The sequence below is a fragment of the Gymnoscopelus microlampas genome (assembly GCF_963454915.1).
Source record: "Gymnoscopelus microlampas genome assembly, chromosome: 22".
NCBI classification, from domain to species: domain Eukaryota; kingdom Metazoa; phylum Chordata; class Actinopteri; order Myctophiformes; family Myctophidae; genus Gymnoscopelus; species Gymnoscopelus microlampas.
Window position 1 is genome coordinate 30,738,075 of NC_139959.1, and position 72,089 is coordinate 30,810,163.

The 72,089-nt window shown below is 41.9% G+C and overlaps 1 protein-coding gene across 5 annotated transcripts; it reads left to right on the forward strand.

Annotated features, from left to right (window-relative positions):
- Positions 1 to 25,459: 25,459 nt before the first annotated feature.
- Positions 25,460 to 52,453, forward strand: LOC311039415 (polypyrimidine tract-binding protein 2-like). 5 transcript variants are annotated; one of them, XM_084049290.1, is made up of 15 exons: positions 25,460 to 25,598; positions 27,842 to 27,869; positions 30,396 to 30,456; positions 31,589 to 31,761; positions 35,105 to 35,245; positions 36,169 to 36,324; positions 37,193 to 37,303; positions 37,956 to 38,166; positions 39,781 to 39,902; positions 43,167 to 43,200; positions 44,117 to 44,209; positions 45,053 to 45,269; positions 45,835 to 45,912; positions 46,915 to 46,962; positions 49,979 to 52,453. In XM_084049290.1, exons 1-15 carry the CDS (start codon positions 25,591 to 25,593, stop codon positions 50,106 to 50,108), a joined length of 1,611 nt encoding a protein of 536 aa, XP_083905416.1. In that variant the 5' UTR covers positions 25,460 to 25,590; the 3' UTR covers positions 50,109 to 52,453. The 5 variants fall into 5 exon arrangements, with proteins under 5 accessions (XP_083905416.1, XP_083905417.1, XP_083905418.1 ...); XM_084049291.1 differs by having other exon boundaries at positions 37,956 to 38,154; XM_084049292.1 differs by having other exon boundaries at positions 30,396 to 30,414.
- The last annotated feature ends 19,636 nt before the right edge of the window (positions 52,454 to 72,089 follow it).

A 72,089-nucleotide genomic window follows, 5' to 3' on the forward strand; every position in this document is an offset into this window, starting at 1 on the left:
CATTAGTTGACCAGGGCAACAAGAATAAATCATAACTAGACACCTTTAGGGTCCTAAAAAAACAGGTTACAGAGATGTGTTTTTGGGGTGCTCACGGAGCCTCTAAACTGCCCTACTATAATAGGTGATCGAGAACGGCGGCATTTCTGAACCTGAAAAACGAACAGCTGTGCTTCAAAGCGTTATATGCACTTGGGTCCCCCCCCCCCCCCCCCCTGAATAGACCACTCTCTCTCCCAACAGGGCCTTGTCAAAGATTGACTCTGAATCACTGGAGAGGGACGACACAAACGCCATTTAACTTCCCCAGACAAGTGTGTTCGTTCGGTGCGGCTGGTGCTTTCAGCTGTCCCCTGTTCGCTCCTTTTGACTGTATAACCGCCTTCTCATCGAGACACTCCTGGTGCAGAGGGAGCCAGCAGCATGCGGCGGCCCCCCCTATACTCAATGTATTCAGTCTGGCTCCCCCCCTCTCCTTCGTTTCAGCCTGTCTGTGTGTGGAGGGTAATAAATCATCTCTCGTCTCCGTCTACCTCTTTGGAGGCCCCCCCCCTGGACACGTTAACCCTTTCAATCCGGGCGGGAACGCATGCGGCTACTGTGTCATTTTTTTGAATGTATTTTGGCTGTTCAAAAATAGCAGATATACAAGCACATAGATCTGCTATTTTTGAGGGTGAAAAATCTTTGAATATATATTTACGCTTTTAACTCAAACCTTTGCTTCTGGGGGTCCCTGGAACTAAATATTTTGCGATGGGGGCTAAATAGATATCATTTTGGGGGTCCATGACATGAAAATGTTTGACAACCACTCTGCCCTGCCAAGCCAAAGTGCAGTAACCACGAAAAAGAAATCACTGAAAAATGGGTTTAAAAGTGATTCAACTGGTCAGCCAAATGAGATATTGGCATATAAGTGATATTACACTAATTGTACATCTGTTCTTGAGGTAATTGTTTATCCCCCAAAATCACAAAGGCTAATTTGACCTTTGGGATACACAAATAAGTCGGTGTGTCCGAAAACGTAGTTACTGCACTTTTTTTTAAATGTTAGGACTTAGAAGACATTTGTAGAATCCCCCAGAAGCAAAGATTTGAGTTAAAAACGTTCGCTTTAAAAACTGTATTCAAAGATTTTCACGAATGTTCACGATTTTTCAAAAATAGCAGATCTACAAGGTCGTAGTGCCGCGCTATGAGCTCTTGAAATGACACACGGATGGGTTCCCCGGCCTTAACGGATTAATCATCCCGTATTCTTGTGTGTTTAGCTGTAATAATTTGCCTCTATCATACAGGGACAGTTCTGCTCCTTGATTTATGTGCACAGGTCTGAGAGAAGTGGGAACAGGAGGGGGGGGGGGATCCCGTACCTGGAATACAGTTGGGGACTGGGCGGCGGAGGGGCGGCGGTCCCTCCGCCGTCGCAGCTTGTGTCAGTTAATGTTCTTCACTTCCTCTAATCTTTTACCCAGATGTCTGCTCTGTGGCGACCATGGCCGTTCGTTCACTCCCCCCACCCCCCCCCCCCCCGTTCCCTCCGTGCCGGCAGTTGTGGAAGAAGGTTTTTTTTTAACACAAATGTAGAAATATTCTGTTACAAAGCAGTGTTGTAAAGTAACTAAGTACATGTACTCAAGTACTGTACTTAAGTACAGTTTTGAGGTAGGCTACTTTTCAATTATTTCCAATTTTCAGTGCTTTTGCTTCTACTCCACTACATCTCAAATATGATACTTTTACTCCACAACAATTATTTGAAAACTTTAGTTACTAGTTACTTTGCAGATATAAATTATAAAACATATAATAACTACTTTAGTCCTATTGTATACATAGGCTATTTGAAAATAGCAGATCTAAAAGCTCACAACGCGTCGACGCGTTGTGAGCTTTTAGATCTGCTATTTTCAAACATTTCAGTACTTTTACTTTTAGTACTTCAAGTACATTTTGATACCAATACTTTTGTACTTTTACTCAAGTACATTTTGAACAACAGACTTTTACTTGTAAGGGTGCGCTCCCGCCGCACTTTTATTTTACCTCTGGGGCAGAATCTGCCAATGCTTTGTCAATACAAATGCGTGGATTCTTGGAAAAAATCCGCAAGACCAGGAATCCACGCATTTACATTGACAAAGCATTGGCAGATTCTGCCCCAGAGGTAAAATAAAAGTGCGGTGGGAGCGCACCCTAACAGAGTACTTCTACATTGCAGTATTAATACTTTTACTTAAGTAAAACATTTGAGTACCTTTTCCACCACTGGTTACGAGTAAAAGGTCTACATTCATACATTGTCCTTGATGAAAAAGTAAAGTATTTAGTCTCAAAATGTACTTCAAATACCGAAAGTCTTAAGTTGAATGATTTCGAAAATAGCAGATCTACACTAGCTCACTGGCCCATTGTGAGCTTGTAGATCTGCTGTTTTTGAATAGCCAAAGTATAACATAGGTTTGTCTGTGGGTTTATTGAACCAAATAAAAGTATTAAAGGGATAGTTCACCCTATTGATTAGTCACCCCATGGAGACTATTTATTTTTGTCGCATTCCTAAGCCAATAATTTGATGACCAGCGGATCGGTATGCAGCGGTTACGGTAGGAGACACAAAGGAGGCTCTTTTTGTCTCCTATACCGGAACCACTGCCGGTCATCAAATGATGTCCATAAATGTCCATGAGGTGACTAATCGATGGGGAAAAAAAGGTCCTTTTGGGGGTGAACTATCCCTTTAACGAGAGCTTGTGACTATAATAACCACGTTGGATCCATTGGAACACAGGTTTTCCATTTCCTGAAACAATAACCGTTTCGAACGTTCAACAAGGCAGTGAACAGACAGCCTCGTGATTTGTGTGCCTTTCTTGTGAATGGCGTAGCTCTGCCCTTTTGAAGCTCCGAATTAGTGATTACACCGCGCTGCTGTTAATCTCTCCTAATTTGCTCTCTCCATAAGTGATCAATAAGCTGAAATGCCACGGGACGGCGAGACCCGGAGAGAGACTCGGCGCCGACGCGTCTCCGTTGGCCTATCGGATGAACGCTCCCGGAGTTGTAAATAACCCCTTCAGACCCGGGAACGCATCTGTGTGTCATTTTTAGATTTCTTTGGGGCTATTCAAAAATAGCAGATCTACAAGCTCATATAGCGCGGCACCGAGTGCCGCGCTATATGAGCTTGTAGATCTGCTATTTTTTTAGGAAAACAATTGTGATCAATCGTTGAAAATATTTTTTTGACTCAAATCTTTGCTTCTGGGGGGTCAAAATATTTTGAGATGGGGGGTCTGGAGATGGGGGGGTCCGGATAAATGCATATCATTTTGGGTGGTCCTTGACGTGAAAAAGTTTGAGAACCACTGATATTATAGCAACGTGTGTTTAAAAAAAAAAAAAACTGCAGAATTCCCCCGAAGCAAATATTTGAGTTAAAAAATGTTCGCTTTAAAAATATATATAAGATTTGCACGAATATATAAGAATATATAAGAAGAAAATATATAAGATTTGAATGAATTTTCTTGTTTTTTTTCAAAAAATAGCAGATCTACAAGCTAGTCGCGCGGAACCGAGTGCCGCGCGACGAGCTTGTATATCTGCTATTTTTGAATAGCCAAAAGAAATTAAAAGAATGACTCACAGATGCGTTTCCCGGTCTTAGCGGGATAATCGACACGTCGGCTTGTGCCCTCTTCTCCACCTCGAGTGAAGATTTATGGAAATTCCAATTGTAACAAGCAGATGATTGCATCAACATCGCCCCGCGCGGCATCCATCCGCTGGGCGCTGGTAATAATGACTAAGAATGAATGACGCAGCGCGCTGTGGCCCCGGGGGCGGACGCGAACGGGGATAAGAGCGTTACCCGGTGACAAGAGGACAAGAGGGTTTTCCGCTAATAGGGCCCAACGCAGATGGTGAGTGGCAATATAAACGCCGTTAGCGATAGCCGCGCGGTGCGCGCTATGTATATACGAGGGTGCTTCAGATCGATGTTTCTGGAAATTATCACACTCGCACTGATTTGTCCTCATAGGTGATTTTTTTTATTTTTTTACCAGTGTTGGAAAAAGTACTCAAAGGTTTTACTTAAGTAAAAGTATCAATACTGCAATGTAGAAGTACTCAGTTACAAGTAAAAGTCTGGTGTTAAAAATGTACTTGAGTGAAAGTACAAAAGTATTGGTATGAAAATGTACTTAAAGTACCAAAAGTAAAAGCACTAAAATGTTTGAGAATAGCAGATCTACAAGCTCACAATGTGTCGTGATGCGACGCGTTGTGAGCTTGTAGATCGGCTATTTTCAAATAGCCTTGGTATATAATTTATATCTGCAAAGTTACATTAAAAAAAAGAAATCGCCCCCGGGCCGTTGACAAAACGGCCCGGGGGGTGGTGGGCCGGTCCGGACCAAAATGCCAGGGCTGAATTTTGGTCCCAGTCCGACCATGCCTGGTCTTCATGGCACGACTAAATAGAAGAAGAAAAAACCTAGCCGTGCGGTGCCCACAGAGAAGAAAGAACACAATACTACTTTAGCGATAGCAGCGCGGGAAGCCTGTGTCCTCACACGGTGTTCTCCGTTAGAACACATTCCATCCAGAGAGGAGAGCACGTTGTACCCTCCAGTGATTCCAGGCACTTAAACCCATAAAGACCAAAATGTTCATGCATGAGCTCTTGGTTCACCCTCTTCTCTCCTCCACCCCCCTTCCCTTTGCGCTATCAGTGTCGTTCTCTCTAGCCCGATACCGGGGGACTTTTGTTGGGGCATCATCATTCAATTATCCCCATCGCCTGTCGCTAGGGGAGGCGACTGGTTTGTCCATACAACAAGGAATACAGACGTTCTATCAGCAGTTGGGCCGTCGCACCTGCATTGTAAATTGTGGCTGCCGTGGCAGGAACCTCGTATTGATACTTTTACTCAGGTAAAAAAAGTCCCACCACTGCTACTTTTGAATTTGAATCCTGAAAAGCAACGGTTTTGCACATACACTATGAGGTTTCCATCCGGCAACAACGAAATATTACCAAAATATAGCCCTGATGATGATTAACTACTTAAGCCCTAGTATATAATTAGTGCTTATACCAAGCTTGTAAGCTTGTAGATCTGCTATTTTCAGGGCGTGGCACGTACCAGTGCCCAACCAGGTATACATTAAAGAGTTGAAAAGTTGAATAGAGAGATTAAATTAGTGGAATTTAGAGGTGTAGGTATTTCTTTCTTTCTTTCTTCTTTCTTTCTCGTACAAGCCATCAAATCAAAGGAAATGTTTGGAGCCAGAAGCATGCGGTACAGACTGCTCCAGATAAAAATATATATAAAATTGATAATCACAGAGACCAATTCCACCTGGATTATGCTCTTCATACAGTAATTGTCACCCACAGATAGTAGAAGTTCCATATCCACACAGGCTACACCACAAAGAAGAGAGAGGAGACGGTTTGTCAGACTTTTTTTTGCATTCTAATCCTCTGCATCCTGCATCCTATACATTGTCGCTGTCGGAAGGAAACCTTGTTTGAATCTGTTACTTTTTAGGAAATTAAAAACAATATAATAATAATAATAACAATAACTGTGTTCCAATGGATCCAATGTAAGTTATACTTTAGTCACAAGTTCTAGTACTTTTTATTAGTTAAATATTTATAAAACAGGTAAACACACACACACACACGCACACGCACACAAACACACACACACACACACGCACGCACACACGTACACACACAAACTTTCGTTTGACACTGTAGTATTTGACGAAGCAGGGAAGTTGAAATATGGAGATACGAGGTATCTCTCGGACAGCAACAATATATACAGTATGTATATTATGTATGAACGATGTCATACTGAGGTTGATTCAGATTGATTATGCTCTTGCCAGAGGGACATCAGAGTCGTGCCATACATGAATAGAGGCGTTCGTTCTAGTTAGACACATTTGCATAAAATGAAGTCAGTGCGCACTTAGTGTGTGTGTGGGTCAGATAATACCTTATCTAGCCTTAATTACAACCAAATGGCTCATTTTAAAGTTCCCTTTTCTTTCTCTCGCTCTCTCGTTCTGTCTCACAGGAGGTGCCGTTCCTTTTTGAATGTATAACTGGATCCCGAGGCGAAGGTCTACACCGCTTGACCTGCAGCTGACATCACATAAGAGCCTGCAGCCAGCCACACAGTTGTAATAAGCTGGTTTTACTAATTCAGTGCAGGTTTCCGACCTTTTCTTGATCAGGGCCCACTTGAAAATCTCAAAAGCGTTTGCGGGGCCCACCCTTCCGGCGTTGGGGTGGGCCTTGTGCACTTTCAGAGCAAGTTTATTTGAACGATCAATCTATTGATTGTGCTCCCCGGCTTGGATCAGAGGAATTGTATAGCATACTTATTAGGCATGCACCGATTCACTCAACTCCCGGTACGGTACGATTCAAATCACGATACTAGGTTCACGATACGATTTTTTACGATTTTTTAAACACAAAATTATTTTCCAGACACATTTTTTTTTTCCTCTTAAACAAATCCAGTATTTTTACAATACTGTTTTCTCTTATCCTCTTTTCAATACAGTAGCAAATGACTAAAAACTATTTTTTTTAATCAATTATTTTACAAAGATCCTGTATTTTCTTTTCTTTTTTTTACTCGCCCTCTGCTTTTTGCATCGCGATACATTTTTTATGAAATCGATTTAAATTGTCACCAGTTTGAATCGACTTGAATCGATTCACGATAAATTGTTACATGCCTAATACTTATAAATTAATCAGTAGGCTATCACAATGAAAAAAAGAAAAATTCAAAGTTTTAAAGAATACATAACTTGACATGTATTGTACATAATATTTTTTAAATATGAATGTTTTACTATCATTAAAATCATAGTGTTTTGTAAATTTTTTGGGGGCACACTTGTTACATCGTCACGGCAACCGACCCACAAGTTCACAACGTGTTGCGCATACGGCGAGTCGTGAGCTTGTGGTTGTCTATTTGGGCCGCGCGACACGAATCACGCGATCGTACGACAAAGTACAGTATAAATCGTGCTTTAATACAGCTTGGTCTTTTCACAAATCTTTGGTCCGAACTCTAGGCTTTAAAAAGAACTCTTGGATGTCAATTTATTCATGCTGTATAATCTCACAATTAATTAGTATCGAGCGCCAGAACAGAATCGACGTATTCCAGACCAGCAGTCCACTGTGGGGCCATGTCCTGGTTCGACTTTCCTTATTTCTATTCAACTCATTTTATTTGCCTTCCTGAAACTCATGTGGAAATTTAATACAGCTTTGTGTACTGTAATTTGTACTTTTGAATACTTACATATTTTTTAAATCAACTACTCCAGTACCAGTGGTGGAAAGTAACTAAGTAGATTTACTTAACATTTTTGAGGTATTTGTACTTTACTTGAGCATTTCCAACTTCCAATACTTTTACTTCTACTCCACTACATCTCAGAGGCAAATATTGTACTTTTACTCCACCACAATTATTTGAACACTTTAGTTACTAGTTACTTCGTAGATTGATTATTATTAAAAAACATACATTAACCAGTTCAGCCCTACAGTATATACGTTTCGGCCATTTGAAAGATCTACAAGCTCGAGCTTGCAGATATGCTATTTTCAAAAGATTGTTATACATTTGAAAATTGAAATGGCACATTCTGCATAATGAGTACCTTTACTTTTGGTACTTTAAGTACATGCTGATGCCTCCACTTTTGTACTTTTACTCAAGTACATTTTGAATTCCCGACTTTTACTTGTAACAGAGTATTTCTATATTGCAGTATTAATACTTTTACTTAAGTTAAACATGTGAGTACTTTTACCACCACTGTCCAGCGCTTTAACTCAAGTAAAAAATTGACCAAGCAACTTTCACTTGTAGTCGAGTAATATTTGACCAGGAGTATGTATACTTCGACTCAAGTACCTGGGGATGAGTATTTTTGTCCAACCACTGCCCGGGGCTAGTTGAATCTGCAAACTGTGTACGCTACGCCGACTCACACTGCCTGGCGGTCCTGCATGCCAAACAAGGCAAGGATCAGGGCTCTCACCCCAGGAGGTATAGGTAAACATCGTGGAGCTGACTGCCCTAGCTCAAATCAATTCAAAGGGGCCTTATTGGCATGAGAAAACATACGTTTGCATTGCCAATAAAGCAGTGGTCGAAAGTAACTAAGTACATCTACTCAAGTACTGTACTTAAGTACAATTTTGAGGAACTTTACTCGGGTATTTCCATTTCCAATACTTTTACTTCTACTCCACTACATCTCAGAGGCAAATGTTGTTCTTTTACTCCACTACAATTATTTTAACAATTTAGTTACAGTAACGTTGCAGATATAAATGATTACATTATAAAACACAAATTAACCACTTTAGCCTTATTTTCTACCTAGGCTATTTGAAAATAGCCAATCTGCAAGCTCACAACGCGTCGCATCGCGACGCGTTGTGAGCTTGTAGATCTGCTGTTTCAGTGCTTCCTGGCGCTGGATGTGGTCTGTACGCCGAGCTGTGATGTGAACAGCGACAATAAGCTAAGCGGGAGGGGGGGGGAGGGTGAAGTGCACATAAACAGCAACAACAAATAAAAAAGTAAGAGTGATACACAACGGGAATGGAAAACAAGCGAGCAATCAGGGGCGTCAGGGACCCGTGTTAAGTGGGTCTCACTTCTGCTATAGAGGGCTGCATGTGCCGGGAGACGGGGAGAGAGAGATTTATTATGAAGAGGGTGGAGACAGAGAGACAGAGAGGATCAAGGAACAATTAAGGGAAGAACGGGGTGCAGACAAAGAAACAGAAAGAAAAAAACAAGGAGAGGGAGACATAAAAAGTGAACAAAGAGAGAGAGAGAGAGAGAGAGATAGGAGAGGGGGGTGTGATAGGCCATTGGAGACGGGAGACAGCTTGTAGTTCTGTGTTTCTCCTCATCTTCATAATCATAAGGCACCCCCGGTGCTGCAGCTGTGCCAATAGTGCGGGTGGGGTGGTTTTGGGGTGGGCGGGAGGTGGAGGGGGGGGGGGGGGGCCTGGGCCCCATGTCGGCCGTTGTGTGGCGGTGGCGGGTGATTATATTACTCAGTAAAGCGTCTGTGCCGCGGCGTTCCAGGAGCCTGTCACATATAGAGGAGACGGGAGAGTGGAGGGAGTTTTGAAAATGGGAAGCAAGAGAATTACGGAAATTGGATCAAATTTAGAAAAATGGGCCCCGACTCAATTTTCGCTCCCCAGTCCCCATGCTCTCGCTACGGGCCCCCGCCCCCGACTGCTCAGCATTCAGCCCTGCTGGTAAACAACTTGATAGAGAGTGAGAGAGTGTGTGGGGAGGGGGGTATGAATTGCTGTGAACCCCCCTTCCCACAGTATCTTCACACGTGCGCACGCACACACGCACACACACACGCGCACGCACACACACGCACACGCACACGCACACGCACACACAGGCACGAGTGCGCACGTGCATGCAAGTGCATGCACACACACGCACACACGTACGCACACACACAACGCAAGTACGCACGCACGCCCGCACGGACGCACGCACAGAGTTACGACCCCTGCCTAGGGAAACCGAGGCGCAACATGAAAACATGCGACCTCTCTCTCTAAAACTCCCAAAGAACCACCAGCAAGCAGCGAAGTGGGAGAAAAGGGGAACCAAATAAAACCCACCCCAACCGATACGAGGCTGTTTATTCATTCAGATAACTCCAGTAGTGGAAACACACAAAACAAAGCATGGTATGTCTGCTAGCGGTACAGCTGGTGATAATTGTGTTCCTAGGATGAGTGGGGCCAGATGCGGCTTCTGATTGGCTGAAACGGTGGTTGGGAGCGATTGGCTGTATTAGCCTGGACCGCACACGAGGCGGTGTTGATGTCTCAACGTTGATTTACGATTCTGTCCCAATAGGCTCTATGCACAGCAGCCATTTTGGAGAAAAATTGTGCCTCTTCTTACTTCCTTCAAAGGTGTTACCAATGATACTAATGAAGGCTCTGTCCCATTCTGGAGGGTCCATTTGGTTCCATTTGTACACTCTCAGAGTTATGGGGGTCCTTGAAATTAAAAAGTTTGAGAACCACTGTGCTACACTAAATGGAACAGAGCCTTCATTAGTGTCATTGGTAACACCTGTGAAGGAAGCAAGGAAGGGGCCCAATTTCTGTCCAATATGGCTGCTGTGCATAGAGCCTATTGAGAAGTTCGGCATGGCGACTCGTTTGCTCCGCGGTGCCTCTCGTGGTTCAAGTCGCCGCCCGCGCCCGCTCATCCTAGGAAAACAATATAAGCGTCCAGTTGGAAGCAGAGAGAGAATCCAGCCTTTTATCCTCTTCCACCAATCACCTCCTGGTCACCAATCACCCACTCATCGCTTACACCTGCCACCACAGCACACTCAACAGGAGCACCTCGCACAAGGACACAGAAGGTTACACACAAGCCTATTCACAGCCTTATGACATTTCCCCTACGACCTCAGGGTCATATTCCACGCGCACGCACACGCACACACACACACACACACACACACACACACACACACACACACACACACACACACACACACACACACACACACACACACACACACACACACACATCAACATTTTACATGACAGCAATCTTATGAATGGCATTCGTACCTTTTTTACATTTACTATATTAACACATTTTGCTGGGGACCCCCTCAAGGACCCCTGGAGGTTCCCAGACCCCACTTTGAGAGCTGTATCGAGTGCCAGGACAGAACTTTAGGATTGTCAGTATTGCTAAATGATGTGCAAATGATTTGACGCTCACTAATTGCCTGTCACAAGCACTTTTTACTGTCAAATAATAACAATGTTCACAGGGCTTGTCTTGTTGACAGACATCGGAGGATGAAGCATTAAATTGGTTTTCCTTTGAGGACAAAGGCTTTCCTCTGGGATTGTGTTTCAAAAAATATGTGACCAATACATTTTTGAGAAAATGAATCTAAAACATAATATTGTGTGTGTGTGTGTGTGTGTGTGTGTGTGTGTGTGTGTGTGTGTGTGTGTGTGTGTGTGTGTGTGTGTGTGTGTGTGTGTGTGTGTGTGTGTGTGTGTGTGTGTGTGAATATATATATATATATATATATATATATATATATATATATATATATATATATATATATATATATATATATATATACATATATATATATACACATAGATACACATACACACAGTGCAGTGGTGGAAAAAAGCACTCAAATGTTTTACTTACTGTATCAAACTTATCAATACTGCCATGTAGAAGAACTCTGTTACAAGTAAAAATCCGTAATTAAAAATTGACTTGAGTAAAAGTACAAAAGTATTGGTATCCAAATGTACTTTAAGTACCAAAAGTACAAGTACTAAAATGTTTGAAAATAGCAGATCTACAAGCTGACAACATGTCGTGATGCGACGCGTTGTGAGCTTGTAGATCTGCTATTTTCAAATAGTCTAGGTATAAAATAGGGCTAAATTGGTTAATGTAATGTTTAATAACGTAATAATTTATATCTGCAAAGTAACTAGTAACTAAAGTTTTCAAATAATTGTAGTGGAGTAAAAGTACAATATTTGTCTCTGAGATGTAGTGGAGTAGAAGTAAGAGTATAAACAATTATTTCTTCACTCTTGCTTTTAGTTGATTTTTAAATCTGTGTTGTTATTCGTGCCCTCTCTTTTTGCCTGATTCACTGCCTTTTTTTTGCTTTTATTTTAATGTTGTTTTATGCTTTTGCTTTTCTTTTTTGCTTTATTGTCAAATTAGTTGTACTTTTTCTGTAATTGCATTCTTGCTCTGTAAAGCACTTTGAGCTGCATTTCATGTCATGAAAGGTGCTATACAAATAAAGTTTACTAGTCATGCGAAGTCCGGCCTCTCTGGCCTCTCCTCTCCTCTCCTCCCTCCCCGCTTTGCTTTGCGGCCCTAACCTCTTGTCACATCCTCCCAACCTCGGTCATGTGATAAAGAGGTCAGACTTCCTGTATCTGGTTGCTATGGCAACCTGCCAGATCAGGCTGAGGGTCTGATAGGTGAATAAGAGCATCAATCAAACCGAGAGGCCGATCACTGATCGAGGTGGGGTAAGATGCCTAAAACATAGCCATAGCTCTGATCAACAGTCTGTGACGGGTCTTGGAGGCATGTGGAGTGATCCTGTGCTTGCGAATCGCTGCCGAACTTCTGAGCTTTTGTCAATTATATAGTAGTAAGATAGTACGATTATGAGTTTGGGCCTCTTTGTGGCCCTCAACCCAAACTCCATATATGGTTGTGATTATTCTAGAGCTCCATATATGGAGCTGACTGATTTGTTTGCACTTGATGCCATGGAGACACATTGACATTCAGTGGTGGAAAAAGTACTCAGATATTTTACTTAAGTAAAAGTAGCAATACCACAATATGTATATACTCTGTTACAAGTAAAAGGCCTGTGTTCAAAATGTTACTTGAGTAAAAGTACAAAAGCATAAGCATATTTTGATACCAATACTTTTGTACTTTTTCAATTTTTCATTCCAGATTTGTACTTGTAACAGAGTAATTGCAGTATTGATACTTTTACTTAAGTAAAACATTTGAGTACTTTTTCCACCACTGCGCACTGGGGGTGTTGAGTACTTTGTCCACCACTTCCAGGCTCCTTCCCCAACAAGCCACAGGATGGGCGGGTAGAAGTCAGCGTCCCTCTGTAAGGACAACTGAAAAGAATTGATGGCTCCAATTCAACGGCAAATTGAAAACAGGGTCGAGGCGGTTTGCCTGGACGGCGGCTCATTGATTGTCCGATGCCGAAGTGTACAGTGCTGAGGCAAAAAAGGAAAATAAAGAAAAAAGAAGAACACTTAAAAAAAAAAGAAGCCCCTGCCGGGTCCTATACGGGGTTCACATATCGTCACTGTCGGGTAGAAACCTTGTATGTCCAAAACTGTTTCTTTGTATTATTGTAAAAACTATACTAGGCCAGGGTTGGGTAACTTTGATGATGGAGAGGGCCACTATATTTCCACACTCACTCCAGAGGGACATATATACTGTCGGGCAGACACATCTTATCTCCGTGCCTTACTTCGTGCCTTACTTCGTGCCTAATGCCTTACTTCGCCATTCTATGTCGCACAAAAGTATAGCAAAAATAGCCGATCTAGAAGCTCAAAACGCGTCGCAGTGCGACGCGTTTTGAGCTTGTAGATCTTTTTCATTGGAATCCTCAATAATCTTTTACTATTTTTTAATTGGATCCTGAAAAGTATCATTTTTATTTCATTTCAAATGCATTTAGTTATACTTATGTTAACTTTATGAAGTTAAATACAAATACATAGGACATAAAAAAGACAATAGAATTTAATAGTCATTAAGCTACTAATATAGACTGAAGTAATTAAAGCGGGTCATGTTTGGAATTGTAACAGCTGAAATCAATAATATATCAGTAATCCGATATTAACCCGTGGGCCGCATTAAGTGAAGGTGGGGGCCGCATATGGCCCCAGGGCCGCCAGTTGCCCATGTATGCTGTAGGCTATAAATAGTGAATATACATGTAGCCGATCTACAAGCTCACAATGCCTCGCGGTGCGAGGTGTTGTGAGCTTGCAGATCTGCTATTTTCACTACTTTTGTGCGACACTATATCACACATACACGTGTGGGGAGGGTTAATTGGCATAACGGCTAAATTGGGAGTCAAAAAGCAGCAATTGGCTTCTCTAAAAAGAAGGGGGAAAAACATAATAAATAGTGCTTTTGGTCACATGGGGCTCTGAAATGGCAGTATAGGTATATATTCCCTTCTCTGCGGGGATTTTTCAGCATGCAGCAGTTTGTGGCAGACTTTCAAGCGAGCGAGAACCAGTGCCACATCATTAGTTATTCGGCACAGTGTCAAAGCACATAAAATTCACATTCGCTGTACCATGATCCATGAATGTTTGTGAAATTTCAGCGAATACATTTGCATAATATCACGTTGACATTCTTCCTACAGCTGTTGTGTGGGGGCAAAGTGATGGATTGCTCAAACTCAAATGCGGGCGCGTACTGTATAGCGACGCGTCTCAGAAAGAGTGTCACGTACGGTCACAGCGCATTTCCACCGGTTTCCCTTGTTCCCCCAAGTTTGGAGTTTAAAGAATCCTTACTGAAAGGGAGCGTCAGAGGGAGTTTACAGGATCCTCGCTGAAAGGCATAGCGTCAGAGGCAGGTCAGACAGCACCAGAGTGTTTTCCGATAGCTTGAGTGACACTCCGTCTGGAATGACGGGCACATGTGACAAGTCACTGCTGCTGCATGTCGCTGGGCTTGACGTTTTTGACACCTGCTTTGTATTTCTAAAATGGAATGCCTTCTAAAATGGGAGGATTTCCGTCAACGGCACACACACACACACACACACACACGCACACACACACACGCGCGCATAGACGCAGTGGTGGGAAAAGTACTCAAATGTTTTACTTAAGTAAAGGTATCAATACTGCAATGTAGAAGTAGGCCTACTCTGTTACAAGTAAAAGTCCGGAATTCAAAATGTACTTGAGTAAAAGTACAAAAGGTACAAATTGGTATCAAAATGTACTTAAAGTACCAAAAGTAAAAGTACTAAAATGTTTGAAAATAGCAGATCTACAAGCTCACAACGCGTCACGATGCGACGCGTTTTGAGCTTGTAGATCAGCTATTTTCAAGGTGTAAAATAGGGCTAAAGTGGTTAGTATATGTTTTATAATAATAGTTTATATCTGATAAGTAACTAGTAACTAAAGTTTTCAAATAATTGTAGTGGAGTAAAAGTACAATATTTGCCTCTGATATGCAGTGGAGTAGAAGTGAAAGTTCTGAAAATTGGAAATACTCCAGTAAAGTAAAAAATACCTCAAAATGTTTTAAGTACAGTACTTGAGTACATGTAGGCTACTTAGTTACTTTACAGCTCACACACACACACGCACAGCCTCATGCTTGCCGTCACACAGCGAGTGAAAGAAAATGTCAAGCTAGAGGGGTCAGTGTGTGAAACATGACAGTGAATGCTGTCTCCTCAGCGTGTGGAATATGTCTGTGCGTTATGGTTTTAATAAATGGGTTCTCTGACCCTCCAGAAATGTTTGCATATTCACGGGCCGGATGACATTTTGTCTTCCTGCCGGTTTGTCTAGGCACAAATGACATTTGATGGCATTACTGTTCTCTGTTTAAATGTTTCCGTTTCAAATGCGCGGGGCTAAATCACCGACCCTGCATGCGCGCTGTGCATTGACAATGACGGCTTACTCCTACCAGAGAGAGGGGCAGAACACAAGTTTTTTGTTTGTTTTTGATCTTTTAAACACGTGACGATATAAAGATTGTTTTTGTTTTACTCTCTGCCAACTCTCCTGCATCTAGGAGACTCCTTTTATTTGACCATTTCCCCTTGGCGGCTTTTTTAGCCGCATGCTGAAAGCTGGCGGCTCTACAGACAGACTAAGACCTAGTCCGACACCCAAGCGACACCTGAGTGACACCTAAGTGTCATTGGCTGTCCTGGCTGTCCTTCACTCCTTTAAGCCAATGGCGACACGAATGGGGAGACGGCCCGCCCCCCACAGTAACCCTGCTCCGCTGCCTCCCCTCATTCACAGACAGTGCAACTTTTACTGCAGCCTCAGGCAGGAGGGTTAGCCTAAATGCTAGCGTGCTTCATTAGACCTAGTTTGGCTATTAAGTTATTATTTGGCCATGTTCACACTGACTTCAATCTTAGCTATTGTTGGGAAGACCCGTGTGGTGTCACAAAATGTTGCCACCACTTATATAAAAAACATTAGAGCGTTTAGCGTCGCAGCTGTGTTGCCAGGTTTGGCGAGAGAAACAAGCAATCAAAAAAACAAGTAATCAGGTCTATGAAAAGATTGGGGCAAAAAAAAGCCTGCCTTATGCGGCTTTATTATGACTTTGGTAATTTCTTGTTTCCTCCATTCCCCCTTTTTTTCCTGTTTTGGGGATTTACATTTGTGTATGTGTCAAAGGCTCATAAGATCGCCCCTCACACACCCCACTGATATGCAGCCACGGCCATTAATGTTCATTTGCGTAGTTCCTTGGCTTTTTGATATTCAAATTGCCATGGCAGCATTTCATTATCTTTTTTTTGTTGGAAGGTGTGAGTGGTCTCTCTCTCTCTCTCTCTCTCTCTCTCTCTCTCTCTCTCTCTCTCTCTCTCTCTCTCTCTCTCTCACACACACCCCAAAAAAAACTCTCTCTCTGAGAGAGTGGGAATGTTGTTTTACTGTCGCTTTATGTATACGTCTGGATAAACTCCAGTCCCACATACAGTGCACACATACTCCATGTATATAAGTGATAGGCCTACATTGTATTTGAATGCAATTATAAAGAGACAGTCACTTTTAAGTAATTAGTGGTTATTATTAAACATATGGCTCTTTTAATGCTTCAGTCATCAAATCAATTTCTGTAGGCCTTTGGCTATTCAAAAATAGCTCGATGTACAAGCTCGAGCTTGTAGATCTGCTATTTTTGAAAAATCGTGAAAAACATTTGTACAGTAACTGTCAAATGTAAACAAATTTAGTATTTTCAGAATTTTTCGGGCAGATTTTGTTAGGTTTTTTTGTGTTTTGGTTACTTTATTTCGGTTTTAGGGTTAGGGTTAGGGTTAGGTTATTTAATTCTTATTTTTGCCTGATTTTACCGATTTATTATCACAAAAAATAATAATTAATTATTCTTTTTTTTTTTTTTTTTTTTTTCAAGAAGTGGGGGGTATGAAATCACGGATCTATGTGAGTGAGGGTGTCGCGTCGTACGCACAGTGAATGGCCGTGACGCCCCTGCACAGAACATCAAGCAAAGGAATCACAATTACAAAATTACATAGGATGCATAAAACAAAAGAAGTAAAAATGAATAGATAGTTACAGTGCAGAAAAGAAAAGATAAGAGAGAAAAGAAAAATAACTCAAATCAAAGACAGCGGCAAACAGAAAGGTCTTGAAAAGGTTGTGTTTTAAAAGAAATAAGAGTGGCAGCAGACGTGCAGTTTTCCGGGACTTTGTTCCAGATATGTGGTGCATAACAACTAAATGCTTGCTTCCCCACATTTATATTTGGTTGTAGGAACAGAAGGCAGACCTTTCCCAGATGACTTGAGAAGTCTGGACGGTTCATGATATTCGTCATGAACCGGCCTACCCGGTCCAGCCTACCCGGACGCGCCGTCCTTTTTGGCCCTAAACCATTTAAAGCTTTATGGACCAGCAGTAATAATTATTTGACACACAGGGAGCCAGTGTAAGCAATGGTGTGTTCTACCGTGTTACGCTATATACGTAGTATAGCGTAGACAATTTGGGGGGAAAAAATCGTCTACTAGCCATTTCATTCGGTGACTGCACGTGCATGTCGTGCGTGTGCAGGGAACCCTCCGAAAAAAACGGAACACACCACTGAGTGTAAGGATTTTAGAACTCCACTCTTGGTATCAATAAGGAGTGGAGCAGCAGCGTTCTGAATCAACTGCAGTCGTCTGATTGATTTTTTAGGGAGACCTGTAAAGACATCGTTACTTAACTAAGCTTCAGACCTCCCAAAACAAACTGATTGGGCTACTTCTCGGCCTAAAGTCCATGACCACCTGATTCCCACACAATTTGCTTATATGGGATGGATCACGGTAGTTGGCTCTATGCACAGCAGCCATATTGGGAATGAATTGGGCCCCTTCCTTACTTCCTTCACAGGTGTTACCAATGATACTAATTAAGGCTCTATTCCATTTAGTGTGGCATAGTGGTTGTCTTATTTTCAAGGACCCCCATAACTCTGAGAGTGTACAAATGGACCCTTACGGGTACATTTGGTTCCATTTGTACACTCTCAGAGTTACACACCCACCATAAGGGGCCATTTGGGAACCAAAATGGAGTGTTTCTAGTGAGCCAACATGCGCGATAGCAGCACCCTGACAAGAATGGAACAGAGCCTTCATTAGTATCATTGGTAACACCTGTGAAGGAAGTAAGAAGAGGCCCAATTTCTTTCCAATATGGCTGCTGTGCATAGAGCCTATTAAAAATGTAAGCTTTTTAAGATGGGCTCTGCAATGCCCTCAATATCCTCATACCTGACTAACTATACTTCACCAAAGTGAGTGACACCCACTGCCATAATACTAGAGGGAGCGACGACAACAATCTGGTACCACCCATCTATTGAACAAACATCGGACAATTCTCTTTCTACAACCAAAATGTGGAATGCCCTGACAACATCCCTTAAAAAAATGTGGATCATTGGCTTCCTTCAAAACAGTCCTAAAAATCCATCTTTCAGGAGTCCACAAGGGGAGGTGCACTCACTTTATCCCATAGAAAGGAGATGGCATACACTGCTGACATGTTTTCTTTTTTCAACGTTTTCTATGCGCCTGTTTTGAGGACCCTGTATCTCTTCCCTGATGACAACAGGGTGAACAAGCTGTTATGGGGGTGGATGGGTGGGTTCTTTGAAGACCCTCAGGGATTTCCTGAGGCAGCGCAGGGATCTCCTCCAAACTGGCCAGTTCACATCCAGTAATCCGCTCAGCTGTGCGTACAGCCCTCCCCAGTGCATTACAGCCCCTGTCTGCATTGTTGCCATGTCTGCTTATTATAAGCGACTTTGGGCTTGTTGTTCTGTAAAGTCGCTTGTAAATACAGGTGGATGCGGGTTGTGTTTTTTTGGGCTTGTTTCTAAAGTTTAGTTGCTTATTTGGGCTTGCTTCCAAAATGTTGTTTAAACCAGTGCTCATCACATCTTCATGTGAAGGACCCCCAGATTAATATGTTGGCCTAATTGTCCGCGTATCCCCATCTGAAAACATTTTGTGCCAGGGACCCCGAAGATCTTTTTGAAAATAGCAGTTCTACAAGATGCAACGCATTGTGAGCATATAGGTTTAAAGTGCTCATGTGGAGCAGAATCTGGCAACACAGCATGTCTGTGCGACTCCCAGCTGGTGAAGCTATTCAACAGGCTCTCGATCGTCCCCCGATAGAGGGCCCTGATGATGTTGGAACTCAGGCCAGACTTCTGAGCCACCATGCATGCAGGATGCTCCAACCCAGCCTGGGTGGGGCGGGGGGGGGGGGGGGGGGGGGTTAAAGATCACAGGCCAAGAGTCCAAAATGGTTGCACAGAATCACAACTCGCTTTCATCCACTGTCTGTATGTTCTCAATTTGATATCAGTCCAACTTGTCAACAGAAAACACATTTTCTACATTTTAATAAATAAACAAAAGTTTCCCAAACAGTGGATACAGCCGTTCTACAGGCCGTTCTACTCACAATGCGTCAGGATGCAAAAAAAACATATCATCCTGTACGTACGAGAAGCATATAGGGCTTACATACAGTAAGTGCTTGACATGTCTGAGAAACTAAATTGCGTGTGGAGGGGGTCTCAGCCTTTGTCAGAGGGGGGTGGGGGTGGGGGGCCAAGGAAAAAAAGGTTGGGAAACAAAATCATTTGCTTGTGTCAGTGCTATCTGAATTATTCAGAGGTGGGCATTTTGCAATGTCCCTGGCAAGTATTTTGCTAATGTATGTATACTGTATGTCTGCATGCATGCATGCATGCATGTATGTATGTATGTATGTATGTATGTACGTACGTACGTACGTACGTATGCATGTATGCATGTATGCTGCCACTCAAAGTTAGTTTAGTGGCACAAATTAGCAAAAAGAAAGAGGCATTCAGGACCAGCATAAAGGACGCCTTTATATCATTGCAAAAAATATATATCTGCGGTGACTAAAGGGCTCATTTGAGCCAGCCAGCTTTTCCAACTCCATTGTTTGTTTCCATATCACATCTGACAGGCTTGTTTTTTGGCCCCGATGCCCCCCTCCCCCTCCCCTCTTTCTCTCTCGTTAATAACAACATGACTTGTATCCCCGGTGCTTTGGGAGCCAGGCGGGCATGTCAGGCCCGCTGTTATTTCCTGAACAGCGAGCGGGCGCCGGCTGATAAACGGCGGTGATTTGCTGAGCGCTTGACAGTTTGCTTATTTCACTTTTGCTCAGAGGGACCCTCATCAGCTAATTTCAACATGGCAGCTTCGGGAAGCACGACTGAGTGTTTGGGGAAATGTCATTTTTAATTAAATCCCAGGTCCTTTAAGATAAGCAGTTAGGCGTTAATTTCACCCTGGGCGTGACGTTTGTCAGGAGCCCAGGAGCATGACGTATGTCTGTCAAGATTAATTATATGCATAAACTAGCCCGCGCTCTCTCTCTCTCTCTCTCTCTCCTCCTCTCCGTCTTCTTCCCTTGGTACTGAAACGAAGCCCCCCAAATCATGTGCCTGTCAGCGCTACTGTGCCCGCTGATATTTGCCCGGCGCACTGCTTGCTCCGCTGAAGGTCTGCATGCCCAGAGACACCAGAGACGTGTCAGTTTATGGAAGAGGAGTATCCTCTCTGCCCAGAAATACACAGCCCTGCAAGCATGCACTTACTGGAGTCCCCTATCGCCACAAAAAAACACATAGTGCTATATATTGTCGCTGTCGGCAGTGGTGTAAAGTAACTAAGTATATTTACTCAGGTACTGTACTTAAGTACAATTTTGAGGTATTTGTACTTTACTTGAGTATTTCCAATTTCCAGTACTTTCACTTCTACTCCACTGCATCTCGGATCAAAATATTGTACTTTTACTCCACTGCATTTATTTGAAAACTTTAGTTACTGGTTACTTTGTGGATTTTGATTATTATTACAAAATGTACATTACCCACTTCAGCCCTGTACTGTATACATTTCGCCATTTCAAAATAGCCGATCTACAAGCTCACAATGCGTCGCATCACCACGCGTTGTGAGCTTGTAGATCTGCTATTTTCAAAAGATTTTTATACATTTGAAAAGTACAAATTGAGAGTACTTTTTCCACCACTGGCTGTCGGGTGGAAACCTTGTAGGCCTATGTCCAAAACTGTTACTTTTCAGGAAATGGAAAAAATAGTGAGTGGCCCTGTCTTTCCCTATAGGACTGACGGTGGGCTACTGGGATGTCGGGGCTTGATCAACCCTGTTGTTGCGAGCCCCGAAACACCATATGACCCCAGGCTACAACACTGATGATACGTCCCAGGTGCATCCATGTGATGTTTTCTTTATAGGTTTATAAGGTTATTATTTAGTCACTAGCCCTTGTTAATACGACGATAGAATTCATGAAATCTCTGCGTGTGCGTGTGAGTGCTGTCCTTCACACATCTCGAGAACCGCCCGACTGCTCGACTTCAAATTCACCGTGTGTATCACCAAGGGAGCGTGATATAGCCAGCGTGCAGTCAGTCGGATCAGCGGTTTAGTCAGGTTCACTATGTGTTCTTGTTCAAAATTTGTGGAGATTAGCAAAACAATACTTTATTTTTATCTTCAGAACATGGGGAATCCAAAAATCTATGTTTGCATTTGCACAGACACCTGCATGTCCGCCATATTGGACGTTCAAAATGGCCACCATAAAATACATAATTTGTGATATCTTGGCTTCTAAACAACATAGAAAGTTAATTAAATATGCTAATCCAATGTTTTCTGGGTCAAGGAATCCAACAGAGACCTAAAGGATTGTGCACAGGGACTTGCAGTAGCGCCACCTAGGGGATGGCCAGTGAAATTCAGGTTTACTATGTTAAAAAATATATTTTCGTTAAAAAGTTTAGATTAGAAAAATATACACTTTTGGAATCTTCAGAGCATGAGGAATCCAAAAATCCTTGTTTGCATTTGCACAGATTCCATGCATGGCCCACCATATTGTTCAATATGGACGACCTAAAATATATAGCCTAATTTGTGCTATCTTGGATTCTAGACAACCAACCTTAGTTAATATGTTTCCAGGTCAAGGAGTCCAATAAAGACCTCAATGTAGTTATTATATAAAAGCAAGAAAACAAATGTAAATGGAAAATATAGTCTTTATATTTGTGTAATATCAACACATCATTGACTTTATTACACCACAGGTTTACAGATGTAAAGAAATGGGTGAAAAACTCCATTGTTTCTGTTGTTTTCAAAGAGAAGAAAAGAAAAGAAGAGGGCGGGGAGAGCAAGGAGAACAATCTATCAGCAATAGAAAACATGTCAAGGATATACAAATGGCATAAACCAACAGATACAGTATGTACATGAGATTAGACATAAGGTGCAAGGTGGTGACACTTTGGTAGGTCTACATTAGCAGCAGGTATGTACATGAGATTACACATTAACTTGCAAAAACAGTATTGACAAGTTATAAGATTGAACTATATACAATAATATCATCTATCATTCTTTTACGGCCCTTCACTGTTAGGAGGGTAATTTTCAGCATTGCAGTCTGTGTCGTTTTCGTAGTCACTTCCAAACAAAGTTCTGTGCAAGTTGTGTCTCCTGCATGAACATCTCTGGGTTGTACAATGGGTTTTGCACTGACATCTGACCAACTCTACAATGGCCTGTGGTGCAGGAGGAACCTTTGTGGTAGTAGGTAGTATCTCACCATGGCTCCATGTTTGAGTGGGTCAAAAAGACTCTGCCACGTCACAGTGGCTTGGCACCACACCCTACTTTGATCATGCACACGTTCAATGTTCTCCTCAAGGGCACCAACGGTAGGAGGCAACTTGCTGCTTTATGCCAGATGTTTGCAAAACAGATACCACCTTAGGTCAGGAATGCTTGTTATATGGATGCCCCTTGGGCAGTACATCATACAAAGTTGGCCAATGCATCATTCACCTCCTGTGTTAGGTCGCCTTCCTCTGTTAGTTTCTGTTAGTGGTCAGATGTCAGTGCAAAACCCATTGGACAACCCAGAGAAGGTCATGCAGGGGACACAACTTTGCTTGCACAGAACTTTGTTTGTGTGGAAGTGACTGCGAAAACGACAAGGACTGTCTGTAATGCTGAAAATGACACCCCAGACAGTGATGACGAGCTGTAAAAGAATATTCCTGAATGATAGATCTAGTAGATATTGTATGTATATAGTTCAATCGTTCATACTGTTTTTGCACCTTAATGTCTAATATCATACCTGCTGCTAATGTAGACCTACCAAAGTGTCACCACCTTGCGGCTTTTTTTCCCCTAATTTTTATCGCTCGATTCTGTAACCCCTTTTTCACCCGGTGCCAATTAGCTAAGTGATCCTGGGCACTACACTCCCCCCACCAGCCTAGGGAGGCCAAGGCCAAGCACATGCCTCCTTCAAAGCATGAGAGCCAACTGACCTTCTTGTCACCTGACAGGGGGGAGTTTCCCTGGTTGGACGTAGCGTGTGGAAGGAACACGTTATTCCAACCAGTTCCCTTCCCCTCCATCAGGCGCCCCGGCTGACCAGGGGGAGGAAGTATAGTGACCAGGATTACTACATGTTTTTGTGAGGGTATTCTATTAACTACCCTAGGAGACACGGGAGAACATGCAAACTCCACACAGAGTAGGCCCTTTCGCCTTATGTCTAATCTCATGTACATACTGTATCTGTTGGTTTACGCCACTTGTATATCCTTGACATGTGTTCTATTACTGTTAGATCTCCTTGCTCTCCCTGACCCCCCCCCCTCTTCTTTTCTTTTCTTCTCTTTGAAAACAACAGAAACAAAGGGTTTTTCCACCCATTTCTTTACACCTGTAAACCTGTAAAGTCAATGATGTGTTGATACTACACAACTATAAACACTATGTTTTACATTTACATTTGTTTTCTTGCTTTCTATAATCCTGAGAACTACATTGAGGTCTGTATTGGACTCCTTGACCTGGAAAACATATTTAATTAAGGTTGGTTGTCTAGAATCCAACGTAGCACAAATTAGACTATATATTTTATGTGGTCCATATTGAACATGCAATATGGCGGCCATGCAGGTATCTGTGCAAATGCAAACAAGGATTTTTGGATTCCCCATGCTCTGAAGATTCCAAAAGTGTTACAGTTTTGCTAATCAAAAATTTGTAACAAAAGTATATTTTCTAACATAGTCAACCTGCATTTCCATGGCCATCCCCTAGGGGGCGCTGCTGCAAGTCCCTGTGCACTATCCTTTAGGTCTCTATTGGATTCCTTGGCCCAGAAAACATAGGATTAGCATATTTAATTAACTGTCTATGTCGTCTAGAAGCCAAGGTAGCACAAATTATATATTTTATGGCGGCCATTTTGAACGTCCAATATGGCGGACATGCAGGTGTCTGTGCAAATGCAAACATAGATTTTTGGATTCCCCATGTTCTGAAGATAAAAAAAATGTATAGTTTTGCTAATCTCCACAAATTTTGAACGAAAGTATATTGTTTTACATAGTGAACCTGACTAGTTGTCCAGAATCGCAGATCTGACCGCTAGGCCCAAATATATGCAATTAGGCATAGGCCTGCAGGTATATGGAGATCCGGTTGAGCAGAACCGCCGATCACTAACTATATGCCCATATGGGCATAAAAAGGGATACAGCTGTGGTGTGCAGAGGTGGGAAAAGTGCTCAAGTATCAATTCCACAATGTAGAAGTACTCTGTTACAAGTAAAAATTCGGAATTCAAAATTTACTTGAGTAAAAGTACAAAAGTATTGGTATCAAAATGGACTTAAAGTACCAAAAGTAGAAAGTACTCATTATGCAGAATGTCCTGTTTCACAAGTTTTCAAATGTATGAGCTTGTAGATCGGCTATTTTCAAATAGCCGAAATCTAGGGCTGAAGTTTATGTTTTGTAATAATATGTAATAATAATCAAAATCTACAAAGTAACTAGTAATTAAGTTTTCAAATAATTGTAGTGAAGTAAAAGTAAAAGTACTGAAAACTGGAAATACAGTATTTTTTACAATGCGTGGTGACACATGTGAGCTAGCTTGTAGATCTTCTATTTTCAAAAGATTTTTTTTTACATTTTACACATTTGAAAACTTCTGAAATGGGAGTACTTTTCCCACCACTGTGAATAAATAATGGACCTTGATATGAAAAAGGTTCAAAAAATAAACACTAATAAAATCCCTACATTTAAATTAAATTAAAATGATAATAAATATAAATAAAATAAAAATAAACAAATACAATAATGTAAAATAATGTAATATAATGTATTATATTATTTAATACATAATGTATTAAATAAAATAAAATAGAAATTACTTACTTAACTAAATAAAATCCCTACATTTAAATTAAACTGACATTTTCTAAAATCCCTCGGGTTTTCCCGTGCATTTCCGTCACAGTTCCTCGGCTCCCCTCGTCATTTCCCGTGTTCTCTCGTCCATTTCCGTCCCTCCAGTAGTAAACCCTAACATCCAGCGGGCATCCATTTTGCCGTCGTATCGTGTCGTGCTGTGTTGTGTCTCTGTATGTTTTGTAACGTCGGCTCGGAGAGAAGAAGAAGAGGAAGAAACCCCATTTAAACGACGCTGAAGGGAACAAAAAAAAACGTGCAGAAATGGACGGGTACGTTTGAAATGTATTATCTTGAAATTATGTCTTTAACGCGCCCGTGCACGCGCTCGGGATGTTTTTATTGAACGGCGGCGACAGGCTCTACGCACAGCAGCCATATTATGAAGACATTCACAGGTGTTACCAATGATACTAATGAAGGCTCTGTTCCATTCTGGTCAAACAGAGGCAGGGTGCTGATATTGTTGCATGTTGGCTCACTGGAAACACTCTGCTACACCAGTGGGTCTACAGTTGGGGGTCCAGGGACCCTCATGGGGGGCCATTTGCGGGTGTGTAACTCTGTGTGTACAAATGGAACCAAATGGACCCTTAAGGGTCCATTTGGTTCCATTTGTACACTCTCAGAGTTATGGGGGGTCGTGGAAAACCACTGCGCTACACTAAATAACAGAGCCTTCATTAGTATCATTGGTAACACCTGTGAAGGAAGTGATACTACAGCTGCTGTGCATAGAGCCTATTGACGTCCTGTTTGTTGTTTGAGAGAGAGCTAAGCTAACGGGTTAGCATTAGCATGGTTTCCATAGACACCACGCGCACGCCCGCCTGCCTTTGAAGTTTGGAGCTTGCGCGCCAATGAACGCAATTTTTGCGTTTGGCGTTTAAACGTTGGTGTTTTAAAAATGGCTATATGTATGAAAATGGAATGCCGTTATGAAACGTCACACAATGTGCATGTAACGCTGTTGCCCTTTTTTTAAGCTAGGTTTATTAGCCTAAGCTAGCAGCGTTGCCAGGTTTTGAGAGAGAAACAAGCAACTGGGTCTATGGAAACAAGCCCAAGAGAAGCGACTGGGCCGCACGAGCGCTGTAGCGCTGTAAACCTACATAAATGAAAGCTCACAACATGCGACGTGCTGTGAAGCTTGTAGAACTGCTATATGCATACATTCTTATATTAAAATACGGAATGTGTTTAGGAAACATTCTAGCGGCACAAATGCTCCCCGGCACAAAGCATTTATGAAAAATATTTGAGAACCACTGGTTAAAATGTAAAATATAGTGAAACAAGCCAAAAATAAGTAACCACACTTAAAAAAAAACAAGCCCTTAAAAACTTCAAACCCGCAACTACCAATATTTAAAAGCAACTTTACACAAAAACAAGCCCCAATTCGCTTATATTAAGCGGGCTTGGCAAGTGGCAACACTATGCTAAGCCACAGACTACTATGCTGTGTTCTTTTGTTGTAGCTAATCGTTAGCTTTAGCTGCTAATGCTGCTAACGGCTTTGGCTTGAGGAGCAGAGACTGGCGTTGCAATGCTGCGCGCTAAGCTAAACTAGTGGTTCTCAAAGTGGGGGTCTGGGCAGGGAGTTCCAGGGGGTCCCCAGCCAAATGATAGATACTAGATAGTTAGGAACCAAATGGACCCTTATGGGTCTGTATCTCAGTTAAATTAACATTGATTTTACGATATAAATTGGGGTCTCAGAGATATAAATGCCATTTAAATGGGTGTCCGTAGCCTATTATGCATGTCAAACTAGGGAGTTAGGCCATTATACTAAAAGGGGAGGGAACAGCACAATCCTTTTCAATTAGGAGAAATGTGATTAGACCAGAGGTGGCCAGTGTCATGAGGGGCTGACTTAGGCAAAAATATCATTTTCCTCAAAACATGACGTAGGCCATTAGTTTAGCAAGGTGACAACATGGGTGTGTCTTAACACAGGCTTAAGAAGATTCCTAATGCAGACAACAATCAACATAATTATTATGAATGCTGCTACAGTGTGATTGTAGATGTAATAATAAAGAACAGTTGAACATGATCACTTCATCACTGGTGTTTATGCCAGGGTCCCAGGGGGTCCCCAGCTACATTAGGGACAGTTGAATCACTTTTATTTCACAGCGGGTTGAAGTTGAAATTACTATATTACTATATTTACTATATTCAAAATCTGAATACAGGTCATTGGATTCACATCGCACATCTGCAGTATAGGCATGTAGAATTCGGTACTCAGTGATTCCGATTGGCCTGCATCTCTGACGCATATTATTAAGGAAAGACACATTCAACTCACCGTCCGTGCGTCCATGGGCACACATTACTTGTCAGCAACAATCTTCGTAAGTGGATAGTTGTATGCAAGTTTCAAAGGTGTACAAGACAGACGAGAAACATCAGAGGTATTTGTATGCAAATATTTACATAACATTTTGTTTGTTTATTTGAACAAAATTCCTAGTATCATAAATCATTTTCTTTTTTCTTTCAGCATCGGTGATGTTGCAGTTGGGGTGAAGGTGAGTTTTCAAACCTGATCTATCCCTTATTTCTCCAGCGACGAACATAAATGAACATTTTCCATTAAATGGCTTCAGTTTTTATATATATGACATGTTCAAGGTAGGGCTGCAATTCACTGAAATCATTTATTTTAGGACCAATAACCGAATAATAAGGCCTGTTAATCGAATAATCTAGAGGTAGGGCTTTTTATAATTAGTTTTTTATTCCTTATATCAACAAATTGACTAAATCATTACCGTAGTCTGATTAACCTATTGTTATACTTCATTGTACCATGGTGGTGTACAAAAATATCAAATATCTAAGCTTGTAGATCAGTTATTTTCTTAAATGTTAAAATGGTATGGTTCTTGAATGAGCACGGACTACTGTCAAATCGGTGTGCTTCCATTTCATCTTAAGCAGAACAGCCACAGTCAGATACTTTGGCTGATTAAGGGATGTACCGAAGGCAGAGGTTCGGAATCATAATGAAAACTAGGTTTTCCCCAAATCCCTCTCTGGCCGACCTTGCTGTAGCAATTCAGTCTTTGCTCCATCTCCACTCGATATAGAATCCATTTGCTATTGACAGTAGCTCTTGTAATCCGGACCCCACAGAAGCCTGATTTGGCTGTCACCTGCAGTCTGTCATCTTTGAGCCAATCAGCATACGCTTGAATAGGAGAAGTGGTGTGGGACGACTGTATTTTCTACACAGAGAATTAATCCGATTGTTTTTGTGCAAATGAGGTGACAGTCCACATAGAAATGACGGCATCACTGCCCACCCTTGGTGACCCTTGCTGTTGTGTGACGGTCGGCTTTGTGCATTTCATGATCTATTCTTTCAAAAGATGTTTTTGGGGGCTTTTATGCCTTTTATTGATAGTGGATATAGACAGGAAATGGGGAGAGACTTGCAGTAAAGATCGTCGGGAACAAGACTCGAGCCCGCGATGCACTGTCAGGCTACATTGGAGCCTAGTGGTCCGGGCCATGATGATTTCTTTGTCCTCAGTTCCTCATGATCTAGACGAGAGGGTTTCAATGTTGGGGCCAATTGGGAAGGAGAGTGAAATGAAGGGCGGGGAATAATAAATTAAATATGTTGGGCATGTCATTGTCAAAAACTTTTAACAAATCCTCAAATAGCAGATCTACAAGCTCACAAGGCATCGCAGTGTGGCGCGTTGTGAGCTTTTGGAAGGCTTTGCAATGTTGTTTTTAAAGAGTGTTTTACTGTTTAAGACATTTCACAAAAGGGGGCCACAGACAGAGGTTATGACTATGTGTGAAGGTCCTTGGTATATGGAAACGTTTGGGAACCTCTGATTTAGACTTATAATAGTTGTAAGAGGTTCTGTTCTTTGGAAACGAGGTACATCTGGTAAATATAACTGGAGTAAAAGTGGTTATGTTGTGGGCTTTCAGGCCTCTTGCTACACCATGAACATGTCAACATTTTATTCCAAGGGGCATACTATAGTTTAGTCCCAACATTTCATCTTAAACTCTGATAGCTTTAAAGACGGTATAGCCCGATATTTGGGTCCGGAACGGTCTTATATCTCTGAAATGTTTTTCTGTTTCTAGCTCTCATGATATTAGACTGGCTGTAATGAAATGGGGAAAGGCTTGTGTCCAGGTAGCTTACCCCAAACAAACTTGTTTCCTTGTGTAAATGCATTGTTTGCGGGCACCTAACCTTATTTGTCAAGTACCAGCTGCATTTCCATCTGCACTAAACCAAGTTAAAGCCCTCCCCTCCAAGGGAAACGGAATGGTCGTAAAATACTGATTCCTCTGATAAGATTGCTCTTTGCCACCCTGTTTATTTCATCAATATTTCATGTCAAAGCCAAACAAAGAATTTACCTGCTGTTGGCTGGGGGGAAACATTTCCTACATTCTCTCAGGTTGGGGAACGTGTGCGCACATTTTGGCCCATGTCAAAGGCAACTTTATTACCTTTTTTTAATTTATTTGCGTTGTGTCCTGCTGCCATGGCCCTGCAACCTCTAGTTTATCGTAACTATAAAGAATGCCGGTGACACGAGAACAATTGGTTCAAATTCACTCACAGGAAGAAAAGGAGAAGGGGAGGGCGGGCTCGGTCTGAAGCTATTAAGAAGTTGTGTTTGTAATGGGTCCCCAGCCGTTTTCCCTCACCGTTCCCATCAGTCAGGTTTAAGAGTGCATGGGAGCACGTCAGCTGGCGGGCTGCCGTGCGTGGCTCCGTGGGGCCCGTGGGGACCCCGAGCAACTCTGGATGAAACAAACACATCTCGGCATCTTAAATTCTGAGAGATTAAACCCGCGCGGGGAGCGGAAGAGCGGAGGCATTCTTAAGCTGTCGTTTTATGGCCTCCTCCCCGCTTCCTTTATCCCAGCGTCCTCTTTTTGCTTATTTAAACTGTCCTCTGTGTGCGCTAGTTTATTGTTGTCTTTGAGAGGACTCTGTGGGTAATGTAGATCTTCTTGTGACATTTCACTGCTGTGTGTGTGATCAGGTTTTCTTCTTGTGTGTCTCATTGCAGAGAGGATCGGATGAGCTGAGTATGTACAACAGTCCCAACTCTGGCATGAGCAGTATCAGTGGTGAGTTCGTTCCGACCACCTCTGAGCAGAGGGAGGGGGAGGAATTTGCATGCAGCCATTAGATCAACAACTGGACACATTAAAAGATATCAAGGGGATAAATAGGTGTATAATAGTGAGACGGGTCACGCAAGTGCTGCTCTTCCTCTGTTGGGAGGTATTTAGTATATGCATAAACTCATGCTCCATGGTAGGTGGGCACCCCACACACACACAGTGCCACGTGCTTGGAATAGATGGTGCGTGTGTGTGTGTGCTATGCATTTTAATGGCTTATATAGTGTTTCCCGCAGGAAATTCCTCCAAGTTCAGGTGGTGACTGGCAAACAAATCTTGATTTTTTATTTATTTAACACCTCCTGTTTGCCACAGAGGCATATAATCCTAGTGAGTCAGTTTCTGTATTGGATACATTACCTGGATATCAGTGTTGGGGAAAATAGCACTGTATAAACAAACGGGTTAGGGTGCGGGAAACACTGTCTCGTTTGAAAGACGAGGCTAGACAAAGTATGGTCACAAAGGGGGATATAGGATGACTGGAAGAGCGGTAGTGCAGTCACAAAGATAATGCACACAAGCTCAGTATAGGTATATATAGGTATATACCCCCCCCAAAAAAGATGTATAAACAAAATACACTCCACAACACAAAGACTACTGTAGCATGAAGGCTACTCCATTGCACAACGGTGTCACTTGTTACATTGCTACCTAGGCTGTCACGATTGTGAAGTCTTGATAGTTGTCAAACAAATATATTTTTGAACATGTGGTAAACAAAAATTGCACCTGGCAGATATGACATAACTTGAATATATAAAGCCTATTTACTGAAATATACAAAGAATTGACTGATAATGACCAGTACTACAAATAATAGACATATATGTTCTATGGCCAAAACAGGCCGTATACTGTCCATATACATTTATACATTCACACATTTTCAAATAGAGCAAATGTAGCCGATCTACAAGCCCACGTTGTGAGTTATTGTGAGAAAATCAGTTCTGGCCAAGCGACACCGTCATGCCACAGAGTATGAATTAGGCTTCAAACAGGATGGCGTCCCAGTCTTAATGAATGCTGCTGATCCTAGCGATTTGTGTCATGATCCCACTGCTTGCAGATGGGACCTCCAACGGCAGTGACAGTAAAAAGCTACGGGTGGAGGAGGCCCCTCCGTCTCGTGTGCTCCACATCAGGAAGCTGCCCAACGAGGCCTCGGAGACGGAGGTCATCGCCCTGGGGCTGCCCTTTGGCAAGGTCACCAACATCCTTACACTCAAGGGAAAGAACCAGGTAAGAAGGAGACCAACACAGAAAAAACTCAGAAAAACTCTATTGTTTTAGGTATTGTCTAGACTCTAGTCTCTTGAGACAGACTGTTGGCTCACACAATTGTCAAATGTTTCCACCTAACAGTCTGTACATCGTAAGCGCTGTTAAAACTTGTTAACACATTGATTGTCAAGATCGCATTGATGCGTTCTTTCAAATCCATCACTTGATGGCCAAGATCGCATTGATGCGTGCTTTCATTTTTTGGGGAAAATTCCACAAGGGGCGACCTAACACAGCTTTGGAATGATCGATCGTCATTCAGAGAAGTAGATTGTGGATGTGACGTCGTTCCAAAAAAACAGGAAGCCATCCGCCTCCTGTTTGGGATTTTCAGAAAAACAGCTGCAACTCAGTTTCTTTTTTTTGCATTGAAAACCACTAGTTTTCAGATCTACAAGCTCATAGCGCGGCACTCCGTGCCGCGCTATGAGCTTGTATATCTGCCATTTTTGAATAGCCAAAGAAATAAAATGACACAGATGCGTTCCAGTTCTTAATGGTTTAAGTAAAGCAGAACTAGTAAGGCAAAACGGAACTGGGGTAGTGTAATCCATAGATGTAATCCATAGAAACCTAGATACCTCATTGGCCTCTGCAGTGCATTGGAGCGACCTGTATCGCCGCCGCCATTTAGGAGAAGGCAATCAAAGTCACTTCTGGCCACTCATAGCGCTCACAGCGCGTTGACCACTGGCCAATCACAGCGCGTCTTTTCCAGGACTTTTTCAGAATCCAGCCGAGCCGAAAAGTGTGGAGTTTGCCAAGTTCCAACTAACTAGTTGCAGCACGGGTTACGAAAAGACCCGCTCCCACCTGCCTCTGATTGGCCTACCAAACGCCCCCTTCTGTGACGCACGCGGAAGCTTGCCTTCTCCAAAACGCCGCCCGAAATACAGACGCATTAGAGCCGGAAGAGGCGTCCACCGCTATATGTCTATGGTGTAATCCCCCAGTTACTAGTTTATTAGTCGAAGCCTATCTAGCTTCCTGCTTAGCAGAAATGGGAGCGTGACGAATAAACAATGTAAAAATGAGTCCGCAAACTTTACACTTTACTTTTTTTGGTGATGCCTCATTCATACAGGTGTGTCATTTTATTTGTGTCTGGAAAAATCAACCGAAATGTCTTTTTTCACTTTTACATTTTCTGTGTGGATGTTCTCAGGACACAGCAGCAGTTTAAATTAATTTGAATTAATCGCATAAACACTCCTAATGTGTATGGACCTTTGGACTCCGTAGCATTCGAAGATTGTGGAAGAGTTGTCTGGCTTGAGAGAATGTTTTGTGTTGGCAGTGGTGGAAAGTAACTAAGTACATTTACTTTTAAATTACATTTTATTACATTTTTATAAAAGTATTGTACTTTACTTGAGTATTTCCAATTTGTAATACTTTTACTTCTACTCCAATACATCTCAGGCAAATATTATGCTTTTACTCCACTACAATTTGAATGCTTTAGTTACTTTTCAGATATAAATTATGATATTATGAAACATACATTAACCGCTTTGGCCCTATTTTATACATAGGCTATTTGAAAATAGCCGGTCTACAAGCTCACAACGCGTCGCGATGCGTTGTGAGCTTGTAGATCTGCTATTTTCAAATATTTTAGTACTTTTACTTTCTAAGTACATTTTGATGCCAATACTTTTGTACCTTTACTTAAGTAACTTTTATTCTGGATTTTTACTTATAACAGAGTATTTATATATTGCAGTATTGTTATTTTTAAGTAAAGAATTTGAGTACTTTTTCCACCACTGATCGTGCTGTAAGATCTGTGTCTGCGGTCGAGAGGGTCGCCATGAAGGTCCTGGGCGACGCCTCGGGTGTCGAGAACAGTGACACATTCAGTTTGATTTTCTGTCATGAGTCTCCAAGTCGCCCACTGTCTTTTTGTGTCACACGAGTACACTGGAGATATTATGTGTCGCTATCTTGGAACCGCATCTCCTCTGACTCGAGTCCGGCTCACAGGCTCCCTGAATGGAACACAAAAGTTGACCAGTGGGCCATTGTCCGTCTGCGGAGGAGGGCAGTGGGACATTATTGACATTTGCCCTCCCAGATTGTCAAATGGCGTGCGGCAGCTTTGTTGGCTGCCAATGTCAGTAGGTCATGATACATTGTCAGCTTCCTCCTCTGAATGTACAGCAGAACTAGCAGTATCTGATAGTGCCACTGTCAGTGCATTCAAAGCCTCTGTATCGGGGAAGGGGGGGGAAAAAAGTGTTATCTGAACGTATCTAGTTTGCTGCAGCAACTTCCCCAAAACCTCTTTTGAGCAATATAATATCTCTGCTTTGTTCCTAGATCCAGATAACAAAGTATGTCATTGTTGACTATTTGTGCATCTATCATTTGACCATTTGTCAAATGATATGTGTCCTTTGATATACAGTAGTTTACCTTTTTTTTCTTTTCTTTCCTCCCAATCTTTACAATATAAAGACTACATTTATAAATCACCATGGGGTAATAGGCTCTATTCACAGCAGCCATATTATGAAGACATTCACAGGTGTTACCAATGATACTAATAAAGGCTCTGTTCCATTCTGGTCAAACAGAGTCAGGGTGCTGATATTGTTGCATGTTGACTCACTGGAAACACTCTGCTACACCAGTGGGTCTAAAGTTGGGGTCCAGGGACCCTCATGGGCTTCCAAATGGCCCCTTACGGGTGTGTAACTCTGAGAGTGTACAAATGGAACCAAATGGACCCGTAAGGGTCCATTTGGTTCCATTTGTACACACTCAGAGTTATGGGGGTCGTGGAAACCACTGTGCTACACTAAATGGAACAGAGCCTTCATTAGTGTCATTGGTAACACCTGTGAAGGAAGTGATAATATGGCTGCTGTGCATAGAGCCTATTGGTCTAAAGTTCATATCAATCGAGGAATCAGACTTTCAGTCTCCACGGAGGTCTGCAGGAACTTTACCCCTGCCCCACCCGGACACCTCGAAAGCTGAAATGTTACTTGACGTTCAATTGTCATACAAATAATCGAGACAATGACCACTACCAATAATCTAAATATCGCGTGTGAGCTTGTAGATCTGCTATTTCCGCTATTTTCTGAAGATGTTTGTAAATGCATGAAGATTTTTCAACAGATAACATTGGTACAGATGAATGAAAACAATTTTGTTTAACTCAAATAATTGAGATCCGGCCGATTTATGTAATAATTGTGACGCGTCTACGTAAGGAAAGCGAATCATGGAGGGAAATGGTTTACATTTGTGCTTCGTTCATCTTGTCTCTTTGTTTTCTTTCCTGCCCAAGGCGTTCCTGGAGATGGGCACAGAGGAGGCGGCCATCACCATGGTTAACTATTACGCCACTGTGAGCCCTCACGTCCGTAACGTCCCCGTCTTCATCCAGTACTCCAACCACAAAGAGCTCAAGACTGATGCTGGCAACACGGTAAGGCAACACAACACTCGGCGACCTTCAGGTCTAGAGTAGACGGGTTTTGGGCATACACGGCTTGACTTATGTTATTAACCCATTAAGACCGGGAACACATTACTGACATTTTTAGATTTATTTGGCTTTTCAAAAATAGCAGATCTACAAGCTCATAGAGTGCCTGTAGATACGAGTGCCTGTAGATCTGCTATTTTTAGAAAATGTGTGCAAATCTTTGAATATATATATATATATATATATATATATATATATATATATATATATATATATATATATTTTTTTTTTTAAAGCAAACATTTTAACTCAAATCTTTCTACAAATGTCTTCTAAATCCTGACAGTTTTTGAAAAAACTTACGTTGCTATAATATCAGTGGTTCTCAAACCTTTTTCATGTCAAGCAGCCCCAAAATGATATGTATTTGGACACAGACCCCAATCTCAAAATATGTTGTTCCAGGGACCCCCCAGAAAGATTTGAGTTAACAAAGTTCGCTTTAAAAAAATAAATATATATATTCTTCAAAGATTTGCACCCATTTTCACGATTTTTCAAAAATAGCAGATCTACAAGCTCGTAACGCAGCACTCGGTGCTGCTCTATGAGCTTTTATATCTGCTATTTTTAAATAGCCAAAGAAATATAAAATGACACAGATGCGTTCCCGGTCTTAATGGGTTAAAATAGATTAAGTTAAACATTTTAAAAAGTAGAATGGAACATAATGTGAGCAAAAATGGGTGGGATTCTACGTCAGCCTACACAGCAGACCCCATTATAGATGGGGCCACCTCTTTCAGATTAGCTGTTTTAGCTGCGTTAACACTGTCGTAGAACAACGTATAAAGTTGGCCTTAAGCAGTTAATGCGGGTGTGGTCCTGCCGGTGTTGATGGAATGTTTGTGGCCTCCCCCCAGCGGGCTCAGGCAGTACTGCAGGCGGTGTCTGCGGTCCACTCGGGCGGTTCTCCCAGCTCCGACGTTCAGGAGGCCCTGGCGGCGGCTTCCAGCCCGGTGCTCCGGATCATCATTGACAACATGTTCTACCCCGTCACACTGGACGTGCTGCAACAGGTAACCAAATCCTCCTATGCAGGGAATGAATGGGAGGTTAACTTCCGGCACCTCACTGTTAACTCATTCAGTGCCATTGACGTCGCTGACGTCACGTTTTTCATAAGCCCAGAGTGCCAATGACGTTGCCGACGTAATTAAAAAAAAAAAAAAAAAGATTTATTATTATTATTTATTTTTTTTTGAAAAAAAATGTTCAGAACCCAAGATATCATGATTTGAAGAGTTGCTGCTCCATTCACTTGTTTAACTTCTTACTGAAAAAGGCTGTATCTCGGCTCCTAAGCACTTTTTTTTTTACATTGTATTTTTGGCCTTGGCACAGGGGTGATAACGCCAGAAATAAGTTTGGCACTGAATGAGTTAAGCTTTGTAACGGCAAAGTCATCTGGTGGCTCCTCCCAGTTAACTGTAAGGAGCCACCAGATGGTTTAAATCAGTGGTTTTCAAACCTTTTCATATCAAGGTCCATTATTTATTCGGCATTTGAGCCGCGACCACCATTTGATGAGATTTGGACTCTCAGACCCAATACTTAGAATATTTTGTTATCGTTGGATACGATTTTGTCCACAATTCCATGCTGTATTGATGTTGGTACCATTTAGGAGATAATAACAGGCAAATGTTGATCAAAATAACAACTCTTAATTGTTGTGTAGACTTCTTGAAAATTAAGTAATGAAGATGTTTAACAACAATTTAACTCTTGAGTTAAAGATATAATAAGGGTCAATTTGGTTACCAACTCTCCATCTTTTAGCTGGGATCCACCTGAAACCCCCTCAAGGACCACTGGTGGTCCTCGGACCACTGGTTGAGAACCACTGGTTTAAATTACAGTTTTTGTTGTCCTTTTTGTTCCCAGATTTTCTCCAAGTTTGGCACGGTCATGAAAATAATCACCTTCACCAAGAACAATCAGTTCCAGGCCCTGCTCCAGTACAGCGATCCCATCAACGCCCAACAGTCCAAACTGGTAAGACCCATTTCACCAGGGCTGCCGACACAACCTCATTTGGTGTCTTGCTAGAGCCAGACGATGCCAGAATTTAGAGTCCAATGCCGGTTTTGGAGAGTCCTAGACCAGCAATTATCAATGTTTTGACTGACATTTTGAGAACATTCTGATTGATATTCTTTTTTGTAACTTTATTTTATTTAACCACTTAAAACCTATTAAAGAATGTTCAATGTCACGCCCCAAAATATGGATGCCAGATTGAAAGTGGTTAAAAACCGTGACTAATCGGCTTGACAATTTCTGATACCGACCGTAAGTCATTATCTGCCAAAAACGTTTATTAACGTTTTTGAGAATTCAGCTATTGCCTGCCAAAAACGTTTATAAACATTTTTGGCAAAAAACTATCTAAAATTATTCTTTATTTTTTCGGGTTTTTCCGTTTTTCCGTTCGTCACACAGAACCAGGAGATAACATTTTCCAAGAAGTTGCTGCTCCATTCATTTCAATGTTAAAAAATAAACAGACAAAAAATGTACATTTTTTCTAAGGACTAGCTTAGAAAAGTCTGGCAGTCTGTGGGGGTAAAAGATATATAAACTCTGGCAGTTTAAGAGTTAAAAAACTAAAGTCAAATAACGCTGCTCAAACGCCGTCTCCCCCAAGGCCCTGGACGGCCAGAACATCTACAACTCGTGCTGCACGCTGCGCATCGACTTCTCCAAGCTGGTCAACCTCAACGTCAAGTACAACAACGACAAGAGTCGAGACTACACGCGGCCGGACCTGCCGGCCGGCGACGGCCAGCCCAGCATCGACCCCTCCGTGGCCGCGGCCTTCAGCAAAGACTCCAACTCCCTGCTTGGTAAGATCCCAGGTACATCCCGCTCTTCTTTTTTATTCTTTCCACTTTGTATTTTTGAATTGCTCTCTCGTACGCAAAAAGCGGGCTTTTCTCAGAGCCGTGCTGTGCTTTCGTGCTGTGCCTTCATGCAGGACCGTGGGTCTTAGTATTGGAGATTAGAAAAACAGCAGCCAGTCTGCTTAACCCATTAAGACCGGGAACGCATCTGTGTCATTTTTTTTAGATTCCTTTGGCTATGTGTGTTGTGCTATGAGCTTGTAGATCTGCTATTTTTGAAAAATCTTGAACATTTATTTTTTAAAGGAAACATTTTCAACTCAAATCTTTGCTTATGGGGGGGTCCCTCGAACAAAACATTGTGAGATGGGGGTCCGCGGCCAAATACTGGGCATTTTGGGTGGTCCTTGACGTGAAAAAGTTTGAGAACCACTGATTAATAGCAACATAAGTTTTTAAAAGTTAGTATTTGGTAGACATTTGTAGAATCCCCCAGAAGCAAATATTTGAGTTACAAATGTTCGCTTTATATACATATATATATATATATATATATATATATATATATTCAAAGATTTGCACAAATGTTCATGATTTTTCAAAAAAATAGCAGATCTACAAGCTCATTGCGTGGCACTCTCTGCCGCGCTATGAGCCTGTAGATCTGCTATTTTTGAATATGACATATAAAATATTTGAATATTTATGAGCTTGTAGATCTGCTATTTTTGAATAGCCAAAGAAATCTAAAAATGACACACAGATGCGCTCCAGGTCTAAATGGGTTAAGGGGAACGATCTGTGGTGAAGGGAGACATTTGGTCTTAGTTAATTTAAGGCATGGCTGCTCGGCGGTAACATGCATAGCTTTGGCTCGGTTGTAAGCGCTACACCCCACATGGCGCGCCCATCTCGAACAAAGCCCATAAATATCCCTACAGCTTGATCTAAGCCGGGGCATTAAATTAACACTCCCCCACCAACCACACGCTAGAAAATTGTGTCTATGCTCGATAAATCTCTCAGTTCTCAATCTTCTCTGGCAAGTAGCCCACTGAACTAGTAATTGGAACTAGTCAAAAGTTGTTTGGCCCATTAAGACCGGGAAAGCATGTGTAATTTTAGATGTCTTTGGCTATTCAAAAATAGCAGATGAACAAGCTCATAACGCGGTTTTATGTTTTTATTAAGCGAAAACATTTTTACTCAAATCGTTGCTTCTAGGGATTCTACAAATGTTTTTTAAATCCTAAGAGTTTATAAAAAAATAAGAAATGTATGTTGCTATAATATCAGTGGTTCTCAAAAATAATCAAGTCAAGGACCCCCAAAATGATATGTCCACGGACCCCCATCTCAAAATATTTTGTTCCAGGGACCCCCAGAAGCAAAGAATTTACATACACACACGCACACTTTTTTTTTCTCAAAAGATTTGCACAAATTTTCACGATTTTTCAAAAGTAGAGAGCTTTTATATCTGCTATTTTTGAATAGCCCAAAGACATCTAAAATGACACAGATGGGTTAGGGGTGTCGGGTTTGTAACAAGGCAGCCGGTTTGAAGTGATGCACCCCATGCCATGATTGTGTGTTTTCTGCTTTTGTTTTTTCTTTTCCCCCCACAAGGAGCCATGAATCCGCTGAGTGCTGCGGCGGCCGCAGCTGCTGCCGCCGGGCGGGTGGCGCTGGGCGGACACGGACAATCCGGCTCCGGCGGGGTCCTCCTGGTCAGCAACCTCAATGAAGAGGTTAGCAGCAGAACACACACACACACACACACACGCACAGACAGAAACAGCCAGCCTGGACTCTATACTTGAACTTCCTTCCTACCAGTCATAGGCTCTATGCACAGCAGCCAAATGGGCCACAGGTGTTACCAATTGATACTAATGAAGGCCCTGTTCCATTTCGCGTTGCACAGTGGTTCTCACACTTTTACATTTCAACGAGCCCCATAACCCTTGAGTGTACAAATGGAACCAAATGGACCCTTACGGGTCCATTTGGTTCCATTTGTACACTCTCAGAGTTAACACACCCATAAGGGGCCATTTGGAAACCCCTTCAAGGAGCCCTGAGGGTCCCTGGACCACACATTGAGACCCACTGGTGTAGGAGAGTGTTTGCCAACATGCACCCTGACTCTGTTTGACCAGAATGGAACAGAGCCTTCATTAGTATCATTGGTAGCACCTGTCAATGTCTTTACACTATGGCTGCTGTGCATAGAGCCTATTGCCAGATGTTCTCCTTATTTTGCCTCCCATTGTCATCGGCACTATCTTGTGTCCGTTTCATGGAGTCTGTTTTGACATGGGTCAACGTTTGTTGTTTGTCTGGGTTGGGTCAATTGCAAGGCTGAGCCAAATGCTCAAGTTCTGATCTTCCGGCTTGGCCCAGGACATGAACACCTCACATCATACATGGGCAACTGGCGGCCCGGGGGCCCGCCTTCACTTATCGCGGCCCGCAGCTTAATATTGGAATACTGATATATCATTGATTTCAGCTGTTACAATTCCAAATATGCAAACATGACCCGCTTTAATTACTTCAGTCTATATTAGTAGCTTAATGACTAGTATTACAATTATATATTTTTATGTCCAATGTATTTGTATTTAAGTTCATAAAGCTAACATAAGTATAACAAATGCATTTGAAATTAAATAGAAAATATTACTTTTCAGGATTCCAATAAAAAAAATAGCTTAACAAAATCAGGATTCCAATTAAAAAATGGCAAAAGTAGCAGATCTACAAGCTCGTAGATCTGCTACTTTTGCTACTTTTGAGTGACAGAATGGCGAGGTATGGCATAAATCTACGGGAAAAAAAGTTAAAATACGGAGATAAGAGGTGTCTGCCAGTATATGCAATGTGGCCCTCTGGACTGAGTGTGGAAATATAGTGGCTTATGCACTTTGTGAGCACACGAAAAGACGTAGCCCAGAAAAAGCCATACCATCCATACCACGCAGATATACAGGCCATGATCTTAACCAGAATGTTCCCAGAACCCCACTACTAAACTGAGATAAACTGTATAACCATTCTCAAGCCGGGTTATGCTTTGTCGCGTGATGTTGTCGCGTGCCGAAAGTAGCCGATCAACAAGATCACAACGGATCACGGATGTGAGCTTGTAGATCTGCTAGTTGTGGCGTGCGACGCGGTCGTATGATGGAGCTTAACCCATTAAGACCTGGAACGCATCTGTGTCACTTTAGATTTCTTTGGCTATTCAAAAATTGCAGATATACAAGCTCATAGCGTGGCACCGAGTGCCGCGCTATGAGCTTGTAGATCTAATATTTTTGAAAAATCTTGAACTTTTTTTTTTTTTTTTTTTTTGACTTTTAGGATTCAGAAAACATTTTTAAGAATCGCCTCAGGTCTTAATGGGTTAAATTATGCATTAGAGAATTTTATTTATTTTTCATAATTCCACTTTTTTGGGACCAACCTCTCATTGCCTGTAAAAAGTAGACTGATTTGCAGTCTCTCATCCCACATCCAACCTGGCCTCTTGATTCTCTATTCTTCTCTACCTCTGGATGATCTCCTTATCTCCCTCTCCTCATCACTTATGTCGAACTGTATCTGTCTAACTCTGGCTAACTGTCTCTCTTCTGTTTTTCTCTCTAAGCCTGGCTTATTATTATGAAATCATTCTCTATCTATACCTGTGTCTCCAAAATCATCTCCGACACTTGTCTCTTCTCTGCTGCTTATTCTCTCCCCCTCTCTCTCTCTCTCTAAACTGTGACTTAAATTGTTTTCAAATTTCTCTCATCTAACCTCTCTCTCTCTCTCTCTCTCTTCTCTCTTCTCATCTGTCTGTCCCCCATCCCTTCCCGTCCTCTCCCTCTCTGGCTCTGAATGAAACCGCTTCATGCCTGGGGAGCCCTGGCAGTATCTAGACCATTGAAGGAGACCTCTCCCCCCCCAACCCCCAAATGTTCAGATACTGCGCTGCTGCAGCTTTCCCGCTCCCGCAAAAGGGGGGGCGACTTCTGTCTCTCTCTCTCTCCTGTCTTGGACTTGTGTGAACGCCACACAGTTTCTCACGCTGTGGCCTTCGCATCAACTCTCGCATGTCCAAAAAAAAAAAATCCACCACCAACCATCGGAACTGAATTTGCATGAGTCTTCTAACTAACCGCTTTTTCAGAAATCTTCCATCTGTATTGCCCACCATTTCACACAGCTACGAGATCTACAGACCTAACATCATAATGCATGTTGTCGTTGTTTATTATTCCCATGGTTATTACTTTAATCTGGTTTTATATTGCTGTTTTTTTAATTTATTTATGATTTTCTTGACACGAATGTATCTTCTACCCCATGCCTGTCCAGGGTTGAAATGCATTTCTTTTTTAATTTTGCTGTTTTTTTTTTGTTTTTTTTAACTAAACGGAGCATTGACCCAAGCCATTGTTCTCTGATCAAAAAAACTTCCTGCATTATTCCAGTGTTACTGACCTGTATTTTATTTTTGTCCCCCCTCACTTTTTGTTGTTTTCTCCAATTTGCATTGCCCCCCTCCCCCACCATCCATTCATCCTCCCCCCTCTCCCCCTTCTCTCTGTCCCTATCTATAACCCCCCCCCCCTCCCTCTCCCCCCCCTCCCTCTCTTTCTGTCTCTCTCTGTCTGTCTCTCTCTCCCTTCCCTGGAACCTCTACAATCCTGTGTGTGTATGGGGTTCTCTCTCAAAAAAACAACAACTCCCACCACACACCACCCACAACAATCCCCCCCCCCCTCTCCTCTCCTCTCCTCTCATCCTCTCCTCTCCTCCTCTTCCATGACCCACCATCCACCTCTCCATCACTCTCCGCTGTGGGGGGGGGAAAACCAAACAAAAACCAACCATCTCCCTACCTACCTACCTCCGTTCTGGATCCGATCTGTCACATCTCCGCTCTACCCTCCGCTCTACGACTCTTCTACCTCTCTACCTACCTGTCTCATGCTGCTTGTTGCTCTTCTCTCCCTCTAAAGATGGTTACGCCCCAAAGTCTGTTTACCCTCTTCGGTATGTTATCGTTAGCTCTCTCTGATCTCTCTCTCTATCTCTCTCTCTCTCTCTCTCTGATCTCTCTTATCTCTTTCTACCTCTTTCTGTCTTTGAGACATGTCTCATTATTGATGTCAGCCTATGTAATATACATCTGTTTACACACACACACACAGTAGTTGTGTTAGCTTGTAATACACATTGGCCTTTATCCATTTGGGTTAACCCATCAAGACCGGGAAATAATCTTGTCATTTCTTTTAGATTTCTTTGGCTATTCAAAAATAGCAGGCAGTGCCTCGCTATGAGCTTGTAGATCTGCTATTTTTTTTTATTTTTTTTTACAAATGTTCGCTTTAAAAAATAAATGTTCGAAGATTTGCAAAAACTTTAGCAATTTTTCAAAAAAAAAGCAGATCTACAAGCTCATGGCGCGGCACTCGGTGCCGTGCCATGAGCTTGTATATCTGCTATTTTTGAATAGCCAAATAAATATTAAAATGATGCAAATGATGCTTTCCCGGTCTTAAAGGGTCAAGTGCTTATTTGTTTTGCCCTCCGACTCAACGGCCGGAGATTTTGTGTTAATGCACGATTAGACTTGTCTGCATGCTATTTTTGGTTTCACATAGCCATTTGACACAGCTTGATAACTTAAACTGTTTAGAGGGTGTTTCTCTCTCTTGTCTCTCTCTCTCTTGTTTACCTTATTCTTTCTACACACCTCCCATTCTAAAGTCTATTTACTCTTACTTTCGTGTGTGTTTTCTCTACACTCTTTGTTTTTTCTTACATAGATAAGTCTCTTAAATAGCCTCTCGGTGCTAACTGTTGTTTTTTTTCTGACTTATCTGCTTTGTTCTGCCCTCCCCTCCCTCCCTCCTCTCCCTCCTCGCCTCCTGTCATGCTGCCTGGCTGTGGCTCTGATAAACAGGGGTGTACGGGGATGTGCAGAGGGTGAAGATCCTGTACAACAAGAAGGACAGCGCACTTATCCAGATGTCAGACGGCAACCAGGCCCAGCTAGGTGAGTTCTTGCAGTGTTCCCGCGTCGGCTTTAGTATACGCCACTTTGGGCTTGTTGTTCAGTAAAGTCCAAGATGTATTTGCTTATTTGGGCTTGCTTCCCAATGTTGTTTAAACCAGTGATTCTCATTCAACATTTTCATGTCAAGGATCTCCAAATGAATATGTACTTGTCTGCGGACCCCCATCTGAAAAGATGTTGTGCCAAAGTGGTTAAACCGATCTTGATAGTCTTTTGGGGCTTGTTTTCATAGACCTGGTTGCTTGTTTCACTCGCAAAATCTGGCAACACTGGTGTCTCGTGTCCCATCAAAGTATTTATTGTGTGGTGATGTTTTCCAAGACAAGTTATATTCTCTCATTAGAATTTATCGTTTTAACAAACAAATTGGACACTTGCTTGCCAAGGAGTAAGTTGCCTTGGAAACCAACCAATGTAGCCCATAGATCAGAAGCCCATCTTCTGGTTTCTGTAGCTTGAGGCAGCTTAATGCCAAGGTCATGTTTTTTTAAATTATTCCTAGTTTTCAGTTTTAATGCACTATTATTTAACCCATTAAGACCGGGAATGCATCCGTTTCAAGATTTGTGCACCTCTTTGTGTGTGTGTGTGTGTGCATATATAGCAACATTTTTCTAAAAATAGCAGATCTTCAAGCTCATAGTGCACTATGAGCTTGTATATCTGCTATTTTTGAATAGCCAAAAAAATTACACAGATGCGTTCGCATTATTATTATTATTATTATTATTATGGAATTATATGTATGCTGCCTTCTTGAGCCAGGGCCCACTTGGACAAACGTTAAAGGATAAACTAAGAAAATGTTCCATCTCCCTACAGCGATGAGCCACCTGAACGGCCAGAAGATGTACGGGAAGATAATCCGGGTGACCCTCTCCAAGCACCAGTCGGTGGCCCTGCCCCGCGACGGCCTGGACGACCAGGGCCTCACCAAGGACTTCACCAACTCGCCACTCCACCGCTTCAAGAAGCCCGGCTCCAAGAACTTCCAGAACATCTTCCCGCCCTCCGCCACCCTCCACCTCTCCAACATCCCGTCAGTTACAGCTTCCACTTCCCCTTACACTTTAGAGACAGTGGTGGAATAAGTACTCAAATGTTTTGCTTAAGTAAAAGTATCAATACTGCAATGTAGAAGAACTCTGTTGCAAGTAAATGTCCGGAATTAAAAACATTTACTTGTAACCAAGTACAAAAGCATTGGTTTCAAAATGTACTTAAAGTACCAAAAGTAGAAAGTACTCATTATGCAGAATGTCCCATTTCAAGTTTTCAAAATGTATACGGTACAAATCTTTTGAAAATAGCCGATCTACAAGCTCACAACATGTCGCGGCACGTTGTGAGCTTGTAGATCGGCTATTTTCAAATAGCCGAAACATATAAAGGGCTTAAGTGGTTAATGTATGTTTATTTGTACAAATCTAAAAAGTAACTCAAGTTTTAAAATAATTGTAGTGGAGTAAAAGTACAATATTTTCCTTAGAAACGTAGTGGAGTAGAAGTAAAAGTATTGAAAATTGGAAAATACTCAAGAGGTATTAGAGACGGTTTCATTGGAAATCCTCTCAATTGTGTGTGTCTCCCCCACTCTGTTACAGAACTGATGTGAGTGAAGATGACCTGCGGCTGCTGTTCTCCAACGCCGGAGGCACTGTGAAAGCATTCAAGTTTTTCCAGTAAGACCACGTTTTTTTGACTCATAGTCTCTAGATATGGGGGTAGTCACGGCCGAGTAGGTAGAGAGGGAATCGGAAGGCAGGGCTGTCACGATTACAAATTTAAGTTGGCGATTAATTGTCACCCGAATACTAATTGCGATTAGCGACTTTCATTGTGTGAGCATTGGAACATATCAAACCTTTCAGGCTTCATGATAAAAAAAATGGCACAGGGCAGATTTGACAAATGACTGAAATATACAAAGAAAATATTGACATATTTGATCACTTTTATGCATGTAAAAAAAAGCAGAAATAGCTGATCTACAAGTTTACAACTCATCACAAAGTGACGCGTTGTAAGCTTGTAGATCAGCTATTTCTGCTTTTTGAGTGGTGCCAGCCACTCCTACACTTGACTGTGTGTGTGGGTCCGTCCAACCAACCAGTTACACTAATTCAAAGGCACCACTCTCTTCACACTGGGTGTGATTTCTTTTTTTTTATTGTTTTCAAATGTGTGAAAAAATTTCAATATGGAAACGATTATGCAGAAATAATTGCGATTAGACTATTATGTAATAATTGTGACAGGCCTATCGGAAGGTTGCTGGTTTGACCCCCCTTCTCGCCCAGTTTAACGTGTCGAAAGTGCCCCCGAGCAAACACATTAACCTCAAACCAGCCCCTTCCCCCTGGGACCAAAAAAACACTCCTTTCCAAAGAGAGAGGAACCAATCTAATGGTATCTGCAGCAATCTTGAGTCATTTAATATTGATTATGTGCCAATACTGACAGCAATGCTGTGCCTTCTCTGGTCAAACATGGTAGAGGAAAGTAATCGATGGCATGCGGTCCTCCGTGATGTGTGTGTGTGTGTGTGTGTGTGTGTTCGATGCGGGGTGCATTCCGCATGCCATGCAGGTCACTGTATCAGTTAGTAAAAAATAATCATTGGGTTGTTTAATTTGTATTAAAGCTGCATTATGTGATCTGTGTCCCTCCCGCATGGGTACTAGAGCTGCGTCTAGGAATGATCTGCATCTAGGAATGGATGTCCGTCAGAGGTGAATTTATTTATGGGATTTCATCAGTGCTTTTTTTTTGCTTTTTTACCATTAACCCATTAAGACCGGGGAAAGCAATCTGTGTGTCATTTTTAGATTTATTTGGCTATTCAAAAATAGCATATCTACAAGCTCATAGTGCGGCAACGAGTGCCGTGTTATGAGTTCGTATATCTGCATATATTGTATATATGTATTTTTTATTGTGAAAATGTGTGCAAATCTTTGAATATTTATATATTTTTAAAGCGAACCTTTTTTAACTCAAATCTTTGCTTCTTGGGATTCTACAAATGTCTTCTAAATCCTAACAGTTTTTTGAAAAATGTTGCTATAAACAGTGGTTCTCAAACTTCTTTCATGTCAAGGACCCCCAAAATGTATTTGACCGCCAATATCAATATCACCCATATCAAAATGTTTTGTTCCAGGGACCCCCCAGTCCATGGGGAAAAAAAAGAAAATGTTTGCTTTAAAATATATACAGTATATATATTCAAAGATTTGCACAGCTTTTCCAAAAATAGCAGATCTACAAGCTTGTAGCGCGGCACTCGTTGCCGCACTACGAGCTTGTAGCTCTGCTATTTTTGAATAGCCCAAAGAAATCTAAAATGACACAGATGCGTTCCCGGTCTTAATGGGTTAAAACAAAAAAATAATAAGATCCCCATGGAAGTAATTGCGTGTTGTTGTGCTACTTGAGTTTCAGTAGACTTGGCCAAAGCATGGAATGTATTGGATCAATGAAGCTGCGTTTCCTCATCGATTTTTTTAAATCAGCAGAAAGACATGTTCTCACAAATCACATGACACCCACGCACATACATTTTGATGATCAATTAGATTACCTTTAATTGGCATTCAAAAAATGCCATGACCCTGATCATAATCCAACCAACAGGGTACGCAGTCGAGTAAATAAGAGTGCCAATAGATGGTGTCATTCCACGGCTTGGAAGTCAGGAGCGAGGATAGTCAAGTTGCTTGGAGTCAACGGGTTCATAACTGTATTCACATTAACCCTTTAAGACCGGGAACGCATCTGTGTGTTATTTTTAGATTTATTTGGCTATTCAAAAATAGCAGATATACAAGTGCTACGAGCTTGTAGATCTGCTATTTTTGAAAAATATTTTAACTCTGTTACAACTTCTGGAGGTCCCTGGAACAAAACATTTTGATATGGGTGTCCACGGCCAAATACATATCATTTTTGATAACCACTGATATTATAGCGACATAGTTTTTTTTTTCCCTAAAGACTGTTACAAATGTTAGCTTTAAAATATTTTGTATGAAAAGATTTGCAACATTTTTCCATGATTTAAAAAACAAATAGATCTACAAGTTCTTAGCACCGCGCTATGAGCTTTTTTAATAGCCAAATAAATCTAAAGATGTCACACAGATGCGCTCCCAGTCTTAATGAGTTAAATAACATGCACATTCTTTGCATTACATTTGCTTTTATTGTCATAGTTTTTGAATGTGAAAAAAATAAACAAAACACCAGACATTAAACGGCCCTGAATCAGAAATGCCTGAGTTCTACTTAATTCCGCCGGTGTTGCGTTGTTGAGTATACACTTGAGTAAATTTAAACGTGAGTCATTCAAGTGTGTCTGGCAAACTGCGCTCTGCAATCGCACCCAAATGTGTGTTGTAAAACTGATTGACAGATGTGTTATATAGTTGCAGTATGTTTACAAACATAGCTACCCACTGCAGGTGAGATCGCGCTTTCAAACTGTGCGCCTCATTATTATAATTACAATATAACTATAATTACAAATTAATTGACTGCTTTTTGGCTAAATGAGTGTGTACAAAACTAGGACTGCTAATAACGATCAGTTATTTTCTTAGTGATTATTCTGACGTTTACTTGTGTGATTATCGAATGATCAACAAGCAAATCATTTTATAGTTAAATATCACTAAATCGACGTGAAATAGTTTTTCTTTGGTAATCGACCAAATGGATTAGTTTGAAGCCACTGAAGCCTTCATTTATACTTGTACACAGTGGTGGAAAAAGTACTCAAAATCTTTATTTTAAGTAAAAGTACCAAAACTGCAATATAGAAATACTCTGTTAAAAAAAAAAGTATTGGCATCAAAATGTACTAAAAGTACAAATACTAAAATGTTTGAAAATAGCAGATCTACAAGCTCACAACGCGTCGCGGGACGCGTTGTGACCTTGTAGATCGGCTATTTTCAAATAGCCTAGGTATAGAAAAGGGCTAAAGTGGTTAATGTATGTTTCATAATATCATTTATATCTGAAAAGTAACTAGTAACTAAAGTTTTCAAATAATTGTAGTGGAGTAAAAGTACACTATTTGCCTCTGAGGTGTAGTGGAGTAAAAGTATTGGAAATACTCAAGTAAAGTACAATTTCCTCAAATGTACTTAAGTAAATGTACTTAGTTACTGTACACCACTGCCCATACAAATGTCGCAAAAACAGTGTGGTGCGACGCGTTGTGGGCGTGGAGATTGGCTAAAATGAGATATCTCCATTATTTATGCAACCTCGCTGATTTCTCAGAACTATGAACTGCTGCGGGTGTGACTTCAGTGAAACCCATACCAACATTTATTTCTGATCCTGATTTTTGGAGAGTGCTAGACTGCTAGTCACTGATGAGTGGTTGTAAAAAAGAAAAACAAATCTTGAAACCAATTGAACGTAATGTATCTTTTTAAGAACATTTAAGTTATAAGCAAATAAAATTAAGAAAAAAATGTTGTGTGTATATATCTGTGTGTGTGTGTGTGTGTGTGTGTGTGTGTGTGTGTGTGTGTGTGTGTATAAATGCAACGAACATTTAACTTGAATTATACAATGAACCAGTAAATTAACTTGAGCCCTATTCAGAAGTTCAAAACATATTTTGAAGGTTCACGAAATGACTTATGAGACACCTCAACCACTTAGACAGCCTGCATTGTCACAAACAGTCCGTCACTGTCCTTCCTAATCCTCATTGTTTTGTGTTGCCATCAGGGATCACAAAATGGCCCTGTTGCAAATGTCGACGGTGGAGGAGGCCATCCAGGTCCTGATCGACCTCCACAACTACAACATGGGCGGCAACCAGCACCTCCGGGTGTCCTTCTCCAAGTCCACCATCTAAAGACGTCTTCTAGAGACCCCCAAACACACTCCTTAGACTCATCAAACTGACGGGCAAAAATCCACATGGGACTGTTTCTGGACCCCAGGGGCGGGGAGGGGGGGCGGGGGGGCCATAAAGAGTTGTTTGGCTGTTTGAATTTTACTTTTTTTTATTTTTATTCTGTCATTCCTTGAGAGAGAGATTGAAGTTTTCTTTTTTTTCCCCCCTCGTGAAGAAACTTGTACTTTAGTGCGTTATTTGCCCCCTTGTCATCCTCTGTAACTGTACCACATAACTCTTATTTTCTTTTATCACATCCAATGTCCCCCTCCACCCCCCCCCCCCCGCTATACAAAGGAGCGTTTTAGTGGCCACAGGGGGCTTAGTTTTATTGTTTTTTTAGTTAAGATACTTATGTGCCTTACCTCACACTATCAACTGTTTTCACAGCTGAACAGTTTGTGTTAAAAACAAATCCCCATACTATGCTTTTGGAGGCACATCGGTATTCTGGTAGCTTTGGACATTAGTGAAAATGCAAGCCTTTCAAATTCCATCTTTTAAACATGGAAAATGTTTCCTTGTAGCGTAGTAGTAGAAACAAGTCAACGAGACATATTTCAGATCAGTTTTTGCTTTAGCTATTAGCGGGACAAGATTTCTCTCAGCCACATACAACAAGACAGCAAAACTGATTATTGCATTGTACGCTTCTCCCCCCCCCCTCCCCCTCCCCCCCAGTGTAAAAGCATAGGTTTGCTATTTGCGTTAGGCACTGCTTATGAAGTGTTTAACACTTATGACATGGTATACATTCACCGATGGGTTCAGTATTGAGAAACTACTATGGCTATGTTATGTAAATAACAAAACAATCTTTGGCCTATCCATATTGGAATCAAATTGGTTTTATGCTGATTCTGAACAGCAGAAGACCACATGGAAATTCTTCTTTGCAAATCACACTTGAACCATTTCAAGGTGGTTTGAAATAGGATTTCTAAATATGTCTGTCTCAACACTCTAGATTTATACTTTTGTCTTTTGACAAAATAGCTGATCTAATAGCCACCCGGAGTCATATAAAAATAAAAAGATTTACAATTTAAAAACGGCAAAAATACAAAAGACGAGACCGATAAAGGAACACAAATATTAGATGCACATTACAGGCATGCAAACTTGTAGCTTTTCAGCTACAATAGCCGTTTTGAATCCAAATAGGCCAATTGTGTGACACCTGACCCGAAAAGAAAAAAAAAACATGATGTCACCTTTTTCACCTCGGGGCTGTTTGCATGGTTGACAGTAAAAGACATTACTGGGTAGAGCAGACAGTGTAAAAAGGGAATATGTATAACTTTGACTTAAAAGTGGTCAGCTTCTGCAGTATAATATCTTGGAGTCTATTCACCCTTTTTTTTAAACTCTTGTGACAACCAGTAGGCTAGCCCCACATGTCCCAAGGATCCAAGTCTGTACAACTTGACTGGTGTCAACGTGGCCGTCTACATTTGAATAAGCGATGGCAAAAGAGCAAACCTATCCTTTTAGCTGAACCACCATGTTCTGTAGTTAAATCTTTGTAGCCGTTTTGTTCTGTTTTTTAACCTTCCACAAGATTTTTTCTTTTTCTTATTCCCTAGCGATTTGGTGTCGTACTTGGATTGAAAGTGACAATGGTTTTCTAAGCATGTCTAGATGTTTTAGGTCGTGGGATAAGAAACAAAGTTGTTGCATGCTTTTGGAAGCAGCTAGCAGAAATTTGAGTCCACTGTGATTGTCATCATGTGAAAGTTTACTGAAGGGCGGGGGCTTTACTTGGTCGGACCAAAGTTTATGTGCCTTTAGTGTTCCTTTTTATTTAATTGTAACAATGATGGGGGGGCGGGGGGAAAGTTCTGAAATGTGTTTTTGATTTCAGGAAAGACAAATGAAAGCTCCACTCATGAAGTCAAACTGTTATCTTACGGGGAAAAGTCAACAAAAAAAAGAGAAAATAATTTGGATCCCCTTAAACAAAAGAATACGCGTGTTCAGACCTCTTGATTGTTACATCAAGACAAACTTGGTTTTGTTGTTTAGAAATACAACGTAATGTATATTTTCTATATAAGTCCCACTTTTTACATCTTTAAATGTAAGGATTGGTTATAGTTTGGAAGCAGTACAATTAAAAGCGGAACTTTTTCTACCAAGGGGAAGTGCGACTTGGTTTCCTGCTTTTGATATAGTCTCACTCCCACTCCCCCCCTCCTCCCCTCGCTCACGGTCTCTCTCTCTCGCTCTCTCCTGTGTGTGTGTGTGTGTGTACTCTGCATTACCTCTGTAGCATGCAAAATAAAACTTCTTCTGTAGCTTTACGCTTCACCTCTTCTGCCTCTTCTCTCTCTTTCTCTTTAAGCCCACATTTATATTCCGTTGCACGACTTTGTGTCGCTCGCCGAAATGAGCCCGACGTTCAAGCTGACCGTCGGTGAACATCGGCTTCTTTTTTAAGGCAAGCGCCACTGCCGTGCGGCGGACTGTAAACCAAGGCATTAGCCTCTACCTCTTCTCCCTCTTGTTCTCTTTCCCTCACTTCCTGATCATCCTCAGCCTCCGGCGCTGGGAAAGAGGCTAGACCCCGTGGTTTTGGTGGTACTTTAACCCATTAAGACCAGCGACTGCATCTGTGTCATTTTCAGATTTCCATTCCAAAATGGCAGATCTAGATCTGCTATTTTGTGAGAAATCAACTTTTGGGGGGTCCCTGGAACAAAATATTTTGAGATGGGGGATCCGCGCCCAAATACGTCATTTTGGGCGTCCTTGACATGAAAACGTTTGAGAATTACTGATTATAGCAAAGTTTTTAAAAAAAAGTTAGGATTTAGAATACATTTGTAGAATCCCCAGAGGCAAAGATTTGAGTTATACATTTGATTTGAGTCAGACAATGCTTAAAGATGTATATTCAAAGATTTGCATACATTTTTCATGTTTTTTTGAAAGATGGAGATCTGCACTCGGTGCCGCCACACTTTGAGTTTGTAGATCTGCTATTTTTGAATAGCCAAAAGAAATCTTAAAATGACACATACGTTCCCGGTCTAAATGGCTTAAAGCGCCACTCTAATACGGCAGATGGGGGGTGGGCTGGTCTGATGGCTCTAATTCACCAGCCGAAAAGTGCGTTCCCTCAATGCACCTTAACCACCCCCCGCCAACTGTCTGTTTTCTCTGATGTCCTGCTCTCCTCTGGTGCTTGTCGCATTCTTAATCAGTCTCTCCGGGCAATAATGCTCTCCTCTCCTCACAGCCAAAGCCTTTTCCTTCCTGACTGATATGTCTGCTCACTCTACAAGCTCAATATCATTTACATAAATGGCTTCAGCTTTCATCGTCGTAAGATAAGATATACTTTAATGTCGCCGTAGGGAAATTAGTTCTGGGCTCCGTCCCGCGGTTCCACCGAAGATAAAAGTCATACATCAACATGTTTTAACGGGGATATTGTATGTTTTCTGTTATTGCCCATTGTGGAGGGGTTTGCTAGAATATTGCTGCATGCAACAATTGGTGGAAAACACTAATCTTCATGTTTCAAACCCCCAAATGCAACTTAAGCGCAAATGATGGCTTTTCCCTCAAAATACACAAAAATTATGGTAAAACATTCACTATGGCTGAACAGGTTGTAAGATGGAAATCAGGAAAAAATATTGTGTTGAAAGGTGCAAGCAACAGGGATCTGTGTTGAGTTTGTGAGATGGATCGTGTCCAATACTATATTTTTCTTTCCTAGCATGAAACTATGGTTATATATATTGTAGCACAGGGACCTGTTACAACCGTCATCTCATGAAAAATGAAGACGTGATGTCCAAATATTCCTTTTTCAAGCTCCCAAGCCACAAAGAGGAGACAAATACACACACGAAAAGCAGCTTTGCTTGCACCACAACTCGAGTGACATTGTTTCCCTTCCCCTATTTGCACGTATAGGCTACTAATGTCACTAAAACAAAACAAAACGTAAAGTTGGTGTTTAATGAGGCTGAAGTTTCTATCAGGATGAAATCCGAATAATAAACAGCATTGACATTTTTCTCAACCCCATCATTATTTTTTAGCCGATCTACAAGCTCACAATGTGTCGCATCATGGCTCGTTGTGAGCTTGTACATCTGCCATTTTCATGAAGTGACGATGCTCTGGGGGGGGGGGTTTCCCCGTTTTCCCCCTCCAAAATGGACTAGTTTATTGTCTTCAACATGGGGTCTAGACCCCTAGGGGGTCCTCAGAGTTACTACAGGGGGGGGCTGCCAAATCTTTCTGTGATATGATATTTTTTTACATTAACCACTTGAACCCTAGCATCCCTTTTCTGAGCAGAACTTTAGCTAAAAATAGCAGAGGTGTTGTGAGCTTGTAGATCTGCTACCTTTGGCAAAGAGGTTTGGTGTTTAGGGAAAAAAAAGTTTAAAAAAAAGTTTAATCTACAACACAATTGTATACATAGTGGGGGTCCCTGCTTCATCTCTCTCTCAGCTAGGGGGTCCTTGGCCTGAAAACGTTGGAAGACCCCTGAAACAGATTATTCTTTTTAATCTATTAAATCGATCAGCTCGGTCAACTGTTGCACACCTAATCTGGTTTCTAGCTAAAAGAAAAACTCTGGTGGCCTTACAATGACGGTTCTAACTTCCCTTCACCCCCAGATGAGGTGAAACCGACCACCCCGCTTCAATCTGTATTAACCCATTAAGACCGGGAACGCATCTGTGCGTTATTATTAGATTGCTTTGGCTATTCAAAAATAGCAGATATACAGCTCATGAGCTTGAGCTTGTAGATCTGCTATTTTAGAAAAACAGTGAAAATTTGTGCAAATCTTTGAATATATAGGCTATATTTTTAAAGTGATTTTTTTTACTCAAATCTCTGCTTCTGAATCGTAACAGTTTTTTGTATTGTTATAATTGTTGCTATAATATCAGTGATTTGCAACAATGTTCACGATTTCTTTAAAAAAATAACAGATCTGCAAGCTCGTAGCACGGCACCGAGCTTGTAGATCTGCTATTTTTGAATAGCCCAAAGAAATCTAAAAATGGCACACAAATGCGTTCCCGGTCTTAACGCGTTAACGTCTGCTCCCAGTGCGTTCGCCGTAACGCAGTATAGTCGCTATGGTTCACCCGGCGGCGTGACCGGGGCTCTGCTGCGATGATGGACCGTCCCTGTCAGGGCTAGTGTGTCTGATGAAGATGCCGCTCTGGGGTCACGACTCTGCACTCAGGCTCCGGGACGGGAGTCGTGCACGGTGATGGCCATCCATCAGGAGGAGCGCAGCAACACTCGGCGGCACCGTGTGCTTTTTTTTTTTTACAGCCGAGACGAAGGGCTCTTACTTTGTGGGATTAAGACCGGTCTTAACCCATTAAGACCGGGAAAGCATCTGGGTCATTTTTTTATTTTTTTATTTGGCATATTCAAAAATAGCAGATGAGCTTGTATCCACAAGTTTCCTAAAGGGCGTTGTTGTGGGCATCACTTACTGTCGATTTGATCAGGTATCAGGGATCAAATCGACAGGAAGTGATGCTCACAACGCCCTAAGAAGCTTGTAGATATACTGTTTATTTTTTTTATTTATTTTTTTGTGCAAATATTTGAATATATATATATATTTTTTAAGCAAACATCTTTAACTCAAATCTTTGCTTCTGGGGGTCCCTGGAACAAAATATTTTGAGATGGGGGGGTCCACGGCCAAATACATCATGTTGGGTGGTCCTTGACTTGAAAGAGGTTTTAAGCGCCACTGATATTAACGTTTTGTTTTTTCAAACTGTTAGAGATTTAGTAGACATTTTGAAGCAAAGATTTCAGTTACAAATGCTCGCTTAAAAAAAAAAACATTTTTATATTCAACGATATTTTTGATATAAATAGATTTGCACACATTTTCACGATTTTAAAACAAAACAAATAGCAGATCTACAAGCTCATAGCGCGGCACTCGGTGCCGCGCTATGAGCTTGCAGATCTGCTATTTTTGAATAGCCCAAATTCCCGGTCTTGAAGGGTTAAATGGGGGCGCTTGCGTCCGGGATCCAGCCATCTAAACAAAGATGACATGATGAATCGGGGCACGGGGGCAGCCTGCGATCAATAGGCGGTCTGGCCCATGCATCACCCACGGCAGGACATCTGTATCCTGGCTCTCCATCACCCCGTGCTGCTGCTGCTGCCTCTGTGGGATATTCTATACAGTCAGCTGCAAATATTAGTTTGACCCTAAAAAAAAATGGGAACAAAACGGTTTCTCAGCGGTTTATTGTAGTATCAGGTGTAGGCCTACTTAAAGGGATAGTTCACCCCCAAAATGACCTTTTTTCTATCGATTATTAGTCACCCCATGGTGACTTGAATTCATGGATATGTATTGTGTTGTATTTGTGTTTTTGTCGCGTTCCTAAGCCAATAATTTGATGACCGGCAGTGAGACACAAAGAGTCTCATTTGCGTCTCCTGCCGGAACCGCTGCCTACCGGTCTGCTTGTCATCAAATTATTGGCTTAGGAATGCGACAAAAACAAAAAAAATGGGGTGACTAATCGATAGAACAAATATTTTTGTTGGGGTGAATTATCCCTTTAATAGCATATCAATAGTCCAACAAAATCTTACCACTAGAAAGGTCTAATTTTCAAGTTGCCAGCCGCCAGTTCCTTTAAAAGACCTCATTATTTAAATGTTTGATTCTGTCCTAAGTAGCTTGATAGGCGTCATATTCGGGTTGTTTTCATGATTCTGAATCCATTGCAAGCATTTGTTTTGCACCAAGACCAGTCCTTGGTGGAAAAAAAACTCAGTCAAGGCAAGACATCTGTAGTATCACTCTGATGCTACTGCTGCAACAGTTTGAGCATGTTGCACTAAATCGTAACTTGCTTTCATCCACTGTCTGTCCGTACGTTCTCAATGTGATATCAGTCCAACCTGCAGTGGTGGAAAAAGTATGTTTTACCAGAAGTCCAGAATTCAAAATGTACTTGAGTAAAAGCACAAAAGTAGAAAAATACTTATTATGTAGAATGTCCCATTTCACAAGTTTTCAAATGTATAAAATGCATACAAATATTTTGAAAATAGCAGATCTACAATGTGTCGCATCGCGATCGGCTATTTTCAAATGGCCGAAATGTATGTAGGGCTGAGGTGGGTAATGTATCTTTTGTAATAATTCAAATCTACAAAGTAACTAGTACGTTTTCATATAGGCCTAATTGTAGTGGAGTAAAAGTGCAATATTTGCCTCTGAGATGTAGTGGAAAAGAAGTGAAACTACTGGGAATTGGAAACACTCCAGTAAAGTAAAAAAATACCTCAACATTGTAATTAAGTACAGTACTTGAGTAAATGTACTTAGTTACTTTACACCACTGCGTATGAGTAGTGACAAATAAATCCATGATTCTTCATACCCTGTGTGTGCAGTCTAGCCTACACCATCTCGGGACTCCTGAATAGGCTCTATTCACAGCAGCCATATTATGAAGACATTCACAGGTGTTACCAATGATACTAATGAAGGCTCTGTTCCATTCTGGTCAAACAGAGTCAGGGTGCTGATATTGTCTCTGCTACACCAGTGGGTCTAAAGTTGAGGTCCAGGGACTCTCATGGGGGCCCATTACGGGTGTGTAACTCTGAGAGTGTACAAATGGAACCAAATGGACCCGTAAGGGTCCATTTGGTTCCATTTGTACACTCTCAGAGTTATGGGGGTCATGGAAACCACTGTACTCCACTAAATGGAACAGAGCCTTCATTAGTATCATTGGTAACACCCGTGAAGGAAGTGATAATATGGCTGCTGTGCATAGAGCTTATCGCTGCACCCTCCTGTGTAGCATCATCAAGGTCTTGAGCTCTGCAGTGTTGAGTTAGCTCCGCTGTTGTGCATCTACGTAGATGGTGCGCTTCTTGCGTTTCCTGGCTTTGACCCGGGTCAGCTCCCACGGTGTCGGTTTGCTTACCGGGCCTGCCTCACGCAGTGCCCTGCCAGCCTCACCCTTCTCTCGTCTCTGACCTTGGTCCCCGTAGAGAACCACATTTGCTCCATCCATGAGACACCTAATCATGCTATTCGTAGCATTCTTTGTGTATAGACTCCATCCAGGGCCCTTTCCTGTTGTGCTGTGAGGGTCCATGTCTCTGCCCCATACAGCAGTACTACTGACTACACTGTAGCCAGTGAGGTAACATAACTAAGTACATTTACTCAAGTGCTGTACTTAAGTCCAATTTTGAGGTACCTTTACTTTACTGGAGGATTTCCAATTGTCTATATTTTTGCTTCTACTCCAGCAACCTGCGAGATGACGCAGGTTGCTTGTTTCTTCCATAGATGGCAGGTTCTATGGAAGAAACAAGCAACCTGCGTCATCTCGTTCTGCACGAACAGTCGCTCGTTCGCGACATTCAGTGCATGTTTGAGTATCATGAGACTCCACGATGAGCAGTAGTAGAGAAAAAAATAACTTTGCATCGGTTATAATAGACGATTTTCACTCTTACACAGGCTCCCATTATGCCAACGGAGGGGGTCGCCAGACTGGACTAAGGGGACTCTCTGGAATAACTCAACGTCCCTTTCAATGTTGGTGAGTGATTAGCGACACATCAAAGATAACACTTAAAATGTCCGGATCTCTCCTTTAATACTTTTACTTTTGGTACTTTAAGCACATTTTGATACCAATACTTGTGTACTTTTACTCAAGTACCGTACATTTTGAATTCCGGACTTTTACTTATAACAGAGTACATCTACATTGCAGTATTGATACTTTTACTTAAGTAAAACATTTTAGTCCTTTTTTACACCACTGTCATTCAGCAGTACAAACGGGTGTCCGAAAACCTGTTTCAAAGATGCTATCTGTTTGTGGGTGTTGTCAAATTAGTTGTCAAATAATTGTCACGGTGTTCACTGATGCTAACAATCTCCCTTGCTAAGGCAAACTAATTAAAGTTAACCTGTTGGTAGCTTTTTATTTATGTTTACACGCACTCGTTGACAGTATCGACCAATGCAGGCACTGCACCACTGAATCCGTCAATTGTGTGTGTGTGTGTGTGTGTGTGTGTGTGTGTGTGTGTGTGTGTGTGTGTGTGTGTGTGTGTGTGTGTGTGTGTGTGTGTGTGTGTGTGTGTGTGTGTGTGTGTGTGTGCGTGCGTGCGTGCGTGCGTGCGAGCGAGCGAGAGTGTGTCATCGGTCAAGCTTTCAGGACTGGCATCGCATGTCCAATGTTTTTCTTTGTTCTATGTATGCAAGCTAATTAATTAATTAAGCATAAATAAAATTACTCCTCTATTGAGTGATGTTGTGCATCATGGGATAGTATTATGGACAAAGTAAGGTGTTAAATAACGTTAACCCTGATATATGTATGCCTAACCTCAGCCCTTACCTCAAACCATAGCCTTATATTAGAGAGTTCCGCCACTGAGGGGGCAGAACCAGCGTCGGTCACATGGGTTCATGTAAACTGGCAATAGTGACAAACGCCCATAGACTTCCGTTTTAGGGCTTTGTCACTATTCGCCAATAGAAGGCTATGTAGAAGACATGGCCCGAAGACGTAACTCTCCTTGAATGGCTCTGCCTTCATTTTTGTTTTGATGTCCAACCTTGGTCCCCAAATGTGGCCTTTGTTCGACACACACACACACACACACACACACACACACACACACACACACACACACACACACACACACACACACAGCAATATATCACACTGGCTTTTTAATGCTATTAAACAATGAAATATCACAAGCCGGTGCTTCGTTGAGGGGCCCCATGGAATCTTTGTTACTTTTCACACACACACACACACACACACACACACACACACACACACACACACACACACACACACACACACACACACACACACACACAGACTTATCCATCACAGACGGCTCATAATGTTCACATATGTCAAGCCATCTCTTTAACCCCGGGGCCTCGTGACATCTAATTCAGCCTTACACTGGCTCCATAATGACAGTATTGATTTGCCTTGTGTTGTTCTCTCTCTCTCTCTCTCTCTCTCTCTCTCTCTCTCTCTCTCTCTCTCTCTCTCTCTCTCTCTCTCTCTCTTTCTGTCTTCTGAGAAGAAACAGGAGTGATTTTGGTTCAAGCATGTATCGCTTTTATAGTGCTGAGATCTCGTCTTTCTTTCTTTCCTCGACCCCGCCCTCTCCCAGTGTTGACGGGTTCAGATGCAATAAGCCGCATGCCGTAACGATATAGCTGTCACAGCCTGTCACCGTCTTAATCATTTGTCTTGTCATAATTTAATTCTATTAACCATTTAACAACCCTTTCTCTTGTCTGTTTCTCAAATTCTACTATACATGCAGTGATGGAAAAAGTACTCAAATGTTTTACTTAATTAAAAGTATCAATATTGCAAGTACTATAAGTACTCTATAAAACATTTACTTGATTAAAAGTACAAAAGTATTGATATCAAAATGTACTTAAAGTACCAAAAGTAAAAGTACTAAAATGTTTGAAATTAGCAGATCTACACAAGCTCATTGCGACGCGTTGTGAGCTTGTAGATCTGCTCATTTCAAATGAACAGGTAGAAAATAGGGCTAAAGTGGTTAATGTATGTTTTACAATGTCATAATTTATATCTGCAAAGTAACTAGTAACTAAAGTGTTCAAATAATTGTAGTGGAGTAAAAGTACAATGTTTGCCTCTGAGATGTAGTGGAGTAGAAGTAAAAGTATAGACAATTGGAAATACTCCAGTAAAGTAAAAGTACCTCAAAAGTGTAGTTATTGTACAGTACTTGAGTATATGTACTTAGTTACTTTACACCACTGTATACGTGTGGTGACAGTTGGCCCTGACAAGTAGTAATACAACTACACATACGTGCAAACATGCACGCACACGCACACACACACACACACACACACTGACCAAGCCTCCAGCAGAGCCTTGCACTCCGTCAAAACAAAGTTCCCGTTGCCTTAACGATGTCTCCAAGGCAACAGCATCCGAAAAAAAGAAAGAAAAAAAGAAAACAAGCCAAGGAAACAAACAAACAGCAGCAGCCTTAATTGGCGCTGGTTAATAAGTTTATCTCAGGCACATGCTTGGCTGACTTTTATTATAGCTCGGAGGGGCTCTTGTATTCTCCCCGGGGCCTTTTGTGAGAGAGATTAAAATGAAGAATATATGGTGTTGATGAAGTTTCGGGGGGGTTATTAAAAAGGGAGCGCGTGCCATCTCAAAGGTTGCTTGGTAAGCAGTGGTGGAAAAAGTACTCAAATTCTTTACTTAAGTAAAAGTACCAATACTGCAATATAAAAATACTCTGTTACAAGTAAAAGTCCAGAATTCAAAATTTACTTGATCAAAAGTACAAAAGTATTGCCATCAAAATGTACTTAAAGTACCAAAAGTAAATGTACTAAATATTTGAAAATAGCAGATCTACAAGCTCAAAACGCGTCGCATCTCGACCGGCTATTTTTTTTTGTAGATCGGCTATTTTCAAATAGTCTCTGTATAAAATAGGGCTAAAGTGGTTAATGTATGTTTCATAATATCATAACTTATATCTGAAAAGTAATTTGTAACTAAAGTTTTCAAATAATTGTAGTAGAGTAAAAGTACAATATTTGCCTCTGAGATGTAGTGGAGTAGAAGTAAAAGTATTGGAAATTGTAAATACTCAAGTAAAGTACAAATACCTCAAAATTGTACTTAAGTACAGTACTTAAGTAAATGTACTTAGTTACTTTCCACCACTGGTCATCTCAAAGGTTGCTCGGTAAGTAGAAACCTTGTATCTCCATATTTCAACTCTTCATGTTCTTACGTTAAGTTAATGCCCTACCTCGTCATACTAGTGTCATGCAAAAGTACCAAAGAAATAGCAGATCTACAAGCTCACAATGTGTCACATTAGGTGAAAGTGAAAAGTATACCCGACAGCGACAATAGCGTGTCTTGATTTTCAGTCGGGGGGGGGAGGTCCAGGTCCAGGAACAGGAACTCAAGGCACATTTTGTAGGTAAAAGTCCTTTATTATATTTGGGCTACGGACATTAACAAAACATCAACGCGTGTCGGCTTGCACCTTCTTCAGGGTGTAATGCCTTAAAATTGTTCTTATAATGGATCCCCGGCTAATAAGCCAAACATGCCTTAATACATTGTAATTGTCCTCTATAACTAGAACAACTAAAACGCCATAAATATTATACTTATTTTAGAAACAGTAGATCTTTTACTCAATAGGGGCAATGCCCGTCTCAAAGTTGATGATGTCATCTGTCCATGCGTGGTCTAGCCCCATGGATTTTATGGAACGCATGTGCCATAACAATATATTTAAAATATTGATTTGATGCTCATATTAACCTTAGGAAGTATTACGTTTTATTTTTTTTCATTTTTTTCCCCCACATGCATTCCATAAATTCCATAGGGCTAGACCGCACATGACATCATCAACTTACGACGGGCATTGCCCCTAAGGTGTTTTTAATTTTACGTTTTAGTTATGAAGGACAATTATAATGTATTAAGGCATATTTGGCTTGTTAGCCAAGGACCCTTTTAAAAAACACCAACGTGTGTCGGCTTGCACCTTCTTCAGGGTGCAATGCCTTAAAATTGTGCTTAAGTACAGCATACTTGAGTAAATGTGCATACTGTACGTTACTTTCAACCTCTTGACTGCGAGCGTCGTTTCACATCTGGCGCGTATCAAAAGCCCCATGATGCATGGGGTGGTAACGTCATAACGCACTTACTGTAAATCACATTGTCTCATCTCTTGGAATATCATTTTTAAAAGGAAATCGATGGGAAAACAATTACACTGCCAGCCCAATTGATTTGGCCTCATAGCAGAGACTGGTCAAAGACACATAATTCAGAGAGACATGATGATGTTCACAGCTCCTCAATGACTCACACAGAGACAGAGACAGACACGGTGACATCTATTGTTCTGGTGCTCTGTGATCCATTTTAGTGAATAACAATCTGACAAAGGGATTCCCAAACTGTGGTGCGTGCACCAGTGGCGTAGCCAGAACGCTAGCATAGGCTGGGCCTAGGCATGAGTGGGTGGGCACACATGTGCGCGTGTGCATGTGCGTGCTAAAATGTGTTTTGTTGGCGGGTTTTGGGTACTTTTTTTGTGGCTTTGTGGCGGATTTCGGATACACTGTTATCAAAATGGCTGAATATGATATAAAAACAAATATATCTCTGCTGTCCAGCCCGAAACTGCTAACTCCAAAACGCTCATTGTTCAGGAAACGAAAAAACAAAATATACGTTTTTCAGAAAATGAAGAAAACCTTATATTTTTAAAACAAAGCAATACTACCTCGTCAAAGTTGGTATAGTGACTGTATATTGTGAGATACTTGCATGTGTCATTATATTATCAACACTTTACCCAAATCGCGGGTAAATCAACACTTTACCCAGCGTGAGTGGAGTTAGAAGTTTCAGACGAGCAGAAATCAAGCTGAAATGGAGTTGTCCAAACAACAGTAGCTCCACTCGCTGCTGAGAGAGGTTTCAAAAGGGTACAGATTCCCAAAAGCTAACAATGGATCTCCAAGCTCACAATGCATCACAACAACGTGTGAATTAATGCCCTGATGCTTCATGACACTTATTATATAGGCCTACAACAACAAACAGGACTTTAAATATTACAATAACTTCTGCTAAGAGGTAGTAGAACACTAGCGTGACAGAAATGCTATGAACGTCTTTCTTCTTATCACAATGCTCTCCTCATTAAACACTTCATAGATTTTAGAAATATAATTACTTGTTTTCATAACATTAGCGTCAGTGCTGTTTGATAAACAGGTACACTGCATAGTTTTAACAGACTACGGGGAGTCTGTTTACGTGTTGTTCCTCCTCGTTCACTGCGCACCGCGCACTGCTAATGCTGTGCTGTAGCACTGTGTAGAGGAGAGGGGGGAGTTGTTTGTTTTTGACGGACAGTTTGAGGATCCATTGGATTTGGGAGTTTTCGTCTGAGGCGCTTTTTAATACTTTTCATTGGTTCAAATGTTTAGATTTTTTACACAGATGTGAAGGGTGTTCAATAGCGTCGATTTATGAAAAAAAAAAAAAAATGAAAATGGAGTTAGCTGGTCCCGGCTGGACACCGACGATATATATATATATATATATATATATATATTTTTCCCCCCTGTTTTTTGGGGTGGGCAGAAAAACTAAATGGGTGGGTCCAGGCCTACCTATGCCCACCCGTAGCTACGCCCCTGGCGTGCACCCCCTGGGGTGCGCAAGCTGCCTCTATGGCATTGGTTCTCAAACGTCCCCCCCCCCCCCAAAAAAAAACACAGTTCAGTAAGGAACACTCACGTCAAAGTAGATGTAACCATTTATTGCATCAAATGGAATACAGTTAAGCTTGGCGTTAAAGGCCCCGCTCCTGGAGATATTCCCTGAATTTTGTCCAAGCAGCATGCTAAGCAAAATCAGGGAATGTTAAACAAAACCCCCATAGGGATACGGGAGGCATGCGTTAATCCGACAGACCTTTTCTCCGACTATGTGGCATCCGCGTGCGGTTAGGGTTAGGGTGCGGGTTTGGTTCGGGTTTACTGTTTAATGTCGGAGCACTGCGCTGTCGGAGGAATGCGCTGTCGGACTAACGTATTGCACCCAGGGATGCAATATCAAACAATATAAGCAATACATTGACATATTAGTTTGAATTAGCAGATATAAATCACTATCACTAAATCAGTATTTGAGCCTATGCCAGATTCTAATCAAAAAGGTGGAGGCTGGGGTGGAGGAGGCAGCTAACAGCAGTGAAACAGGCACCAAGACAAGCAGAAACCTAGTGAACGCAAAGCCGTATTTGAAGGAACCTCTTTGTGAAGGCGTGAGCTATTGGAGTATATGAATGTGTGACGTAATGACCAGCAGAGCTGTGAATGGGGAATAGGAGGCTAGGCTGATGATCACATCAGCTGACTGACAGCCGGTTACAGCTGAGGCGCGGCAAGACTTTCGTGTCCTGCACGAACTAACGCTATGCTTCATTTTGAGAAACACTGCTCTAGGGTGTAATGGTGCTGCATTTATCTGAGCTTTGACATTTCACCTGAAGTGACCTTTGACCTTTCACCAAACAAACGATCAGTTCACTTTTTTATTCTCAGACCACGTGAGAAGGTCAGATTCTGTCTCTGGTTAACATTATGGTAACATTTTACTGTGTCAAATTGTAGAAATCACACTTCACAATCACCTAACAGGATTACAGTAATAATGGTTTTCAAATATCATACGATGATGATAATAATACTTTAGTATCCTTTAGTTGTTGACATTGATATTACCAATACATCAATGAATGATCCATTTTGTGCTCTGCTTGGGCCTGCTTGAGCCAATAGGCTCTATGCACAGCAGCCATATTATCACTTCCTTCACAGGTGTTACCAATGACACTAATGAAGGCTCTGTTCCATTTAGTCTAGCACAGTGGTTTCCACGACCCCCATAACTCTGAGAGTGTACAAATGGAACCAAATGGTCCATTTGGTTCCAGTTACACACCCGCAAGGGGCCATTTGGAAGCCTATGAGGGTCCCTGGACCCCAACTTTAGACCCACTGGTGTAACACAGTGTTTCCAGTGAGTCAACATGCAACAATATCAGCACCCTGACTCTGTTTGACCAGAATGGAACAGAGCCTTCATTAGTATCATTGGTAACACCTGTGAATGTCTTCATAATATGGCTGCTGTGCATAGAGCCTATTAGAGGAGGGTGGAGGGCTGCTGCTAGGCAGAGGAATATTAACATGCCACAAATTCAGCAGTGTCCATCCTCATGGCTGTGTTTCGACCATTTTTGCACCGGTAGCACCTTTTTCTGCGGCTAAGACGCGTATCCTGCCTCCAAGACACGGCAAACGAGATGTGTTGCCACCTGGTGACGCTCGCCTGTCAGGAGATTCGATTATAGGCTATGACGGTGACCTCACCTCACCAGCCGCCCACCGCCGGTGTTACACTCGCCTCTCTCGGAGGACACCGCGAGGAAGGCCACGTCGGCCGCACCTCTTTCCTGCCGATAATAAGCCCATTAAAATGAACGACTCCGCTCAGACCCGCGTATACTGTACATAATCGTCAATTAGCTGCCGGCGTGGAGACGGCACCTTCGCTAACCTCCAAGAAGCACTGCTGCCTGGTGCTTCATTATACGGCGTGTGTGTGTGTGCGTGTGCGTGTGCGTGTGCGTGTGCGTGTGCGTGTGTGTGTGTGTGTGTGTGTGTGTGTGTGTGTGTGTCAGTGGTGTAAAGTAACTAAGTACATTTACTCAAGTACTGTACTTAAGTATATTTTTTGGGGGGTATTTTTACTTTACTGGAGTATTTCCAATTTTCAGTACTTTTACTTTTGGTACTTTAAGTACATTTTGATACTAATACTTTGTGTACTTTAGTACATTTTTTAATTCCGGACTCTTACTTGTAACATAATGTAACGCAACGTAATATTTCTACAATGCAGTATTGATACTTTTACTTAAGTAAGAAATGTGACTACTTTTTCCACCACTGGTGTGTGTGTGCGTGCAAGTGTGCGTGCGTGCGTGTGACTCTCCACTTGTGATCACAGCTGGTGCCAGAACATCAGGGAGCGCCGCGTTCATGAGCTTCACACAACGAGGTGACATGGAACGTTCCAGTGGCTCCATGACAAAAAAACAAGTCTTAAAAAATAATTTGTTTTGTTTTGTCTCGTTTTTAATGGCACAGTTTGAAAAGCAGAGAGAGAGAGAGAGAGGGGAGAGAGATCGAGCTTTGTTCCATGGGGGCAGGCGGATCATGCATGCAAAGAAAAATCGTCGGCGCGACGACAAAAGGAAGAGATAGCTTTAATCCCCCCAATAAACGTCCTTCCCTGTGTCTTTCATTTGTCTACCTGCAGAGAGAGAGTGTGATGAGTAGTGGACTGAGGGGGTGTGGATGGCAGATATCACAGGAATAAGGACGTGCTTTCTATTCATACCGGCTCCCCTCCCCCGTTAATTAATAGATTATTTACACATGCACAGCTCAAAGCCCAAGCTCATGCCCATTAACTCGCTGACCCCTCTCTCTCTCCACTGCCAGGTGTTGTGCCGAGATGTGTGACTCGACCCCCCCCCTCCCCCCTCTTTGAGTTCAACTCGTTATTCTTGGTAATGTAATATCAAATCTGCATCTTCGTCATGTCAAATTTCGATGTAATTGACATTGAACGTAATTATTTTCACATTAGACCCGGTCCACCGCAAGACCCGCATGCGCTCTCTCCTCACCTGTCGGTGCACCATAGTCCAGCCAGTGGTGGAAAAAGTACTCACATTTTTTACTTAAAGTTGTACTAGGTAACTTTAAAAAAAACAACTAAAGTTAAATTGTATATCTTTTTAGAGTGGCAAATGTTTCACAACGCCCACTGCATGAATTTCACCCTCGAAAGCCTTTTCTATTATATTTTCTATTGAAAAGGTGGCGGGCCGCCCTTCCCGCGAAAATGACGTCATTCGGCCCGAAAACAGAAACGGAAATGCACCGGTTTCCTGTTTGGCCAGGAACTACCGCACCGGTTTCCTGTTTGGCCAGGAACTACCGCACCGGTTTCCTGTTTGGCCAGGAACTACCGCGCTATTAACAAAAAGGAATCTCACGCTGTTTTTAAGACATTATAGGATTTGAAGATGGAAAAACAACAGCAAAAGAAAACACAGCTCACGGTAACTAATGCTGCACTGGCCAAGAGAAACGATCCGCAGATCGTATAAAACAATTAAAAGAACGATTTTTGAAACGCTTCCGCATTCCGGTGAAAACAAATGGAATTCTGGGTAATGCAGGACTACGGAAAATACATGCAGTGACGGTAGTTGTATTGCTTTAAAGTTGTACAGTGCAAATTAAAAAAAAAACGATTTTTAGCAGCCTCTGCTGGTCATTACCATCACTGCAGGCCGTTCATTTATTACTGCGTTACCCAGAATTCCATTTGTTTTCACCGGAAGACGGAAGCGTTTCAAAAAGCGTTCTTTTAATTGTTTTATACGATCTGTGGATCGTTTCTCTTAACCAGTGGAGCTTTAGTTACCGTGAGCTGTGTTTTATTTTGCTGTTGTTTTTCGTTCTTCAAATCATACAATCTCTTAAAATCAACGTGAGTTTCCTTTTTGTTAATAGCGCGGTAGTTCCTGGCCAAACAGGAAACCGGCGCGGTAGTTCCTGGCCAAAAAGGAAACCGGTGCATTTCCGCTTCCATTTTCCGGCCAGATGACGTCATTTTTTGCGGGAAAGTCAACCCCGACAGCGCTCAATAGAAAATATATAAATAAAAGGCTTTCGGGGGTGAAACATTTGCCACTCACGAAAGATAGATAATTTAACTTTAGTTTTATTGAAAAAGTTACCTAGTATTACTTTAAGTAAAAGTATCGATACTGCAGTGTTGAAAAACTCTGTTACAAGTAAAAGTCCGGTAACCGAAATTTACTTGAGTAAAAGTACAAAAGTATTGGCATCAAAATATACTCAAAGTACCAAAAGTAATAGTACTCAGTAATATTGTCCCATTTCACGAGTTCAACATGTATAACAATCTTTTGAAAATAGCAGATCTGTGCTCGGGTGGCGCAGTGGTAAAGTCCCTGCCCATCACCACGGAGGTTGTGGGTTTGAATCCACCGTGGTGCATCCAGCTTTGTCGGGCATCTTTGCGAACACAATTGGCCCGCGTTCGGGGGAGGGAAGCCGGGCGGGGAGGGCTGGGGCGGCACCTGTCAGCGGGGAGTGTTGGGTGGGAGGAGTAGGACGAAGGCTCTACGTCCTACCGGTGGGGGCTCCTCACTGGCAGGTGAGTCAGAAGGATACGACAGCAGTGACAACACAAAAATGTGTGTGGGGACTCTGGGGAGGAATTCATTTGCATAACAACTAAATTGGGGAGAAAAAGGGGTACAAAATAATTGGCTACTCTTAAAGGAGACATCCGGGCATTTTAAGTGTTTTCTTTGATGTGTCGCTTATCACTCACCAACATTGAAAGGCTCGTTGAGTTATTCCCATAGAGTCCCCTTCGTCCCGTTTAACGACCCCCTCCGTTGGCATAATGGGAGCCCGTCTCTCCCAACCTGGCAACTCGGTGTTGCCAGGGAGAGAAACAAGCAACCAGAATTAACTCGTTCTGCATTAGCATTAGCTCGTCGGGAACTTCAGCGCCTCTTAGGGTCTCATGAGACTCCACAATGAGTACTAGGAGAAAAAAAAACAGAGTTTGCATTTGTTAAAATAGGCGAATTTCTGCTTTCCACGGGCTCCCATTATGCCAACGGAGGGGGTCGTTAGACGGGACGAAGGGGACTCTCTGGGAATAACTCAACGACCCTTTCAATGTTAGTGAGTGATAAGTGACACATCAAAGAAAACACTTAAAATGCCCGGATGTCTCCTTTAAAAAGAAAAATAGTAATAATAATACAAATTTTATAGCAGATCTACAAGCTCATTGTGAGCTTGTTTTCAAATCGTCAAAATATATAGAGCTGAAGTGGTTAATGTATGTTTTCATTGTTTTGTGATAATAAAATGATCTAAATATGCAAAGTAACTAGTAACTGAAGCTGTCAAATAATTGTAGTGGAGTAAAAGTACAATATTTGCCTCTGAGATGTAGTGGAGTTGAAGTAAACATACAGAAAATTGGAAATACTCCAGTAAAGTAAAAAAAAAATCCTCAAAAGTGTACTTAAGTACAGTACATGGGTAAATGTACTTAGTTACTTTACACCACTGGAACCATCACCTACTAAAAAGCCATCGTATTTAGTGGATGGTTCTCTGTGTTCCTCATAATATGGTTGTAGATATAACCTTTTTTGTTGTGCTTTTAGGATGGTTCTTTGAGGGTACAGAGTTATGTCACTGTTACACAACACAACGCAGGCAAATTCACACCGCTACGTAATCATGGGCTCAGACCTGAATTTCAACAGCAATATTAACTCCAAAGTCAGCCTACTATCACCATACATAACAAGGATTAAAGGAGCTATGAGCTTGTAGATCTGGTATTTTCGAAAAATCGTGAAAATTGGTGCAAACCTTTGAATATATATATTTTTAAGCAAACATTTGTAACTCAAATCTTTGCTTCTGGGGGTCCCTGGAACAAAATATTAGAGATAGGGGTCCGCGGCCAAATCCTTTTGGGGGTCCTTGACCTGAAAACGTTTGAGAACCACTGGTCTCGGACGTTCCAAAAATCGGGATCAGCAACGGACCACAAAATCCGCCATCGGTCGTCCCTCGTCAGAGTGCGTTTGGTTGGACAGATGCACTTCTTGAATCAAACGGGAACGGGGGCAACAATTTGATTGCGCTGTTTTACGATCTCCCATCGATCTATACACGACCGGATCAACAGAATAAAGATGTCCACTAGACATAACATCACCGCTCTGTCGCTCTCCATCTTTATATCGCCACACATTACTAATAGGATTTGTCACAGACGGGAAAATATAATGATCTTTTCCCCCCACCATATCCTAGCACCATTAAGCCACCGCTGGTTTTTGTCCCTCCAGTTTGCGTGTGCGCGTGTTTGTGTGTGTGTGTGTGTGTGTGTGTGTGTGTGTGTGTGTGTGTGTGTGTGTGTGTGTGTGTGTGTGTGAGGCTTACTGCACCTTACTTCTTCCCTTCCTTCGGAAGGTAGAAATATTTTATTACACGGTAATTTAAGACTTGGTTCGTTCATCTCCAAGTGTCGCCGACGGACAGACAAATCACACAAAGGGGATGCCCGCTGATATTTTCATTCCTCATCTTCCAAAGCCCAAACATTATCCTTCTATTATAATAATCTGTGTTTTATTTGCATTTCTTTTTCATCCCACCCCCCCCCCCCCGGAGGTGAAACACAGCCGGCGTTAGACATGGAAAAATCCTCTCCAGCCGTCTGTCTGTCTGGGTTTTATGTGTCTCGGTTTCAGCGACGGCCCCCGGGGGAGATTCATCACCTCCCTTGCGTCATTGTTTCCGTTTTATGACGTCCATTGATCAGCCGAGGTGTATACGGCCGTTATTGGCCACATGAAGTATATTATGGAGGTTGTAGCCCCCTCCCCCTGCCCCTCTCGCACCCTGGCCCCGCTAGGCTACTACTACTAGGCTAGGCTACTACTAGGCTACTAGCTACTAGCTACTAGCTACTAGACTACTAGACTACTAGACTACTAGGCTAGGCTACTATAGGCTACTAGTATGATGACGAGTGATTATCAACCTTTTTTTTTAACCCAGTGGTTCTCAAACCTTTTCATGCCCAAATTATGTACTGTAGTTTGATAACCCCCGATCCCCTAAACAAGATTTGTGTGGTTAGGATGTTTAGATAGCAGATATATTATAAGCTTGTAGATCCGAGAGTGCAGATCTACTATTTTCAAGTAGCTGATGGGTCCATTTGGTTCCATTTGTACACTCTCAGAGTTATGGGGTTTGTGGAAACCACTGTGCTACACTAAACGGAACAGAGCCTTCATTAGTATCATTGGTAACACCTGGGAAGGAAGTGATAATATGGCTGCTGTGCATAGAGCCAATAGACAACATTGAAAAAGACAGTCCGGGGACGCTGTGGCCCTCGGAGCGTGTCCTCTCCTCCGTGTCATCAGTGCCCATACCCTAGGTGGGGTTGGTGAAAGGGCCTCTCTGTGTGGAGTTTGCATGTTCTCCCCGTGTCTCCTAGGGTATAGTTACCCTCACAAAAACATGCAGTAATTCTTGTCTCTATTCTGCCTCCCCCTGCGTGGCGCCTAATGGAGGGGAAAGGAACTGGTTGGAATAACGTGTTCCTTCCACGCGCTACG

Bases quoted from the DNA above. Each gene is read 5' to 3' on its own strand.
- LOC311039415 (XM_084049290.1), top strand. The intron at 27,870-30,395 runs GTGAGTTTTCAA...GTCTCATTGCAG, and splicing joins ATGTTGCAGTTGGGGTGAAG to AGAGGATCGGATGAGCTGAG. The intron at 30,457-31,588 runs GTGAGTTCGTTC...CACTGCTTGCAG, and splicing joins TGGCATGAGCAGTATCAGTG to ATGGGACCTCCAACGGCAGT.